Source organism: Corella eumyota, chromosome 1 (genome assembly GCF_963082875.1).
Source record: "Corella eumyota chromosome 1, kaCorEumy4.1, whole genome shotgun sequence".
In the NCBI taxonomy this organism is placed as follows: Eukaryota; Metazoa; Chordata; class Ascidiacea; order Phlebobranchia; family Corellidae; genus Corella; species Corella eumyota.
The window spans coordinates 6,311,719-6,367,771 of record NC_137490.1 but is presented as its reverse complement, the minus strand read 5'-3'; the positions used below and the strand labels follow the sequence as shown (position 1 = coordinate 6,367,771).

General features: G+C 27.8%; 10 protein-coding genes across 11 annotated transcripts; 4 read left to right on the top strand and 6 right to left on the bottom strand.

Annotated features, from left to right (window-relative positions):
* Window positions 1–6,137: 6,137 nt before the first annotated feature.
* LOC145749999 (putative methyltransferase DDB_G0268948) lies at window positions 6,138–6,968 on the bottom strand. The gene has a single exon (XM_082565937.1). The coding sequence runs from the start codon at window positions 6,966–6,968 to the stop codon at window positions 6,138–6,140; it is 831 nt and encodes a 276-aa protein (XP_082422063.1).
* Window positions 6,969–8,059: 1,091 nt separating this feature from the next.
* LOC145749904 (uncharacterized) lies at window positions 8,060–13,159 on the top strand. Its single transcript, XM_082565824.1, has 16 exons — window positions 8,060–8,182; window positions 8,364–8,539; window positions 8,608–8,754; window positions 8,950–9,095; window positions 9,379–9,481; window positions 9,736–9,902; window positions 10,003–10,068; window positions 10,193–10,343; window positions 10,440–10,612; window positions 10,840–10,965; window positions 11,048–11,207; window positions 11,342–11,505; window positions 11,715–11,866; window positions 12,149–12,482; window positions 12,546–12,810; window positions 12,976–13,159. The coding sequence occupies exons 1-16, from the start codon at window positions 8,060–8,062 to the stop codon at window positions 13,157–13,159; spliced, it is 2,637 nt and encodes an 878-aa protein (XP_082421950.1).
* Window positions 13,160–13,210: 51 nt separating this feature from the next.
* LOC145758071 (uncharacterized) lies at window positions 13,211–16,404 on the bottom strand. The gene is made up of 5 exons (XM_082572487.1): window positions 16,051–16,404; window positions 15,717–15,842; window positions 15,276–15,495; window positions 15,052–15,200; window positions 13,211–14,926 (listed from the first exon to the last, which is right to left on the bottom strand). The coding sequence occupies exons 1-5, from the start codon at window positions 16,298–16,300 to the stop codon at window positions 13,863–13,865; spliced, it is 1,809 nt and encodes a 602-aa protein (XP_082428613.1). The 5' UTR covers window positions 16,301–16,404; the 3' UTR covers window positions 13,211–13,862.
* Window positions 16,405–19,823: 3,419 nt separating this feature from the next.
* LOC145762460 (carbohydrate sulfotransferase 11-like) lies at window positions 19,824–23,094 on the top strand. The gene is made up of 6 exons (XM_082574652.1): window positions 19,824–20,283; window positions 20,602–20,759; window positions 21,026–21,153; window positions 21,252–21,455; window positions 22,205–22,327; window positions 22,448–23,094. Exons 1-6 carry the CDS (start codon window positions 19,932–19,934, stop codon window positions 22,773–22,775), a joined length of 1,293 nt encoding a protein of 430 aa, XP_082430778.1. The 5' UTR covers window positions 19,824–19,931; the 3' UTR covers window positions 22,776–23,094.
* A 354-nt stretch (window positions 23,095–23,448) lies between these two features.
* LOC145758930 (uncharacterized) lies at window positions 23,449–24,726 on the bottom strand. The gene is made up of 5 exons (XM_082572627.1): window positions 24,618–24,726; window positions 24,260–24,443; window positions 24,043–24,158; window positions 23,840–23,975; window positions 23,449–23,641 (listed from the first exon to the last, which is right to left on the bottom strand). The coding sequence occupies exons 2-5, from the start codon at window positions 24,429–24,431 to the stop codon at window positions 23,589–23,591; spliced, it is 477 nt and encodes a 158-aa protein (XP_082428753.1). The 5' UTR covers window positions 24,432–24,443; window positions 24,618–24,726; the 3' UTR covers window positions 23,449–23,588.
* Window positions 24,727–25,256: 530 nt separating this feature from the next.
* On the top strand, window positions 25,257–26,937 carry LOC145763491 (uncharacterized). Its single transcript, XM_082574948.1, has 3 exons — window positions 25,257–25,484; window positions 25,718–25,906; window positions 26,059–26,937. Exons 1-3 carry the CDS (start codon window positions 25,449–25,451, stop codon window positions 26,353–26,355), a joined length of 522 nt encoding a protein of 173 aa, XP_082431074.1. The 5' UTR covers window positions 25,257–25,448; the 3' UTR covers window positions 26,356–26,937.
* A 63-nt stretch (window positions 26,938–27,000) lies between these two features.
* On the top strand, window positions 27,001–36,355 carry LOC145751966 (transmembrane protein 94-like). Of its 2 annotated transcripts, none has more exons than XM_082568151.1 (31): window positions 27,001–27,155; window positions 27,275–27,387; window positions 27,527–27,657; window positions 27,831–27,953; window positions 28,591–28,694; window positions 28,973–29,070; window positions 29,266–29,428; window positions 29,588–29,836; window positions 29,925–30,020; window positions 30,140–30,242; window positions 30,322–30,362; window positions 30,439–30,522; window positions 30,595–30,768; window positions 31,044–31,158; window positions 31,669–31,754; window positions 31,942–32,053; window positions 32,208–32,427; window positions 32,623–32,776; window positions 32,942–33,002; window positions 33,357–33,451; window positions 33,623–33,722; window positions 33,891–33,999; window positions 34,162–34,288; window positions 34,376–34,495; window positions 34,637–34,800; window positions 34,906–35,107; window positions 35,190–35,227; window positions 35,294–35,433; window positions 35,539–35,632; window positions 35,696–35,801; window positions 35,877–36,355. In XM_082568151.1, the coding sequence occupies exons 1-31, from the start codon at window positions 27,078–27,080 to the stop codon at window positions 36,027–36,029; spliced, it is 3,753 nt and encodes a 1,250-aa protein (XP_082424277.1). In that variant the 5' UTR covers window positions 27,001–27,077; the 3' UTR covers window positions 36,030–36,355. The 2 variants fall into 2 exon arrangements, with proteins under 2 accessions (XP_082424277.1, XP_082424269.1); XM_082568143.1 differs by having other exon boundaries at window positions 32,942–33,062.
* Window positions 36,356–37,742: 1,387 nt separating this feature from the next.
* LOC145749808 (uncharacterized) lies at window positions 37,743–38,612 on the bottom strand. The gene has a single exon (XM_082565709.1). The coding sequence runs from the start codon at window positions 38,583–38,585 to the stop codon at window positions 37,743–37,745; it is 843 nt and encodes a 280-aa protein (XP_082421835.1). The 5' UTR covers window positions 38,586–38,612.
* A 1,028-nt stretch (window positions 38,613–39,640) lies between these two features.
* Window positions 39,641–40,668, bottom strand: LOC145752617 (putative methyltransferase DDB_G0268948). The gene has a single exon (XM_082568923.1). It carries the CDS (start codon window positions 40,578–40,580, stop codon window positions 39,753–39,755), a length of 828 nt encoding a protein of 275 aa, XP_082425049.1. The 5' UTR covers window positions 40,581–40,668; the 3' UTR covers window positions 39,641–39,752.
* Window positions 40,669–40,676: 8 nt separating this feature from the next.
* LOC145752606 (deoxyhypusine hydroxylase-like) lies at window positions 40,677–42,218 on the bottom strand. The gene has a single exon (XM_082568913.1). It carries the CDS (start codon window positions 41,968–41,970, stop codon window positions 41,092–41,094), a length of 879 nt encoding a protein of 292 aa, XP_082425039.1. The 5' UTR covers window positions 41,971–42,218; the 3' UTR covers window positions 40,677–41,091.
* Between the last annotated feature and the right edge of the window lie 13,835 nt (window positions 42,219–56,053).

Genomic DNA, 56,053 nt, shown 5'->3' with positions numbered 1-56,053 from the left:
ATTATATCTTCTTAGTAACTTTATTAGATTTGGGCTGCAACATTGTTTTCCGGCTTTGGTGAACAATTCGTGTTTGTTTGTCCTGTATCAGGTGTTTGTATTTCTTCCACGCTTTTATTTTCTTCCAAATGTGCGAAGCATTCCGCCAAAACGCCTTGGGAAATACCAAGGACCATAGCTACTATGGCAAGTTTAAAATTTGGCCCAAAATCACTATATTTGAAATTATCTTTGGTCGCAAATGCAAAAAGAGCAGTTGCAACAATGTTATCGACACCTATAGTTTAAAATAACAACAAGAACAATTTAATTACGTTTCATTTTGTTCACTTTTAAAAAAGTTTTTTAATTCAAAAAACTTTACCTGCTGAGAACCCGTTTTTCGCCAGTTTGTTAAATTTTTTAGCTGTTTCGTGTAAAAACCTGCCGCATATTTCACAACATTCACAACAACAAGATTTTTTACAACATCCTGAATCAGGTGTACAACTGAATGAGGATAAACATGGAAGAAGGTTTAAACTACGCTACACCATTATTGCTGAGTCAATACTTGACAGTATCAGAAAACCAAGAATCACTTTTAGGCCTGTGAACCATATAAAGTCAACTAAATAATTCAACAAACAAATGTTGCAATAAAAAATTCAATTTTATCTTTATGAAACAATTTTTATAGACTTTATAATAATCGTATGATAAGTTTTCATAAAGGCAAACAAAACAATAAATAACAGTTGAAGCAACATACCTTCTCTGTGATCCATCTCCGTCTCATCGTTTACCTTAGTAAAAAATATTCCAATTTTTGCGTTCACTAAATCTCTAGGTCGTATGGTTGAGTTTCTATACATATTATATGATGGGTGTGGATTTGCAAAGTTGTTTACTACATGTCTAGAAAATTTAAAGCTTAACTTTAGCTTTTACCGTGGCTTTATTTTGCCAAATTTAGTATTTCTTATTTTACACAGACTTATTTTAACAACTTCGATTTTTATTGAAGTTTGGTTTTGTGGAAACAAATTAGGTCTTACTTCTCTTTTTGAAGTTATTTTAATATAATAAGTATTAATTTAATGTTAGGGACAATTAGTTCTTGTAAAACTTTATGTTGGTTTGTTTATGTATATTTAGTATATTTATTTTTAACATGGTAGTAATAATATTGACATTACCTAATAAAGGTTATGAAGGAATGTATTATCTTTTAATATTACTTAGCCTATGTTCACATTAAATAACTAATAAAATCATTGTCGGAACTGTTTAATTTCTAAACAATTTAAACCAATAACTTACGCTGGAAAGTTTCCCATGATAAAGTGGGGAAGGCCCAATGCTAACAAATTACATGCTAATTGACAACAAGAAGCAATAATGAAAATAATGTATACGTAACCCTTAAAACTTTCACATGTACACGCCATGTTTTGGTTTCCAAACTAGTATTGCTGGTAGACAATTATAAGTAAACAACAGTAGTAGGCTGATTAAAAAATTTTGTAATTTTAATTAGTTTAATGAGATCTAGAATAAAGCAAAAAAATCGAACAAAAAAATTATCTCGTTTAAAACTTATTTGCAAGTTGCAAAGCTGTATGTATTTAAGCAATAACTTTCTGTAGCTCTTCTAAAGTTCACTGCAAATGATAGTCTTAAAGCTACCGCGTATATTGGCATACTATTCAGACGACAGTAAGTCCTTAAAAAAAGTTTCTTTAAAATCGCATTTATAACATATTGTTTAAGCACGAATCACTTATACCTTAAGGTGTGCCTTCGTCGGTGACAAGACAAGGACAAAAAAATTAATCAATGTATTAAGAAAATTTCGCTTGTTTGTAAAGCTTATCTTAAGAAAATTGAAATATTGTTGTCAAAGAAAACAAATTGTTTAATTTGTTGCTCAAATTTTTTTTGTAAGTATAGCTAGATTAATTTTGAATTAATTAAATAAGATTTTAAAAACTATTTACTTTAAATGAAACAAGGGTTAATCATAAATATTAATAGTTGTTGCAAAACATTAATACTTTTGGCATGTTTTAAATCATTAAATTGATTTTGTCATTTTTTCCCGTCGCATTGTTGTAATATTAATTGTATATCGTATCTATTATTTACTTTTATCAATACGCGAAAAACCAAAAAAAAAAAAAAAAAAAAAAAAAAAAAACTTTTGACAAAAGTTGTAGATTGTTGGCCCTCGCCTTAAACTTAAATTGTTAAAATTTGTTTAATATCGTTATTTAGATTAAACTTTAACAGTTTGTGAAGCTGGCCTTGTCTTTTGCAATTATTTTAAAACATGCTGGGGCACAAACATTGTAACAATCCTTTATATATTTCTAACAAAAAACTAGGTTACTAAAAGGGCAACTTTTAATTTGCAAGTTCGTTATATAAGAAATACCATTTAAACTCTGTAATGTAGCTTGTTTAAACTAAAGTTGACATGCTTAAATAAATTTTTTTTTAGATAAATAATTGGTTTATAATTAGATTTCTTTTACCACGGTCTATATCAACTATGAAACCAATTTTGTCATATTTATTAGAACTTTCGTAACGTAAACGTTTTATGTCTGAATAAGCACGTAGGTTCTAAATGCCCTATATTGTGGTCTTTTGCCCTAAGTGTATTTTTATTGTAGTGTTATCGCCTTTTCTACTACGATTTGTTGCCCTGAACCTAATTAGGCCTTCGAATATTTTGCGTTGCTTTGCAGAATGAGAGTTCTCGGAGTTCTGGCTGGGTAGCGTATCGGTGTTTACGTATTGTAAAGTGAATATGTAATAGTGTTTTTAATGTATTTTAACGTGTTTTTATATATGTAATGTTGTACGTTGTTTAGTATTAAACCATAAGCTTACTCGTTTTTAATAATAAAAGTATAGATAACAGAGTTAGCTAAATTGTTTTTTACGGTAAACCGTTAAAGCGGAGTACCCAGGCTTTTTCTTAAATTAGGGAGATCGTCTCGTCCCAATAAACATTCCAGGGTGAGGGTTACATACGATTTGAACCTTTATTATATCGCCACCTAAACGTTAGTCTAAATAACGAGACTATCAAACTTTTCTTGTACCACTTTTAAAATCGTGTTTTTTAACATTGATTATTTGAGTAGCTTTTGCTTGATCGTATTGTGGCCTGTACTTTGTAATATCGATTTATTGTTATTATCTACATAAAATTTATGTATTATCACTAATAAAAGTTGATATTTACTAATAGAATAGTTGACCTAAACTGGTGTTTAGGTAAAAATGACCATCATTTATATATAATTAAACACGTTACTTTTCCCTACCTTTGCCTAAAAAGACAAAACACATAATCTTATCCTAATATAGGAAAAAATTGAAATCAATTTATATTTGGTCGGCTCTTATCAACTTTCGTGTGTTTGTTAACATGTCTGTGTTTTTTTTTCACATGGTTATTTATTACTTAAGTACGGGATTAATAATTGAATATTCGCTACAAAGATGTTACGAATATGGAAAAAATGAAAGCAGTCACAACTTTACATACAAAGGCTTTAGCTTAACAAATACACAATTAATAAGTTACAGCAAAAAAAGTAACAAAATTTTAAATATTTACAAAAAATATGTTTATTTATTTTTTTTACAAACCAATTAAACAGTTATTCTTTTTGTTGTTTGATTCATTTTCATTAAAAAATGCCAAATTAGTGTTTTAATTTTTAAAGTTAATTTTTATTTTCCTGGTCTGAGGAAGAATCCGTGTTTGTTTGGGCTTCATCAAGTTCTTTTAATTCATGGCTTCCAGGATTCTGTACTTCAGATTTTTTATCGCTTCCACGTTTTCTTACATCTTTAACGCTATTAGTTTGGGTTTCGTTACTTATTTTACTTCCTTCTAAAATATAGTGTGCGTAGTATTCCGAAAGGACGCCTTGAACTATACCAAAGAATATAGCAGACAGGGCGAGGTTAAAACTTTGCCCGAAATCAGAAAATTCGAATTTATCTTTGGCCGCAAAAGCAAAAAGGGCAGTTGCAACAATATCATCGACACCTATAGTTTAAAATAACAACAAAACAAAAAAATTACCCTTATTTTACTTTTAAAAAATTTTTCAATTTACAAAACTTCACCTGCTGAGAAACTGTTTTTCGCCAATTTCTTAAACTTTTTAGCCTTTTCGTATAAAACCTTGCAGCATATTTTTTTACAACAACAACAATTTTCACAACAGAATGAAAATAAATTTGGAAAAGCAAGGTTTAAACTACGCCATGCCATTATTACTGACTCAATGGTTGACAGTATCAGAAAACCAAGAACTACTTTTAGACCTGTAAACAAATTAACTAATCAGTTATACAGGTTTTCATTTTTAAATTATTTAATAATCCACAAAACTAAATATATTAAAAAATTACGACTTTAATTGTTTAAATTGAAATATGTTTTGTTAGTTATTTTATAATATTTGTTTTTAAATTTATCAAAAAAGAGAAAAAATATTTGGTAATATTAATTGTTTTTTAAGATCGCATATGTTTTAATAAAAAATTAACAACGTGGTGACAACATATTTTCTCTATTATCCATCTCCGACTTCTCGTTTATATGAGTAACAAAAATTCCAATTTTTGCATTTACTAAATCTCTAGGTCGTATGGTTGAGTTTATATACATATTATATGATGGGTGTGGATTTGCAAAGTTGTTTACTACATATCTAGAAAATTTTAAAACTTTAGCTTTCGCCGTGGCTCGATTTTGCTTTATCAATTATATTTAATAAATTAAATAATTAGGCTGCGCGGATAGTCATATTATATCAAAAAATTTCCAAAAGGCCAGCAAAATCTTATATAACAAATGACAATCTTATTTTATTAACTTTAATTCTATTTTTATCTATTTTATTAACTTTACATCTAGTTATTATTTATGTTCGGTACTGTTGTAGCAAAGGGGATATCACTTTTTTTAATGTTATTTAAATAGGAAATATTAGGGAAAGTTATGTCTTAAAACACTTTATGTGGGTATTTTTGTAAATTTCAGAAACAAATATTTCTAACATAGTATAATATTAACTTTACCAAATAACGAGGTAAAATAAATATATATGTTTTAAAAAGTTTGTTTATAATTTAAACTTACCCTTTTTAACTTATAAAATATGTTATTGTCGGAGCTGGTTAATTTTTAAACAAATTAAATAAGGAACTTACGCTGGAAAGTTTCCTATGATAAAGTGAGGACGGAGCAGTGCACATAAATTAAATACCAGTTGAATTATAGAAACCAAAAGGAATGCGAAACCTGCCCCATCAAAACATTTACTTGGACTCGCCATGTTGTAACTTTCTTGGTGACAAAGAACTGAGTGGAAACAAAAGTAAGTTTACTAATTTTTAAAATTTGCAATCTCCAATGTGTGTTAGTAGTATTAAAAAAGAAAACAATCTGGCAATAAAATAGTATTATTTAAACTTAATTTGCATGTTGCAAAGCTGTTAATACATGAGCTATAATTTTCTGATACTTTTACAATATAACATCTCAACAATTAATAGCATCAATGCTACGGTGTATTTGCATATTTGATGGACAGCAATAAATCTGCCTGACGTATTTTTTTTAAACGCATTAGTACTATATACTTGAAGCTTGGCCGGCGACAAAGAACGAAAAATAAGTAATCATGGTATTAAGACCATCTTGTTTGGAGTGTTTATCTAATTTTTGTTTAAAATGCTAATTTCTTGTTTAAAATGCTTATCATGTGTTTGTAATGCTTATCTTGTGTTTGTAATGCTTATCTAAATTCTTAATTGTAATATACATATTAGGGGGTTTCTCAAATTTTTAAAACTCTTATTATATTTGAATTTAAGCAAGGGTTAATAAGTTTTTAATGAGTTTTATTATATGATTTAGATAAGCTGATTTTAACTGAATATGGTCTACAAATTTAGGTTTAATAGTTTTACATGCTTTAATAATTATTTTTTAGCGAATAAATTATACTTTAGCATTTTTAGTGTGACTTTAAGAGAGTTTTTTGTGTCTCTATTATGTTCATTATTAGTTTATTTAATCCGACACATTTAACCACAAACTGTTACAAAGTTAATCGGGTTATCTATTTAAAAGCAAGATAACTAAAAAACACAAAGTTAACCTCCATGTTAATGTCTTTACTACTTTTGCTTTCCACCCCCAAAAGATTTCGAATACTGTTTTCAAATTGATCTATACTTTTTGGAGCGACATCAAAACTATCAATTGAGTTTAAATAACCAAGCAAATCATTTAGATTCCATTTGTACGTTTGTATATGATCGTCTAAACGTTGTTTGTTGTTATAAGAAATTATTTGATAAACATCTTTGTATTCTCCTTGTAGAATACCAACTTGAGTATATCGGTCGGCTTGCTTTATAACAGAAACAACAGTGTCTTCTATCAACTTTGTAGCTTCGGTGCATTTATGATCTAAATTCATATCGACAATCTTAATCACAATAGGCATCCAATAGCCAAATAATGCCAAACAGCCCCCTGGCTTAAGAACACGATCTACTTCTTTCAAAAATGCCGAAGTGTCAAACCAGTGGACTGCCTCTCCAGACACAATTACATCAACACTTTTTTCCGAGACTGGCAAGTTTTCTGCTGAGCAAACCTTATAATCAATATGACTTAATTTACTGTGATTTAGAGCAGTTTTAATCTGGTTTGGACTTGCATCAATACCCAGTATTTTGTCGAAGTAAGGGGCAAACATTGTAGTTGATTGTCCTCCACCACATCCAACATCAACCATAAAACCAAGTTTGTTATCTTCATTCGAGGTTTTCTGATAATGTTTTTTAATGTGGTTGATAATATTTGTGGCTATTGCTTGGTCGTATTGTGGCCTGTATTTCGCATAGTCTTGTACAATTTTTTCGCTTTCGTAATATCGATTCATTTTATTATTCTAAGTAAGTTATGTGATATCACTATTAAAATCCACTAATTAGTAATAGTTTAATTGGCCTTACAACCTCAACTGATGTTTAGATAACGTTTACGCTTAAAAATGTATCAAGCGACTTTAAACCACTAACTTATTATTTTATTTGTCCAAAAGGTGGCAAGAATTGTTTACTATCCTGAGGGCTAAAACTCAATTTGTATAATAAAACTGTACAATTTTAGCTAATTGTACCTTAAGGCACAATGTAATACTGGTAAATGCGATGTTTTCTATATTTGGTCGAAAAAAGAAAAAACTTTCAGGAGTTTCAGGTATTTTGGAATTAAAGAAGTTAATTTTTTATGTAGCGTATTGTAAGGATATGTTTATAGTTTAGCCCTTATTGTCAAATAGCCATTGGCGCCTTTTAAAACAATTCCCATCAAATTCCATTTTTCCCATTTTAATTTTTTTTCCATTTTAATTAAATTTTATTTCATTTTTTTTTTTTAATTTGACAATTTAATTTGAAATAGTCTCTTGTTTATTTGTTTCTAATATTTATAACGCTTTTGTTGGTCATTATGTAAGGCCAGCACGTAAATAAAAACGGTTACAGCTCTGTTTCCAACAGAAATTTTTTTGTTTTTTTTGCATACTAAGTAATTTGTTTATGTAGAAATCTTGGTATATGTAAATATATGTTATATCGTTTAACAATTAATAAAAACATTTAAAAATGCATTTTTCTATATAAAATATTACTTCAATTTAATTTAGCAAAGTTTGTGAAATATTTACTTATGACACACAAATTTAAATATGTATTAGTATTTATGAAGCAAAAAAGTTGTATTGTAACGTAATAACTACTTTGATTTGCATATCAAGTAAAAGCAATATATTGTAAAATATTGGAATCTTTTAAGAATAGGTAAACTTTAAAAATGTTGGTTATTTAGTATAGAAATTGAATTTAACATATGTTAGCGTGCGTGAAAAAGTATGTTAAGATATTAAAGTCAGTCTAGCATTTGAATTAAATATATAAGATCTTTTTATTCACTAGTATTGGTTGGTTAACTTTTTGGCAAGTTAAAGCTATGACTGTCCCTCCTCTTTTTACTGGCAATTATACAATCCTGTGTGTATCGTTTATTCTTCTTTTTGTGTTTGGCATTCTTTGTTACTTAGGATATCTGTCCGACGAAAAAGAATTAGATAAGGTACGAAAACCCTTGTTTAGGGTCAGAATTAGTTTTACTGAATAAGTAGGCAGGAAAAGAATGGTTACTGTTTGAGTTAACCTAATATACAAAAAACTGCTCTTAGTTTCTTAAAGTAATGACTTAACCAAAGTTTTCATTTTGTTACAAACATGCCTATTGTTTTCATTAATTTTTTCAGTGCTCCGTCTCTTATTTTCAAAAAGATATCAATGTCACTGATCCAGCTTACTCCATTTCAATCACCATAAAAGACCGCGTGTGTTTTAATGGTATCAACGATTTAATATTTCGACTTAGAGGTGCAAACAGAGACGCCCCTTTAGTTTTGTACCGGGATTTGGAAGACGTATTTCAGTAAGTGTGTGTATCTATTTAAAAAAAAATATGTATTCAAATACATTTAAAACGGCGGTTTATTTTAGGTCTGGTCATGTGATCAACGTCGGAATATCCATTCCGTTTGAAATAGGTGAGCTAGTAGATATTGATATAGCTTGCGATAACGACTCTGCTGAGGAAAGGGATACACTACTTTACATTTCAGATGTGTTAGTACGAAAGTTACCCATGTAAGTAAATATAATTTATTTATCTTTCTGAACCTAAGAAATATTGGTTTACATTTGCAACAAGTTAACTTAGAAGCTTTATATTTTGCACACCAAATTGTATATGGAATATGTTTTACTTTATGTGTTATATGTCTTGTGGCGTTGTAAAGTTACGCTTAAAATGTCATAATAGTTAAGCAATATTGTTCACAGTTGTGGTGGTACCAATGATACAAAGCCTATTATGAGCAGCACGTCGCATTCTTCATGGAAAGACAGGGCAGCCACCGCCATGTTTTTAAGTTTAGCATCCAACCTTAGGACGTGGGCAGCTATTGATACAATAACTAACACTGCTGGTATAACAATCTATTCCTTGTACTTGTTAATATTGTTTTAAAATGTAAAAAAACTAATGTTAATGTAGGCTAGTGGTATTAGGTATCTGGACACGCATTTTTGAAGAGCCCGTGGAAATACCCGCTTTAACGTTTTTTCGCTTTTAATTAGGGCTTTGCCCTCACTTTAACTTAAAGCGCTTTGCGTTTTAACTGAGAATGTAAGCTTGCTTTTAGTGAAGGCTCTTGTTGTTAATTGTAGTTGAGCATTTTATAGTTAAAAGTATTTTTAATTGATTAACAGGCGGTGGAGTTATTGGTATAAGGGAGACTGGTTCGGGTAGAGAACATGTTCTTAAAGCAAGAGATGTTGCATTATCATTCCCACTGTCTGAAGAAATTTCATCGTAAGTAATGCAAAAATTTGGTTTAAAAAATGTATTTAAGTTAGCTGATGCTTTAATGCAATTGTATTTTGATGTTGTGTTTCTATAGATGTAAACTCAGTATCAAAAAGTAATTAACTTTTAACCTAATAAAGTTTTGTAATAATGTAGTATTTGTACTTTTCTTTTGTAAGTAGTTTTTGTTACATAATATAATTATATTTTATGTATATTTTTGGTGGCCACAACACACAATTTATTTTAATTACATACAGGGTTAAAAAACGTGCCAAGATAGGATACCGGCCACTTCATTACCTAATTTCTTTAACCTCGGGCTGGCATGACGCGTGGAGCGATTATTCAAAGTTAGATCACTTGATGGTGATGTGTCTTGATCAACTCTGTACAATTGTTACAGCCTCAACCTGTTTTGCTTTCGGTGAGTGACCTACCGTGTTATTTTGTTTCAAAAACAACTTTTTACTTTCCATTTACTAAAGCAAAGTGAAGCTTAATGCATGATCAAATGTTTTTGTTAGGCTTGGAGAGATATTTAGATTCCGAAGAGTTTATTGATTTGATATCTACGTACACTTCTTTGTCAGGTTCGTTTTGTTATTGATAACTATGGTATCATATTAAAAATCTAAATGTAACAAAAGATTGCTTCAAAAAACTTTATTTATTGCAACATTTATTTCGTTATTATATCTATCCCTTAATTATTAGGGTCTTCTAAAACAATTGATGACTTTGATTTAAACGGAATGATAAGCGACTCTAATTGGTTGGATACTTACTTGCTTGTACTAATTGAAATCTGCTATGTTGCGTTTATTAGCTGCCTTATCATTATCCCTATGTCGATTATATGGTGCAGGTTAGTAGCATTTTATGGTTTTATTATTTTGTCAAAATAGGTTTTTCATATAATAAAACATAAATAAATGTGATTTTGCAATAAATATTGTTGTAGATTGTTTCGTTTAATTGGAGGAAAGGGATTTGAAAAAACGTTAAGCAAATGTCTTCCTGAGCTGGGTAAAGGTAAAACTGCACCAATGGGATCGTCTGGTTGCCACAACAACTCAGTCTTAAGTGAAAATAGTTTAATGCTTAGGATTTTGGAATGCAGAAGCACACATACCGGTAAAAAGTAAACTTTGTCTTTAATACTAAATTAACTATTTTTAACACTAAAAGTTAAAGTAGTGGAGCTTTTAATCTTTAATAAAATGAAAAACTTAACACCTTAAATTGGTATTCAACACACCATAAATTGGTAAAATATTATCAGCATAATGTTTATATAAATCTCTAGATGTTTTAAACTTTTTTAGTTTTTTCAAAATATATATTATTTCTTTTTGTTGTAGCATCTTGTGTTACTAGCAGCAGACGACTTCACATGGAACCAATGTTGAGCAACTGCGTTCCAAACCACCTCACAGCCCGTTCTATCGCGTATGTTAGAACTAAAATGACCAAACTCCGAGACGAAGGTAACAATCATTTTTATACGGTTTTTGAGCTATATTTTCGAGAAAAAAATCCATCTGTCGTAGTCTTAAATGTTAATTTTAGAGATTTTAAGTGGTCCAAAGGGTATAAAACAACCCGAGGTTTTGCACGAATCGCACACTCAGTCGACCGATGCACCGCAAATGCCACAACCGACCATCGGCCCCGATAATAAGGGTGAAGTATTAAGAGTGGCCAGATACTGTGAAAGATTGGTACAACAAGTAAATTGCATTTTTTGATATACTTTAAAGTTGCTTTTTTAACAATTTTATGTTAATTTACAGGGACTTATACAAGATCAATGTAAGTCATTTTTCGCTTTATAAGCTTAACAAACTTTTTTTTGTATTAACTGGCTGCTAAAAAACTCAACGACAACTCTGTTATCGCGGAATGTTTTGAGATCGGAACAGACAAAAAAGACCAAGGTGGTCCAGAAGGCCCGGGAGGTGGACCACGTGACCCTAGTATGTGCTGTCCACGACAATGTTGCTTAAGAAATGAACAGTGTCAGGAAAGTAAGTTTAATATTCTAAAACATCTTTTTAAATTGTTGGTTGGTGCGAATTTTTTAATAAACTATATTAAGATGTACTCAAGAATTCATTTTACTGTATTCTACACATTTTTTGTAAATGTCGCACCTGCTTTACTTCACTGTATATACATTTTACATTTGGCTTGTATTTTAACAATTGGTATTGTAAGCACTATTATTTTATTTTAGGTTTTTCGAATTCAACTTTTTTTACCGAAGAAGACGCGGCAAGCGTTAAAGAAATGATTTCAAATTTTTCACTTCACAACCCGTTGGAAGACAGAAAAAGAAACACAACACGACCGGTTAATGATGATGGGTTTCGGGTCCTGGCCGATATGGTAAAATAAGCTTTGGAGGTCATACTAACTGCATGCAATATACATACATAAACAGTAATATACAAAAAAAAATTTTTGTACAAAAATAACAGCTTGACTTACACCAAGTAGCTGTTCCTTTATAATTATTTTTTAATTTCTGTTTGGAAACAATCAAAATTTAAAAAAAATTTAAATTAACAGTTTACAAAAAAATGTGTTGACTGCTTAAATTATTTTTTCACTGTTAACTAATATATTTTTAACTTATTAAATTACCGCATATATTTTAACACGGCTAAGATGGATGTTCCAAATCCTTCTGGCCAAAAGGCTCGTTCTCGTTCCTCCAAACTTCTTAAAAACTCCTCATGCGGAACTTCGGATAGAAAACCAGACTTGACTCTACAAACAAGCAACACAAAACCTGACCCTCCTATACGAGGCGGGGGTAAGGGGGTAACTGAAATTGCTACCCATATAAAGATAGGAAGGCAGCACGCAACGGGTTCGGGTACGACTCGAAGCACGGAAGAAAATTGGGAAAAAGTCCGAACTGAATTAAACGAAAAGCTGAATCCTCGAGCAACATCAAAATCACCTAAAATTTATCGCGAATCAACCAACAAAAAAGAAGGTCGGATTTATAAACATCTATTACTTAAGTTAAAATAAAATTATTAAACACAAATTATTTTAGGTAATCAAAGAAAAAATCGGCATGCTCCAATGCCTTCTGGGTTCAGAGATCATGCTGTGCCCCCGGATTATGACTCTGTAGCTTTGACGTCTTTGCACGGTGATACGTTTACCCCAACCGCTAAAAAAACTCCCTTTAAAGGATTGCGAATTAAGCTGGGCGCCTTCTTGTTTTTAGTGTTTGTTCAACTAGGTGAAATCGCATACATATCTCTGGTGGAAACTGATTTGAATAAGTTTTATATTTCAAGTGATTCGTCGGCAGAGTAAGTTAATATGGCTAAGTTTAAGTTTTTACACAAGCTTGATTTGTAAACTAACTGTATCTTTACCATTCGATAATTTGTTATTTACGAAATGTCAAAAATTCGAATAAAAAAAAATTAGTGGACTGTTTTTTATGTCAATATTACCGACTATTTTTTTTTTAGAATTCGTGGCGGTCCTGGAAGAATGCACGCAGCTCTCTTGTGCTGTGTGTTATGTGTAATAATTTACTTTGCATTCACCCTACACATTATTGCATTACTTTCTCTTGGAATAGAAAGATTAATGTTTTCATTTTCATCAGGCGGGAGTTCAAAGTACCAGGGAAGCTTGTATTCGATAATGTGATTTAACTAACTGACAAAATATCAATGTTTAAGGTTTTGGTTTTACTTTTTATTTTGCTAGTTTTTTGTTATTGTCAAATAAATAAAAATAATTTAAATTTTTTTTTTGTCTAGCGAATTTTGGCCTTTTTTTGTAATCTGTGGTTTGAGACACACAAGCAAAGCCGTACTTATTCATACAAATATTATCTCAACTCAATAACATACAAATATTATCTAACGACATAACGTTGCGATATATCATAGTTTTTAAAATCGTATTTATTTTGTATACATACAACATTTTTCAATGTCAAACAAGGTTGATTTTGCAAACCTTTTTCGTTTACCTAGAAGGTCACGACTCGCGTTTTTCAGCAAATCTGGTTACATTGGTTCACTTTTTACTTAAAGTTACAAAGCTTTAGCTCACTTTACAATTGCCTTAAATTATAAGCAATATCCTTATTTAGTTGTGACTGCAATTTCCCAGCAAAATATTCACACAATAAGTAGATTTTGACATTATTAAAACTATTAAGTTGAAGTATTGCTTGGCATTATAAAAAAAAATAATACAATATGGCCTGTGTTAAGTTTGCTTTTCCACGCTCGTTGCAACCTATTTCAGTTGCCATAATAACGTCTTAAGTTTAACTACTTCCGATGGAATTGACCAGTTCGCCAATCTGAAATGAGACTAGCTTTTCATTAAATTACAGCCATTATTTTCTTTTACTGTTTGTCATTTTTTGATGGCGTGTGGTTTTTGGACGTGCTGAGCTTGATTCCGACATAACATCTTCATATCTTGGTGGCTTATCACCACTTCTCTTGTTGGGCGGGTATTTTGATTTTGCAGATCCAACCTTGCCTGGCCGCTTTGTTTCAGGTTTTCCAGGTCTTTTGGAAGTTCGCATTTGCTCATTGTTAACATCACCGCTTGCCTTTTCATTTTTCTTTTGTTCCGTAGCCCACTTTCTCGTTCGATCAAGTTTTCTTTGCAGCATTTCAGCTTCTTGAAAGCCCTTGATAAGCTGTCTGAGAAGCTGTTCTTTTCGTCGCAGTTCGTGTATGTTAGCAGCCTTCTTTTGCGAGGTACTGGGATCACGAGCTTCAGCGACGTCAGGTTTTGATGGATGTTTAGAGTCATTATCTCGTGGTTTGTTGACTATGATTTTCTTTGGCTTTCTTCTTTTAGTGTGGGGTGAATTCTCCTTCTTTTTATGTTCTCTCCGCTTCTCGCGATTAAGTCTTTTTTCTTTTAATTGGGAAGGCGTCATGGGTTTAATCCGATACTGTTTTGGCTTTGGGGGCCTTTTGGGAACTTTATATGCATCTGGTTTAGGAGGGCGAACAAGTGGCTGATTAATATATGGTTCATTAGTATTTATTATGGCTTCCGATTCGTAGTCTTTAGCCACATTTACGGGCGATCTGCGAACAGGTTCTGGTTCTGATGATAAAGTTATAGATTTTTGAGGAACTGAATAAATTACCGTATGGTTTGGTTGCACTTCTTCTGAAGGACATTTTACACTGGAGCGTGTGTCCGAGAGTGGGTACGGGGAATCGTAACTCGTCACTGAACCCGCGTTACCTACATTTTCATTTGAGTTTGCTATGTCTGTTGGTATATCTGGCAGTGGAACCGGGGTTTCTGCGTAGTAAGTTTCTTGCGCGGGCGGCAAGATTGGCGGGGTTGGTGGTGATTCCTCTGGCAAAGGATTGTTATTTGAACAATTGCTTTGGTTTATAGAATCGACAGATTTCTTGTCACCAGAATCACCTGAAAAACAATTAATTTTAATGGTCCAATAACAGTCTAAGGGCTGGGTGTTTAAAATTTTCAAAGCAATTTATGTAACTACGGTATACGAAGGCTTTAAAAAAAGGTTGATAATTACTTATTACCTGGTATTTCATCTTTTAAATCATCAGTACAACATTCATCATACAGTGGCTCGGTTTGTACGTTTGATTGCACGGGAATAATATCTATTTTAACTGTATCCTCATCTTTTGTTCCCCTTATTATTCTTTTCTTATCAAGCTTTTCTCTCCTGAAAAAAAGTCAGTTTATAAATTTAAAAAACGTGCATTTTAGGATTTAAAGCCATGTATAACACTTTACTTACTTGTAAGCTCGATAGTACTTGTTGCAGCATATTTGAATGTACATTCCGGGAATACAAAATAAAATCACGACAGCTAGAACAACTAACAAACACCAAAGCCAGTTTAAATAGAAAAATGCTTGGGCAATCGGCCATATAGATACAACCGGTATTATCCCGGTCGTTTGTTCTAGATATGTAGTTTTCCAAACGACACTACCTGTGTAGTCTTCTTCATAACCTGCAGCAAAATTAAAAGGTATAAACAAAGTTGTGGCAAAATTTTGAATTTACTGCTCGCAATAATTTTTAATTTAACTTATTGTAATTGTACCAGGTTTTTTCGTTTAAATAAATTTAAATCAATTATACTATCTTATATCATGTAATTGAGGTTTAAAAAATACTTTATGCCTTTACAGTAAAACAATTTATTCTAAAGTTAATTTTTTTTTAACTTACCATCAATGTTTTTATCTGGTGCTGTATCTAACCAATCCCAAACATCACTGTTTTTTTCTGTAGTTGTGGTTAACGCAATATTTGTTGACTTAGTTTTTGGTTGAGCTGTAGTTATGGTCGTCCTACCTAAAATCCAATAGATTGTTAATTATAAGATAGTAATAAATTAGTAAGTCGTTATAAGAAAAACAAGAATTAAATGTGACTGTTTTTATTGCTTATTATTTTAACACTTTTTCAGCACTAAAAGCATATATATTTTAGGTTTACAACCTAAACTGTTGGGCTTAATAATTTTTATAAATTTTATGTTAAAGTAAAATTTTATGTTTACCAGTCGTTGTTGTTTCATAATTCTTCGTAATCAACAAACTCGAATAACCGGAAGAATTTGGAATAGTTGTTCGACTATCTCCACTTGTATGCGTTGAAGTTAGCTTTACTTTATTCGAAACATCATTCGTTAAGGAAATCGTACCAGTTGTAAAATTACCATTAACATATTGCTCAGTAGAATTATTTATAGGTAACTGACTTGAACTTACTATTAAGGTTAATATTATAGAAATCAACAAATAACCCATCGCATATTCCTGTATGTGTTTATGCCGCTATAACATAAATACACTACAACTGTAAGGCGAACTTATTATACTTGACTTCTCTTAACAGAACCAGTCGAACCAGGTAAAATCCAATTCCAACGCTGTGTATGCGCAATTGTAGCAATATTCACGTAATGCCGATCGCTTCGGGCCGTCTGTCCACGTCACGTCTTTACCAAGAGTTAAATGTTCATAAAAAAATTGCGTTTCAAACACATAGCGAAAAAAATATTTGTTTTAAAACCTTGTTTGATTACGTTTCGTTTAAAAGGTGATTATTTTTTTAAAGCGTACATACAATATAAGCACAACTGATTACACACCTAATTTACATAAAGTTAACTATATAATCCATTAACTAATATTTATTTTAAGGAAAATTAAACTATTTATAAAAAGTGTATGATATAAAAATTTAAGATTGAATAAAAATAACAAATTAGCATACTGATAACCTTCAACTAACATTTATTTATTTTTATTTAGGTTTTTCGCGCATCAAGTAAAGTATTAAAAATATATACAATACAAAATACAATATTGCAATAGAAAAAAAATGACAAAATCTATTTATTGATTTAAACTTACCATAAATATTAATGTTTAGATAAAGATTTTATGTTGTATTATAGCATGGTCACCAAACTCAGGAAGTACGAACAATTATACCCTTTTATTTAAACTCCTGTAAGTGTAAATAGAAATAAAAAAGCGTTAACCAATTTTTTTTTGCAAATTACCTGTAACCAAATTTAAACCACTCTTTAGCGCTTTGTACGGCTTTAAGAAATAAGTAGATGACAATATAAACCGACACAAAATCAATTGGTTTGTAATCTTACGACCTGTCTCACATGAATAATTAACATTTCCGATACTGTGTTTATATAGTAAAATTGAGTTAAACATATCTTGTTAAGTGTATAGAAATAAAAAAACTTTTTTTAATAAATTCAATATTAAAAAAATCTCTTTTAATATTCATATAAATATATGTATATTAAAAACCTAAGGTTCTAGTGAAAGGAAATTTAATATATTGAGAAAACGATACTTTATGCCAAAATATAAACTGACGGAAGAAAATATTTCCATATATAATTAATGAAGAATTTGTTAAAAGGTTTTTTCTGCAACATGATTTTTTTTTCAACTTCCACAATCACACTATTATAGCTCTTTTCACTATAACGACATTAAATAGCACTTTTTCGATGACGAAACAAGTAGGCCTATCATCACTTGTTTGATTTATCATAATATCGCTGTATGACTTTAAAAGAAAACTTGGACATTTGTCATTATGTAGTTGTTGACTAAAACAGCAAAAATCGCTTTTCATTTGGTTGTTGAAATGAAAGGGAAGTACATTCAGAAAAGTGCCAGTAACAATGTGTTGTTATTTTAACTAAGTTGTTTTGCTACTTAGTTTAAACAGTCAGAAATACAAAAGTAATAAAAAAATGGCATTTTTAAGTTTACAATCAGGTTAAAACGGACTTCTTTAAAAACTTCTCTTTTAGAATAATTTTACAAAAAGCTAGTTCTAGTCGGGTCAAAGCCATTATTAAGCGTACAAGTGCAATTTACAATTGAGAAAAATAATTGTTTTTGTTATTTTGCCGGTATGGATTTTCATAGACCACAAATGTTTGTGTAAGAGGTTTTTAAACTTAAAATTGCTAAGTTTCAAACCCTTGGAAACCGCTATTAACGTCTCAAAAGGGTAACGATAAACAATAGGCCTATTACAGATTACACTGGCAATTTTATGTTTTATGATTTTGTTTAGTTTATGAATTTATAGAAGTTCTTTATTTAAATGCAATTTAAAAAATTTATTAAAAATAACTTCGCCATTTGATTATTCTTTGTATCGATTTTGTGCGAATGCCAAATTTCAACTGTAGATTAAAACGCGCTTTAAAGCATTTAGAACAGATAAAATTTGCATTATTGAGTGAATTCTGTCTTACGGTGTCTACACTACGCACATGGGAATATTTTAGGAGTATGTTTTATGCCGAAAAATCATCGTCATTAATAATGTACATGAATACCATTAATGTCAGGCTATTTTTGGCACAGTAAATGTAATATATTATATAAGATCAACCTCGTATTTATTTAAAAGCCATTCATGTTTTAGTCACGCCAATTTAAAATGTATTTAAACTTTTGTTTAAAAACAAAAGAAATGAAACTTGATAACGTTAAATGTTTAGTTAGTTATGGAAAATACGACGTTTGGATTGAAAAAAAAATAGTTTTTATATTACCCGACCATTTTTCCCGTAATAACAGGAAATTTCATATAATATATTGCTTCCACGTCATTGTTTTGTATAGCTTTATGAGATTTCATTGTTGTAAGTTCGTATATTTTTCTTGTTCCCGTTTTTAATATTAACCTAAAGGGCGATTTCGGTAAAAGCAAACAAAGAACGCCAAAACGATTGGTAAAAAAAGGCTAAAAAAGTTAGCGGTCTTAAATTACGTCAGCAACGTGTAAGTTAACCAGACAATTTTGGCGATATGCCCAAGGCGGTATTAAGGCTAAAGTTAACCTTTGTAGCACAAATACTACGTTCAGTTTATTATGTGATAGTTAATAATCTATATTCTTAATTATTCGACAAACGGTATGTTTAAAACCTAGTTGTTTGTAGTAACTGTGTTTATTTATGAGATTCACTTTTATTGATTGTTTACTTAGTGTGCTAACAACTTGATGTGTTACAAAATAACTGCTTGAGTCAAATTCAGTTACTATTTACTACTGCAGTTATTTGCCTGTTAGTAACAAAATGGGAAGCGAGCTAGTTATAATGATTCCATGGGTCTGTACATTTCAAGATTTAAAGTGTGATACGTAAGCATATGTTGGGCTTGAAACCTACGCATATGCTTCATTAGATTTGTACAAAGCAGTTCGTTAGGTCTAAAAAGGAGTTAACACCAGTTTAAATCACATTGAATGTTAAAGCAAAAATTATCCTTAAAAGTAAACAAAATATTAAGTAGAAAGGTCGCTTAAACTATTTTATATCTATAACTTCCTGGTGTTGCGGCTAACTAGGTCAGGAAAAAATAACAAGCATCACTTCACTGGTTTTACTGGTAATTTGTTCACTTCAGTTCCTGCATTGTTTTGCATCAATGTGCGGAAAGTTTGCAAGCAACGTTTGATGTCCTTTGTGTGATGCATATTGGTTATCGCCTCCGGTTATTAAACAAACTCTACTGTTTAACAGTTCGCACAAGACGCTGTTATTTCAGTAATGCTGTAAACAAGCTTAGTGCGTTTGGTAATTCCTGTATACAAGATAGAGAGTGACGTCAGTTTTTACGTATAGGGATATGCCTGTTTTAAATGTAAATCTGAATTTTTGTTTGAGAAATGAATGTTGTATAACTGACTTGAATGTACTCGATTTGCGGAAGTACGTCACAGTTACTAGAAACAAAAAGAAAATGAACTGAATAGACAGCAATGTGCATAATTAAATATTTTTTTGTGTTTATTATTCAGAACATCACAGCACGATAAAAATTCAATGTTTACTGTTACATAATAGTTAGTGAATAATTGGTGTGCAGTATTATCGCGATGAACTTAAAACGGCTTCTTTCTGTGGTTGTGATTTTAACGTTTGTTTTGATATCGGTTTATCATCAATGGTCCACAACGTACCCATCTTTGATAAGAAATTCGTATTCAAAACATATACGGGATTCAAGTTTACACGAAAAGGAACTACACAATACAGTAACAAAAACAACGATAACAACAGCAACAACGGACTTGCCAAATCACCCGACAATGAAAATCGTAATGGCGCCACAAACCTTAAAATTAGAAAAAGTTATAAAAAATCTTGATTTGGATAATGAACCATTGTTTATCAACGGGCCTAGTTCCACTTATCTACAGTTAACTCCACAAGGGATGTATAAGTTAGGTATGTAATGTTGGTACTTCAAAATAGTTTACAAAAACTATATAAACGGTATATAACCCTGTTTTAAAGAAAAACAAACTATATAAATTTCTATACAAGTTTAAAAGCTTCTATTGTGTATTAATATGTCCCAATATTCAACTTTTTTGTTTTTTAACTAAATTATTGAACCATTCTGCAGCAAATCGACCAACCCAAATTGTAACAAACAGAAAATTTATAAATTTCTATAAAAGTTTAAAAGCTTCTATTGTGTATTAATATGTCTCAATATTCAACTTTTTTGTTTTTTAACTAAATTATTGAACCATTATGCAGCAAATCGACCAACCCAAATTGTAACAAACAAAAAGTTTTATCAAAGAAACGACCAAATAAGAGAAAATTGCAAAAGATCTCGTATCAACAACAGTCTTAATTTAGGGCGCATGATATACGACGATAAACATAAACTTATTATGTGTGTTGTGCCAAAGGTAAGTTTATATTTTAAAGTGGGTCTGAATATAACATATTTATTGTTTAAAGTTTGCATAAGATAATCATTTTTTCTGTTTTCTTTTGCAAATGTCTTACGCATGACTTTTGTATTAAATAATTATAGGATACTGCATAATCAAATGCTACGTAACAACGCTCCGTGTTTACGGTTAAATACATGCTTTTAATATCCATTTTAATCTGTATTTACACAAATAATGTTTTATTAAAAACAAAAATATCGAAGTAAAATTTATTTTAGAATGCCTGCACATCGTGGAAACGAATGTTTTGGTATTTACTTGGTCATTTACCGAATAGAGAAAGAATAAACTTTTTGCCAGGTGGAAGATTAGCTTTGGATACTGGTCATTTGCCTTTGTTATCCAAGTAAGTAAACTTTATCCACATCACTGAAATCAAAATTACAATTATTAAAATGCGACTTTTTAAAATGCGACCGCCTTTTGTTATTTTTGTTTGAACAGATTAAGTAAAGCTAAGGCGATAGAAAAACTATTAACGTACACTTCATTTGTGGTTATGCGCGATCCTTATGCTAGACTTGTTTCTGCTCATTCTAATAAATTTTCTAAAACGTCATCGAAGGATGCTTACAAATCAACTCGTGGAAGAAGAATTGCACAACGACTGGCTTCATCTGTTTTAAAAAACAGTTTCTCAAATATAAGGTGAGCGTTACGCTAAATAATAATATTATGCTAACAGGTAATCTTGAAAAATAATTAGTTTGATTGTTCCTTGCTTTTAAAGCTCATTAACTTTTGCTATACGGATGAGTTTTAAAAAGACACGTCCATTTTGTAAGCTGAAATGTTGACTATAATTTAGAGATTTTTTAAACAAGTAATTCATTGTTACAAAAATTAAATTATAGTTAGCTAAAAGCTTTGTTCCGTTTACTTATACAATAGGCTATATGAAATAAAGTTTGGCCAAGTATAACTTTAAATATACCGAAACAGTATTAAATTCTATGTAGGTGTTTTTTAGTTTGTTTCAGGATTAAATTAAGCTAGAACAAATCTTTACCGACTCATATATAATTTTGCAGTATAATTACCATATCAGCGCCCTTTGCTTTGCTTTAAAACATCGGTTGTATTTGTTAGTAAACATTTTATACCATGGCAATTAGTAAAAACAAGCCCTTAATTAGGGTTGTAAGACGTTATTGTAAATACAGTAATAAAGGGTCCTTGCCTTTTCCTCATTTGCGATATAATAAAAGGTTGTTACATATAATTGCTGTAAAGTTGTTGAATTTCTTTGTGCAAATCCCTTTTGTAGTTTTACGCTTTAATATTCACTGGTTAATTATAAAGTAATAAGTAATAGTTAAAAGTTTTTACCGTAGTTGTAATATATAAAATATAATTTATTTATAAATTAATATAACGTTTTTTTTCTTTTTGTACAGTTTAGAAAATTACAGTAATCTTCGCGAACTGGCCCCGGATCTACCTGAAAAAGAGGCGAAACAGTTTTTAAAGCATTTACAGGCCATAAAAAATGGCGAAATTTCGTTTGACCAGTTTACAAGGTAAACTAACGAAACACTTTTACGTGTTATAGCGTTAACTTGCTATATAGTTAATTAAACAAAATATATATTTAAGACATGTTCAATATTCTAAACTTGCCTTTTTATTTTTATTTTAAGGTATATAACAACCGAACCCGACTCTCAAAATTTCGACGTTCATTGGCGCCCCCAAACGGATTTATGCAACCCGTGCGTCGCTAATTATAACATTGTTATCAAATTTGAAGAGTTGGGCGCAGAATCCAACCATTTGCTCAATTACATTCAACGAAACGAAGGCTCCGAAAAGCAAATACGTTTTAATACCTCAGTTAAATCGACGAGTAGTCGAGAAAAAATTTTAAATTATTATAAGCCTTTGGATTCGGAACGAATTAAAAAGGTCAAGGCAGTTTATCAAAACGATTTTAATACTTTTGGGTACAATGACGTTTTAGAACTGTGAAATTATAATTTTAATTATAAATTTTTTATTTATTAGAATTAATCAATTTCGGTATTCTATTGTCGTATATTTGTTATTATTAGTCGACCAAATATAGTATAGATGTTCTATTTCATTGCAAAAAAAAACAATTAGTGTTTTAGGTAATATTCGTAAATGGCCAACGGTTTACAAGTTTCATACTTTTTATTTTGTTTTTACTGTTTTACACCTATTGTTAATCGCTTTTAAGTATTGTAGTAACTGTTATTTCTGGGACGATATGTGCCAATATTTTTTACGTTTTTATACTTTTTTTTTAATAAAATTTTAAATTGAGCAAGAACTTGAGGGTGCGGTTTACGTCTTCTTTATAAAAAAAATGGTTTTTACCTTTCTTTCTTGTTTAATTTATTTTGACAACAATAGGGTTTAAATTTGAATGAGGTTGGAAAATTAGTTAAACATAAGTGACATGGATAGCTTATACTTGTGTCATGTTATTGCTGCTTTATAAATATTTTAAATCTTCTATAAAGTTGCAAATAATCTACATATTAGTTGTTGGTCTGAGTTGCAGCGAAACGAGGCCATTTCAATTTCTAAAGTTAACCCAGCTGTTAAGTAGCGTCACGCAATACCTCTAGGGAACACCCGGTATTTGGTTATGTTCCTTTATTTAGAAACATGTTAGCAAGAGCTGTATACCTTTTATTTACTATTCGTGCAATATGAATGGCTTTAGTATGATATTATCGACAATACTCAGCAAATACAAGAATGTAATTTTGTAATTAAGTCAAAAATATATTTACACATCACTGAAAAATGCAATTAAACTTGTCCTTGAAAGATTTTATTTTCTCCTCTCATCATAGCAACAAATTCTAAAAACCATAAACACATGATAGTTCAGACTTAATAAAAAGAAATTTGCAATATTAAAACTTAATTTTTAGGGAATTAATTTTGTTATCGCAATTGAATTTATAAATTTTAATAAATTCTTACCGGCCCAACTTACAAGAACGCATATTTTATATAGGTTTAATAGCGTAACGTAACTTAAGGTCAAATGACATTACCTTGGTAATCAATGTTTCCGTCACCGTCCGTGTCGGCTTCTGCTATCATTATGCGAACTTCCTCATCAGTTAAAGGCTCACCCGTTCCTTGCATAACGTAGGTAAGTCTCTCTTTATCAATAACACCAGAGCCGTCCTTAATAAAAAAAAATTAATAAAATAAATCGTAAACATTTGAACAGCAATATTGGTAAGTGGAGTACCTTGTCGAAGATGCTAAAAGCCTTTTTAAGGTCTTCCTCTGATAGTTTTTCTCCGTGGTCTTGACACCAAATATCCATAAGACAAAGAAACTCGGATTTTTTCATATTACCATTAACTATACAGAAATATTTACTAAGATGTTAGGTCATTAATCAATTATAACAAGTCACCTATACAGACGTATTGTCACTTGCTTAAAGTTTTAAAATTACTTACTTCGAAGTCTCGCGGCTTTGACGACATTTTCGATTTCGCTCTTTGTTGGGTCCCAGCCTAACAAGTTCATTATTCGCTTAATCTCGCTAACTTTAATTTCACCCACATCTTCTTCGTCAAACATTTCAAAACATTCGGAAAACTGTTTTTCGTCTGCTGGCGTGAGCGGCATATTACAAAGTTCCTTAAGAAACAAAATTGTTATTCTGACTAGAAAAATACAGGCTTACCAAATTAGTTAACTTACGATTTAACTAAGTAATTTCCTTTTTTAAACTTTTATGGTTTGTTAAGTAAATGTATTTACTAAATAATTAACGTTTTTTTAATGTTTATATTAAAAGTTTTAAAGACTTACTTGAGCTACTCTACGATATATGTAAAACCAAGAAGTTAATGCGAAGAAAACGCTAGAACTAAGTTATATTCTAAAGCCCTACTCGCTCTATCCGTACGTGATGACGTCATAATTATTTTAAAACGTTGCTCACCCGGCTGCTGCAGCTTCAGTGTCCCGGTGGAGTTTAATTAATAAAAAACCCATTAAACATATTCTACAGATATTGAAAACATATTTTTTGAAATCTTTACAAACAAATTTAACAACGGTATTTAAGGCTTATATGTTTTTCTGCGGCATATCTCACTTGTTTAAATACAAAACATTTTATTAACCAAGAATGTTTTTATAAATCACCCAAGTTAAACCAAGAAGCAGAAGTACTTAAAAGAATTACCAAAAATCACATGCCTGACAAAGCTAATTTAACACATTGATAAATTTCAGTTATACTTTTAAAAAATAAATTAAAACTTAAATTATTGAAATAATAAAAAAATTGTTAGTAATTTAAATAGTTTATATATAAATAAGATAACCTATTTGCTTTGGTTCTTTAACAGGTACCGGGTTGCGGTGCTGGTAAAAAGGGGAATTCCCTTCAGAAAAAGCACCTATTTTGACAAGCTAGAATTTTTTGCGTTGTTTAGTTTTCAGGTTTACAGAAGTTAGGCAGAGTTGACACAATCATAAAAATCTACCAGTTTGTAAAGTTAAAATTGGCAAAGAAAAATTCAAGTTAATATCAATTTTTTTTATTTCTGGAACTTAGTTAGTGTAGTTGCTAAATAAGGGACAGGGTTAGGGTAGCAGGGTAGGCTTAGAGTTTTTAAGTCGGTCAATTTCAATATGAATTCACGTCAACTTCACCCCAACAATTTTCCTGTAAGTTAAGTTCACCAATGTTTTTATAGTAATTTTTTATTAGATTGGTAATCCAATAATATGTGCAATGTTTTCGTAAAAGGTTCTGAATGTGTGATGGAATTTTAACAAATATATAAACTTTAAAAGTATTGTGTAGCTGACGAAAGAAAATCAATTGCGTTTTGATAATCAAATGAAATAACAACATTGCGGCAACCATTTATTCAACTTAAATAAAATTTACTTTTTAGAGTTACAATATGCCAGATTCACACCAACAGGCAAATAACCCTAATTCGTTAAGATCACCACCATGGCAACCTCCACATAAAAGAAATAACAATAATAATAGATGGGGCAATGATTATCAAACAGGGAAATTTAACAACCAAAATCCAAGACACATGAATAATCAATATAATCCAAATTACAGTAATCAGGTTTGGCCTTTTTTATTGCAACTAGCTATATATATATCAGTTTAAATTAATCTATGTTGTTCACACAATAAGATTTTGTTTTCTTTAATTACTAATAATAGAAATTCTTGTAGAGGTACTGTTTATAAAAAATTTTGTGCATTTAAAAACAGAACAACGATGGCGATAGATTTGCAAACCGCAACACATTTTCCCCTCGTCAAAATTCCCCTTATCCCTGGGCAAACTCTCCTTCTAGAGGTAGGCAAAACAACTACAGCCGATATGGTTCCCCAAATTTTAGGGGTCGCTCACCGAGACATGGATTAACCCCACGTTGTAACCCGAACAACCAACATCAACAGGATCAACCTGTGGAGAGGTATTTTAAATCTTCTATGTTGCAAGATCCTTGGGCTCAATTAAAACCAACGACAGACAGCACTTCACCTGAGGAAATTTCTTCGTAAATATTTATCAAAGATAAAAAAAAATTTTCAGTTAAATTTGCATGATCAACAAGTATGCCTTTACAATATAAAACCCCTTTTTTACAATTACAAACTTTATATGATGTTTTAATTCTATCAAAATTGACCAGCTTTTAAGCTGATTTTTAGTGATCATATTTTATTGGTTTGTTTTACTGTAGAACATTTTTTATTAAAAAGCATCGTTGCCAATTTTAAATATTGTTTTTGTGCAACTAAATCATTGTAAAATGCCTTGATTTTGTTAATAATTTTTTATTTTTGAATGGATTTATTTTTTAGAACCTAACTATTGTCGATTTTAAGAAAAACTTTTTTAAATGAAATAAAATTATTGTTTTTTTTTTTTTGTAAATAAACATTTCGTGAGCTTATTTTACAAGCTCTGGATAAAATAATGTGAAATATTAAACTTTTGCGTTAAGTGAGTGTTTACTAATAATTTTATTTGTCAAGGATTTTCCCTTTTGAATTTATGCTGAAAATTTGATCAGCTCGATTTATGTTTTTATATCATAAAGAAAGCCCATGGTATTGTGGTTATAAATTCAAAAACTTTTATTTTAATACCAAGTTATGTATTTAATAAAATCACTGTCCAATTATTTTTTATATTAGGTCTGTTTAACACCTAGGGTATTATTCAAAAATGAATCTAATAAAATTCAAATGATGTTTACCATTGTACATACCTTTTCAAAATGGTGATAAAAATTGCTGAGGAATTGGAAAAAATCAAAAATGATTTTAAAGAACAAGAAGCAAAACATAGAAATCATGTAAGAAATTGATTGTTGATTTTGTTAACATTTAGTATTATTATTTTTTGTTTGAATTTCTTTTTTTGGGGGTTTGAAAAATTTAAATGCATATTAATTGTTATTTGTTTTATTTATAGAAAATTCATCAAACTTTTTCAACTACATCATTGTACCCTTGGCCAGTTCTTCTTTGCAATTTGTTATGTATAATTGGGTTGATTATTTATTGGTTTTTGAATCAGCATGTAAGGTATTTTACTAAATGTCATATTTTGTTAAATGAAAATTAGACTTTTTATTTAGTTTTTCTTTTTAAATTTATAAATTTAAATTACTGCACCGCTAAAATATTTTAAATGTCTATGGTAAATAATTCAATGTTTTTGCAGTTCAGCTTTGGTTGTTGCAATTTTCCTTTTCTTATTAATGATCTTCAATATTTTTTTTGTTTTCTGGTGTGAATCAAAAATTAGAAACCATTTTGTTACAAAATTAGATTCTCTTATTCAATCAATAAAAGGTGAAGTAACTTTTTTGTATAACTTGTTTATGCTTTTTAATGACTGGTGATTGTTGTTATGCAATTTAACATATGTTTTTACAATTTATTCAAGTTTATTAAAAACAACCTATCATAAACTTTTTTTAGGAATAAGCAAAGAAATAAATATATATTTTGTGACTAATTTTTAGATTTAAATTATGGAGATGACTTGAACGAGCTAGTGCAAGATTTTTTAAATTTTTTGGAAAGTTGTGACTCTACTTCGTTTATAGATGGCCCATCTCATTCATTCTCTTATCTTTATATGAATGGTGAATAGCATGATAACTTATATTTTTTTTAATAATTTGTTTGTAACATACATAACATACATAATGGAACCGGCAGCGTGGTGTAGTGGTAAGAACACTTGCTACACCACACATGAGGTCGTGGGTTCAATCCCCACTGATTTCATGCTGTAGCGCCCTTAAGTAAGGCGCTATAAATGGTATGAGCTCCTGCTAAGCCAGCACTTAGTCAGCAGCATAATTATCGGGCAATTATAATCTCAAATCCCAAACTACCACAGGCAACTCGAGACTGGGTCGGAGTAACTGATGTTACTCTATGTTAAAGTCGCGCATTCGACTTTCCCACATCAAGGAAAAAGATATGTACAAAAAATAAAAATAAAGAAATAACCAGTTGTTAAAAAAAACTTCTGACTTTTATGTTACATTAAATACATTCTTTACACTAGCAATCAGCATATTTTAAATCCTTTTACAATAACCTTTGTATGGAAGAATTTTTAAAGTATGTGTGTTTTGTTACAAAATATTTAATTACTCGAAAATTTGATTAAGAATCAAAGGATTGATATTTGTTTTCGTTATTAGTGATAATTTTTTTTATTCTGTAATGGGTTAATTTATTCTAAAATTGTGTACCTAACTTTTATTAAAGAGTACAACGATCCAGTTAGTGTTCCAACAAGTTTGTTATCAACTGGTGATGTTGTTGGAATTTCTTCTGGGGAAAAAGCAGTTTGTAGATTAAAATGTGAAAAGGTAAATTTTTTTATCTAGATTCTAAAATGGTGCTGCTTTAAAAACTGCTAAATAATTTCACCAAATATGTATTTTATATTGTACTGTCTACTATTGTATATAAAAATGGGTAATTAAATTTGTGGTGCCATGCTATTGATGTGCTAATAAATATTTGTTTATCTGCAGCAGAATTATCATATTTTACTGTAATTTATATATGGTATAATATTTGTGGTACAGTAAAACTAATTAACTGTTTTTGCCACTTTCTTGTTAATTTTTTTTTTTTGATTAAGGATGGATGTGTAACATTTAACAGCGGAGACGTGGTTTATAAAGATTTGGTTTTATGCCAGGAACATTCATTAGAAATGGAATCATGTTTATTAATAAAGTAAATTTATAAATTGTTGCATTAATCCATAGAGCTTAACGTTTAACACTGATTTGTAACTTTAAATAAGGTGTATCATTGCTAAAATTGATAAAAAGATAAAAATTTTATAAAACTTTGTGCAGCTCTTTATAACATTTTAAAAAGTTTTAAGTTATTTGAAGTTTTTATATTATAATTTTCATTTGGTTATAGATTTGTGGTTATGGAAAGTCCTATTACTGAGGCAATTAAAACAATTACAAAAATGTATTCTTCAAAGTCTAAATATCCACTATCGCCACCTTCAAAAATGCTTTCACAAAGCCGACTTCAATACTTGCGTTTCACTGTGTTTTATATACTACCAATCGTAGTTGTAAGCAATATAAATAACAATTTTTAAAATGAAGCTATTTTGCTAAGAATAAAAAAACATATCTTATTTAACTTTATAAATATTCTGCTTAATTTTAAAGTAAATTTATTAAATTAATGACTATTGTTATGGTTTACTAAATTACTTTAACTTTTTAAGGTTGTGTGTGTAACTTCTTCAGTTATGTGGGAATTATTCTCTTCCAAAACTTCACAATTACTCAATATTGACAATATTACTTACAATGTGATTCTATTGTTGAGGAACAATGAAAACTTTGCATGGTTGCAAGATATGCTTCTACACATTGTACTTATATTAGTTTCAACTCTGCATGTTTCTTGTCCAGTTCTTTGGATTATTCCTTATGTTATCAGTGAAACTAAAACAACAGCAACTAAAAAAATGGTATGTCTAATAATTCTGTAAATTTAGAAATTTTTTCCAAGAAATTTAACTCTTTTTATAATTTTAACATTTTTTTGTATTTTTTTAGGAAACTCTTTTGTCAATTATTCAAGAAATTACTGGGGGGAAAACTGACATTTTCTGCTATGATATTGTGATATTTGATGCCCTTGGTTCTGTAACAGTAAATTAATGTTTTGTTTTTATATCATATATACAGACTTATTCATATATATATTTTTTTTATTTATATAATTCTTTTTAATTGGTATAAAAATTTTGTAATGTTTTGAATGTTTTTAGGTTTTATGTTGTTTAAATAAAGAGGGGATTCTTTCCTGGTATGAACCTGCACCTGAAAAAGTTTTCTTTTTTAACAAAGCAAAAAGGGAAAGTCCATTCCAGGGTAAGGATAAGTTGAACAAATAACTGAGATAAGTTTTAAACAAGTGCTGACCAATGTGCCTAAAATATATTTCTTTTAGATTCTATGAATGATTTGGAAGGCGGAGAGACAGTTACCAAGGTCTGTTCACTTTTTAACACAACTTTGTTAATGGACTATATACATTTAGATATTTTTAATAATTATACAACTTAAGGTAATGAAAGAAAATAAAACTGAGGTGGAAAGGCCAAATGTAGAAATATTGACTTTATCTCAAGATTCACAAAATTCAGACAGGGTAAAATTTTTTTTTACATTACTTTACTTTAATTGTGGTTTAAATAACATTTTGAAACATTTAATTTTTTAGCTTCAGTTTGATGAGTTAAACTGGGTGCAACATATTTCCTCTTTAAAAGCAATTTGTTTAAACATTTTGGTAACCAATCCAAACTTTAAAATCGACGAAGAACTAATGTTGTCCAAGTTTAGCAACACAAATGAGAAACTTTTTTGCAAAGAATTGCTAAATGATTTGCATCAGGTTTGAATTTTATTTATATTTTTAAAAAATTATTTTTATTAAAGACAACTTTGCAAACAAATGTTACAATATATAACAGACAATTACTAGCCAATATTTGGTATTTGTATTATAACTAATATTTGATAAATTTACATTTTTTTATGCCTGTAGTGTATGATCTTGTTTTTAATGTTATATTATTAACTTTTGACATATTTAGTAAAGCCAAGAAAAAATCTTTCAGTAAATTATTTTTTATTACTTAACTATAACATATGTACTTTCATTTCTAGTTAAATGAAGACAAAGATGGCATTTTTAAACCAAAAATATTTATTGAGAATACATTTAGTCAACACAGAATGCATCTCAATCACCTGGCTGTTGAAAATGACTTCCAAAAACCTGGTATTTGCTGGCTTTATTAACAATTTGATAAAAGAGATGTTTTAGTTCTACTAACTAAATTTTTAATTATGTTTCATGTGCTTTGTTGTAAAAATACAATGTTTTAACTCTTAATAGCATTTTACAAGTTGTCACAATTTTTTTTTTTTGTATATATCTTTATCCTCGATGTGGGAAAGTCGAATGCGTGTCTTAAACATAGAGTAACATAAGTTACTCCGACCCAGTCTCGAGTTGCCTGTGGCAATTTGGGATATTATAGAGACTATAATTGCCCGGTAATTATGCTGCTGATTAAGTGCTGGCTCAGCAGGAGTTTATACCGTTTATAGCGCCTTAATCAAGGGCGCTACAGCATAAGATCAGTGGGGATTGAACCCACGACCTCATGTGTGGTATAGCAAGAGTTCTTACCACTACACCACGTTGCCAATTTAGTTACAATTTAGTTATTAACTGATGCTTATAAAAAAATGTAGAATTTCATGTTGGTAAATACTGTATTTGCAGGTGGAATAAAACTACAAAGGGGTTTGTTAAAGCTTACAGAACTTGTTGGTTTTTCTCCTGAAGTTGCTTTATTGCACCTACCAAAAGTATGTTATTACTGTTTAACTAAATAATAGGTCTATTACTTTTGTATTTGGTAACTGCATAAATATTAGGATATAACATACAGTTATTAAAATCATTGTGTTTTATTTATTGCTAACCAAAAGTATATTTTTTATGTTTTGTAAGTTAATGGTAACCTTATTATCTTTTTTTTTAATTTATTTATAGAGTTTGAGGACAATCTATAAAAACAGAGATCAAACAACTGATTGTTTTAAACTGCATGATCCTTTAAGTTATGCACATCATTTTGTTACACAAAAAGCTAATGTACTAAAAGGTGAATAGGACATTAATTTTATTAACTTTTCTGACAAGGATGAAAAATGAAACAATTTTTGTAAATCATATAAATTTTTAGTATTAAGGGTAAAATTTACCCCTTTTTTATTTTCATGTTAAAATATTTTATGACTTTCACTTTTGTGGAGTAGGAAATCAATATTGCTTTACGTCGGGGTCATGTGACCTTGTACTCAACCTTTGCACTAAATATTGGAATGGAAGCGAAACCCAAAATTTAACTGAAGACTTGAGAAAGAAAGCTCTTGATTTTTACCAGCGCAGCGCTGTTACTGGCGACTGTGTTGCTTTTGCTGTTTGTGATTCAAGTAGAAAAGACTTAGACCAGAAAAGTTGTATTGAAAAGTTTTGGTACCTATGATAATTTTAAACATATTTAACTTTTTTGCTTAATGTCATTGTTTTTTGCTATTTTTTAGGTTACTGTATTTCCAAAGTATCTTTTATATTAAATCTAATATCTAGTTTAGCATATTTCATCAAGGACCATAAATCTTGTCTTGATTTAACATTTTTCAAGCAAAAACCACTAATTTTGTATTATAGTGACCAAGGCAACACAGAAAATGAGCAAGTATTTCTGGGAATGGTAGCCTTACAATACCAATCTCGTATTCACATTTTTCATCTTATTGAAGCTTTGGAACGTTCTCTGATAAGATTTGTTCATTTCTCGGTGGATAATGAGTTTAGATCAAGGGTAAATATTTTCAGTTTGTGAAACCTTTATTAAAAATGACTAAGTTAGCAATAAAACATTAAAATTTTATGTTTTGAAACAATCCCAGCATTTTTAATCTCATAATTTATTAACTTTTTGAGTAATACAGAGATAGTTTAGCAGTTTAATTTAACAATTTTTCAGGTTTTTGCTGAGAAAATGGGATTGGAAGCAGGATGGAATTGTCATATATCCTTGTCTCCAAGTAAATTAAAAAATTCCAAACAACCAAATTCATCTAATAGCATTAATGAAAGTCATATAGGTTTGTTTCGTTTCATAAGTGTCCTAAATTTATAGTTTAAATATAAAAAAATTTCATTTACATATTTTATGTTATCATAAAATACTGCATATATGTAATTAACTTTATAAATTTTTTGTTTTATGAATTTGATTTGGACCAGATTATTTTCCTTGCATGTTCCAATTCAAAACTTTTAAAATATGTATTAGGTATTGAGTATAAGTGTTTCTAAATTGTGATTTACTGGTTTTTAAAACTTGAATTAAAAAATAAACAAGTTGAAATAATTTTATTTTTTAACCGTTTTAACAGAAGAAGGTCCATCTGAGCCACTTATAAGGACCATGCCAAACACACCTGGCAGTGAATCGACAATATCTGAGAATGCATTTCACATGAGAAACAGGGTAAATCATAAACTTTACTTTTAATTTCTAAGTTTTACTAATATATTTTATAAATATATATTTCTTTAAATGTTTATTGTTAAGCTAAAAAAAAATTTTAAAAATTACATTTACTGGAATTGAGAAGGTCATCAGAGAGTTGAAATGTTTTTTATGTATTTGTATTTTTAGGCAAAGTTACCTAGAGGAGTGGATAACATTATACCACACATTGAGGAAGTTGACAATGTTCCTTTGCTTGTTCAGTTATTTACAGATTGCAATCAGGAATGTAAAAACTTTTGTTATTGTTACCTAAAAATAAAATTATTGTGAATTTTAAATTTTTTGTAATATAAAGTTAATCTGGAAAAATAACATTGGTTCAATTATTGTGTATATTTTTTTTTTGGTTACAATATTTTAAAAATTTGGATTTAAACTTTTAATTTTTTAATAGCATCTTGTAAAATGATAGAAATCATGCAGAAATACGGTGAAAAAGTTTGTTGCATTGGTAGTTCTGATTCCTTTCAAAACATCCCAGTATTTTCAAAATCCAATGTTAGGTTAGTCGTTACTTGTCTTGTTAGGTTAGTTTTTACTATGTTAGGTTTTAGTCTTGAACAGAATTAGTCTTGAATCTTAACACTTTTTTTCTTTTTTTAAATCTAGTACCAAAATAAAATTATTTAAATAAAAACCTTATGACATGTTTTAATTTTTAACAGTATTGCTATTCAACCAGTTTTACATTCTCAACCATCAACAACTACTATACCCAAACAGTTTTCGTTTCATAGTCGCATTAAATTAGATTCAACATCCCAAATGAGTTTTTGCACAAAATATGATTCGGTTTGTAAAAAAATATGATTTATTTAATGTTATTTGGCTGATAAGAAAGTGCTGTAAGTTTGTTCAAAAATGATTTTTTTTATTTAGACAACTGAGTTATGTGATCACAAAATTATGGAATGTGCTAGAAAGTTAAACACCTTTCCATGCCATCTAATGTTATCTGGTGATAACAGCCTGAACCACATTTACAACCTAATTAAAAAGGCAAATAAATCATAACATAATTTAATCACATAGAAATATACAAACCAAATTTTTGTAACAGTGATGACAAAATAATTTTATTGATTGTCTTAGCCAAAGAATGCATTTCAATTTAACGTTTAACATTTGTAATTATTGTAGGCACGTGGAATGCTGACTTTGACTCATTCTAGTTTTAACTTTTTACTTCAATGTTTGACTATAGTAACCATCACCCAGTTACTTGCACATCTCACTAATCTTACCTTGATGTTTGCTGCTGGTGATGTCTTTTGGGTTTGCTTAATTGTTATCCCACTTTTAAGGTAATTAAGTTTAAAATTTTAGAAAAAATATTCCCATTATTTTGGGGGCAATGTTTTGCTATTTGTTGAATTTTTGCTATTTTTGTAATACATATTTTTGTTTAGTGTTTCTATTCTTGGTTCTACTAAATTTAACGATGAGGCTTTACCATTTACTACTCATAATTTGGCTTGTAAGACTAAGACAATCAAAATATTTAAAAAGATAATTTTAGTTGGTGTAACAAGGTGTCTTCCTACATCTGTCATTCTGTTAGTAATCTATATCTTATCTGTTCAATCTTCCTGTTTTTCTATACCAAACTCAGTAAGTAAACTTTTTCTAATTTTTGTTTAACTTATTTTAACTATATGAGGTAATCTTTTGATATGCACATATTTTATTTTAGATACCCAGCAAGCTGTCAAAGAACGAAACATCTTCTATGTAAGTCTATAAAATCCTGAATTTATTTAAATATTTCTTAAAATCAATTTTGTTTTATGTTCCTAGTATAAAATGTTTTCCTGATTTCACTATTTTGATATCCAACACAACTGCGGATGGACCAGGGGTTTTATCTCAATCTTTATTTGCCTTGAAAATAAGAGAATCTCAACAACTGTGTACCAGTGCTTTGATACTGTATTTAAGTAAGTTTTAACTTTTTATTTGTATTTATAACATTTCAAAAAATGTTTGTATTGAGATTCTAATGTATTTTGCACTAAATAAAAGTAATTATTATTTAAATACAGGTGTTATATCTCTTTCTCATGTATATCGTCAAAATTTATTGATAAAACAGCTTCCTTTTACCAACAAAACATGGATTTTTGCAGTAATTATTATGTAAGTCAAACTTTTATTAATATTGTTTATGTGTTTTTTTATATAAATTAATTTTTTTTGTAGATTTTTTCTTCAAATTGTTTATACCACTTTGGTTCTTGCCACTTATGACAAGTCTGACTTTGAAAACATTTCAATTCCAAAAACTTGGCAATTTGAAAAACATAAGGTATTTTTTAAAACTTAATTCAAAAACAGACTTTATATACAAGTTTGGTATTTAGTAAATCTTTTTCCCATACAGGTTGCAATATGGCTGATCATGTTTCTTTGGATTTTGCCCTGTATATTTATTAACGAAATTCTAAAGTGGAAAGAAATTTGTAATTTGACTCGAAGTCAAAAACGTGCTCGGTTGGCTTTTGAAACAAAACTTGGAATGAATTCTCCTTTTTAAGGCATATTTATTTAATGCAGTAGATAACACAAATAAATGTAGAACTTTCACAAAAATAGTGTAATTGTAAAAAGATGATTTGAAGAGTTAGTTTTTTAGCTTATAGGGTTTAAAGGGGTGTAGTTAAAAGATTTAAGATACAAAATTAGTAAGATTTTGTTTATTTAGTTTTTAAGGGTAAGAATTATAAAAATTTCTTGCTTGAACTCAATTTGGATATCCCTAGCATTTTTATCTTCAACTTTCAAAGCCAACCTGATACTATCTAATAATTGATTTAGAACTTCAGGGTTAGACTCAAAACAATCCACAGATTGCATAAACCCAACTATTTGATTAAAATCAGTCAAGATACTCTGTACAACTTCAGCATTATCCTTAGTTTTGTAAGGAATTGCTTGATAAAAGGATTCATACTTCTCTTGCACCAAAATGAAGTTTATTGTAGCTGTTTGATAACTTTGCTGCTTTTGTGCAATAGTCTTCCATTATTCTATAGACTGTTTTACAGGCATTTTTAAAAACTGTGGAAAGTCAAACCAGTGTGTGGCCTCTCCTGACACAATTACATCAACACTTTCATCCATGACTGGTAAGTTTTCTGCTGTACCTTCTTTAAAATGAATATTTTTAAAAACATTATTTTTATTTGCTGCTTTAATCTGATTTTGGCTGACATCAATAGCCAGTATTTGTCAAAGTAAGGAGCAAATATAGAAGTTGATTGTCCTCAACCACAGCCAACATCTACCATGAAACCAAGTTTGTCATCTGTGCAAGAATGTATGTGCTTTTGTTTCTTTAAATATTCAGTAATAATTTTAGCTACTTCAGGATTGTATGGAGGGCGATATTTAACATAATCTTTAACTATTTTCTGACTCTCATAAAATTGGTTCATTCTAAATTTAACTGGCAATTACCACCCAACTATAACCTATATGTTTGCCGATATATAATGGTGCCAACCTTTTAGTTAGGATGGCAGTTTTTATACAAATATCTGAAGCGGATTCTACACTTCGTTAACCATGCAGATACTGGCATATTGTTAAAACAGAACATTGTGTAAAACATTTCTTTTTTTGATAAATCGAAAAGATCTACTAACATTTTATTTATTCTAAATAATCTTAAAAAATTACCAAGAAATATTATTTAAATAAACAAACCAACATAAAAAATGTGCAAATTAGGCTTTAATGATGTTGTAGGCTAAAATTAGATCGGCAGTGTTTCATGTGTTTATTTAAAATTTAACAATAATCTTGTTTACCTAACCACAATTATTATAGGTAATTGACAACTATTTATTTTCATATTTAATAGTAACAACCAAGCTGTTTGTTAGGTTTTTTTTTAAAATTGTTTTACATGTCTAATCACATAAATAAGTTTTAAGAGTTTGTAGCAGATGTAAATTCCTTACTAAATTGACCATATGAATTGCAAGTTTTAGTAATTTACTTTTTTACGGTATATTTAAAACACATATTTAAGGTTAAAAAAAAACAAAAAAAACTATATTAGAGATAATTTTTTTTTTTTAAAACGGGAATTACAAACAAAATCTAAAACTAGTTTATTCGTTTAATTTTTAACATTATGGCATAAATGATACAAATAAAAGTTTTGAAATTTTTGTTTAATATAAGAACATATGCTTAATATGAGGTAATATCAAAGTGGCACTATTGGCAAGAAGTATGTAGCTTATTCTTTGGTAGCAAGTAATAAGAAGATTTCTTGCTTAAACTCCAATGTGATTTCTTCTGCTTTCTTATCTTCAACTTTCCAGAAGATTCTTATTTCTTCTGCTAATTGATCAACAACCTCAGGCTTATAATCAAAACAATCCATAGATCGCATGTACCCAATCAGCTGATTTAAATCATACAAGGTTTTTTGTACAACTATTTTTTTCTCCTTGATTTTGTAAGGAATTGCTTGATAAAAGGTTTTATAACCCTCTTGCACATGTAGAATATTCTGATGTCGATTTGCTATTTTTGAAGCTTCTAACAAATAGTCTTCCAACAACTTTGTGATTTTTTGACAAAAGATTCCTTTTTGTTTGCCAAACAGTGGTGTGACTATCGGTGTCCAATAACCAAACAGTACCATGCAACCCTTTGGCTTAAGAACTCGGTCTACTTCCTTTAAAAATTCTGGGAAGTCAAACCAGTGAATTGCTGCACCTGACCCAATTACATCCACACTTTTGTCTGGGACTGGAATTTTTTCAGCGAAGCCTTCTTCAAATTGTATGTTTTTAAATTTGTTGTTTTCAATTGCAAATTTAATTTGATTTAAACTGGGGTCAAAAGCTAGAACTCTGTCAAAATAAGGAGCAAACATTGTAGTTGATTGACCTCCACCACATCCAACATCTACCATAAACCCAAGTTTGTCATTTTTAGAAAAAATGTTTGGCTTATGTTTTCTTACATAATCTATAGCTTGCACAGCAACTTTCGTGCTATACTCAGGTCGATATTTAACATAGTCTTTTACAATTTGCTTTGTTTCGTAATGTCGGTGCATCTTACAAATCATGAACTACATACCGAACATTAAAAATAAGATGTTTTGTAGACCCATTTCCTTTTCTTTTCTCAGTATGTTTCACAAACAGGAAATGTTTTTTTTTGATTTTATCTGTGTTAAAGCTGTTGTTTGATTGGTATGCCATTTTTCCTACTATGTTTTTTTAGTGGGACAACAGAACCTCAATTATATTTATGGTTAATTTAACATTTATTGTTATAGTGTGGGGCCCAGATGTTTTGCCTTTCCTGTCTTATTTCTTTTTTATCTCATTTCTTTTAAAATCAACTGTAATTCAAGCATAACTTTAGAGAATGTTTAAATGTCAATCAGACCATTAAATATAAGGCTAGTGAGCACATCTGTAATTTTGTTAGGCCAAGAAACATTTTAAGATAAAAGGCACATCAAAACTTTAAAAAAACTGCAGACCAACTACATCACTAAAAGTAAAAAAATTTAAATTATAATTTAATAACAACACGCACATTAATATGAAACCAAAATGTGTGACCCTGCCCTACTATTTAAATTTAATAACAAGTTCAAGAAAATTTTTGTTTTTATCTTTATTTTTTCCCTTTTTTCCAAAATTAATACATATGTTGTAAAAATTATTTTAAATTTGAATAATCTTAATCTAGAGAAAAATATTATTGTATAAACACAATTTTGCACATATTGTTTAGAATTTTTATATAATTTTTAAATTATTTTAATTTAAAAATGATTGACTTTCATATAATAGCATTATTTAGGTTGATGTTCGAACAAATTTAAACCTGATTAACTTTAGTTTAAAATCATATCATAGTTTTAATAAAAGTTATGAATAAAGGTATGCCTTTTTTATTTTAGTTTTATTGCCTTTTAAGTTGATTTAATTTATATCTCCAATTTAAAAAAAATAAATAACCTAGGATGAGCTTTATAATCTGAAATTCAATTTCTTAATTTTTAAATCTTCTTTTAATTTGTTTTAAAACTTAACAATTTTTAAAACTAGTGATATTTTTTTTAAATAAAGAAGGTGATTAAGTAATCCCTAAAAAAAAATTTTAACCCACAATTTGTTTATTTAAAATATAAAAATTTAAATAAACTTTTTATATTTCTGCACAAAAAAATAATAAATGCACTGCAATTTTTGTTAAATTTGGCAAAAAAATTTTATATTTAGTTTTTAGAAGCAAGAATTATAAAAATTTCTTGTTGGAACTCCAATGTAATTTCCTCTGCATTTTTATCCTCAACCTTCCAAAACAGTCGTATATCTTCAGCTAATTGAGCAACAACCTCGGGCTTAGAATCAAAACAATCCATAGATCGCATATAACCAATTAACTGATTAAAATTGAACAAAGTTTTTTGTACAACTTGATTTCTTGTCTTCGTTTTATATGGTATCGCTTGATAAAAGGTTTCAAATTTACCCTGTACTAAAAGGGCATTTGCAAACCGGTTTGTTAATTTTGCCCCTGCCAAAAGATAGTCCTCTAGTAATTTAGAAACTTTATGACAAACTTTACCATTGTGATTTCCAAAAAGTGGTGTCACTATTGGTGTCCAATACCCAAATAAAGCCAAGCAACCTTGAGGCTTTAGGACACGATCAGCTTCTTTTAAAAACAGTGGGAAGTCAAACCATTGTGCTGCCTCCCCTGACACAATTAGGTCAACACTGTTCTTTAAAATTGGTAAATTTTCAGCTAAACCCCCTTTAAATGTTATGTTTTTACAGATATTGTTTTGAATAGCACATTTAATTTGATTTTGGCTTGGGTCAATAGCCAGTATTTTGTTAAAGTACGGAGCAAACATTGTTGTTGATTGACCCCCGCCACATCCAACATCAACCATGAAACCAAGTTCGTCATTAGAATAGTTAAGATGCTGTTCTTTTTTAACAAAATCTGTAATAATTTCAGCAACTTTTAAATTGTAATCAGGCCTGTATTTAACATAATCTTTCACAATCTCTTTTTTTTCATAATATCGGTTCATTTTAAAATATCTCTTTATTATTTATAATTTTATTTCCTGCCAATTTTCATTTTTCTCTGTTTAGGGTTTAAAAGGAAGTCGTGTCATTGTTTTTATTTGACTAATCATGGTTTGCTATAAATAGTTTCATATGTGAATCGTGCACTTGACTAACCAAGCAGAAATGATTTTTGGAGTTTAAAACAACTAAATTATTTTACATTACAGAAAGAAAACCTAGATATTAATCTGATTTACAAGAAAACATTGAAAGTTTAATTATTATGCAAGTAATATTTTTTTTTAGATTCTTTTGTAATATAACAATTTAATTTTAAAAATTAGAGTATAAATATCTTTATTTTTAACACTAAAAAAAATGTTTTTTTGTAAGCACAACCATAAGGCAGTATTCGGTCATTTTACAATTTATCATATATAATATAACTCACTAAAACATATAGCCAATTAGAAGAACAGATAATTAATTCAAATAAAATTTATTATCATGATAAACAATAATACAATACGCCTATGAAGCAGTTACAGAATATTGAAATTCATTACTAGTCTCATGTTTGTACATATCTAATGCAACCTCACAGCTCTCTCGCACAATAACATCAGAGTCAGATTGGTATTTAATCAACACATCCAAACACTCTTTGCTTGCGATGGATCCCAGAGCTTCGGCACTTTCATGTCTAACCATTGAATGTTCTTTTTTGTTCTCCAAGCTTTTTATTAGGTCGGGTACCGCAGCGGCCAGTTGCATTTGTCCTAATACATACGAGATTTCGTGTCGAAATAAAGCACTATCCTTGCATTGTAGTCCCTGACCCAGAGCTAAAGCAGATTCATTGGTGTGGATGTTTCTTAATGAAAATATTGCTCTGTACCGTTCATACATTGGTAACGATATGTCTGTTATTGTTTTTTTCAATGTTGGGATGTCAGTGCATTGGCAGGCAGGTGCAGGGTCAACAGACATAAAAGGACAAGTTATTTCTCTGTGAATTTCAGTGGTTTGAAACTTGGCCACGGCCAGCTCACATGTCTCTGCAACCTCTTTAACAGGATCGTTTACGTATTTCTGTAAAGTAGGTAAACTTTCAATGCATCCAATTGCTGCTAAAGCTTCGCCAGCCTCATGTCTAACTATCGTAGAAACACTTGTGTCATCTAAAAGAGAAGTTAATTTTGGCACTGCTCTCTTATCTTGCATTTGTCCAAGACAATAAGCAAGTTCATGATTTAGCAATTCAGATTTGTCTAGAAAACATCTACATATTTCTTTGATAGAATCAGCTCCACCAATGTTTCTAAGTGTGAAAAGAGCACGAAATCGGTCACTTAATGATGCGTTTATATTATTTAATATGTTACCATTTTCTTTAATATTTGCCTCCATACTATTATCAATACACAAAATATAAATTGTATATATATGAGATGGGGGATTTTGAATAATATATATTTTACAATTAATTTAAACAGCCAACGATATCTAAAAAAAACATTTTAATTTAGGCTTAATATCTAATTAATTACGACACGATAACGTATAACCAGGTAGTTTGACTTCTGAACAACAAAAACATTGCTTTAACTAACTTCTTGAACAATAAAATAATACCTAGCAGCCTAGTGTATTAAATAATGAAAAATTAGTACATCACTATATTCCATTTTGACTTCAGCTTGTTTACGTTTGCTTATCGGCTACACGTGTAAAAAAGAAAATGGTAAATTCAAAATGAAAAAACAAAAATGCTAGAAAGGAAAATAAACGAGTCGCAAAACTAAATCTTGTATAGTTAAAGAGTCAAAAAGCTAACTGCACTAAACAATAATATATATATATTTTTATCGTTATTCAATTTTAAGTAAGATAATTTGGATATTATTCTAGCATAAAATTTATATTGTAAGGTTCTTAATGGCGTCATTAGCAATGCTCGAGTGCCCAAAAAAAGGTTGTTGTCCAGGCTTAAGTCGTGCCAATCGAACATGCTTGTGTGGTTGCACGCAAACACATTCCTGAACTGGTCAACCTAAATTAACTTTTCTTGACATATGTGACGTATTCCTTTACTTTACCTTTCTTAAACTATTTTCCCTTTTAAAGCTTAGTGTATACTTATATGTATGCCCCGAGCGCCCCTGAAGGAGAGGAAGAAGTGGGGGTGGCCAGTAGTTAAAAAAATGGTTAACTTTTTTAATCTTGAAATTTTACAACTTTAATTTATTCGGATAAACGTAGATGAACATTATTAATAATGGTTCTATTTTTATTTATCGTTAATACATAATGTAGGCTATGTTACTGTATTGATTTATCTGTATGTCTTTTGTGTAATAAATCGTACTAACACTTTATGGTTTATTAATGAGAAAGAGATACATTCAACCGTCCACAAACTCGCATCACGAATACTCACATGCAATGCATTTCGAATACGTTAAACCGGTAGATCAGGTGATACAGAACGCGTGGTAGAGATAAGAGTCCAGGTTATAAAAACTTTCATAACCTAACACAACTCGGAAATAGGTGTAAACACATGGCTGAGGTGTAAACACGTGACTAGCAATAGATAACAACTTTAACGTAAACAACAAAATGGCGGATTTTTAACCTACTATTTCAATTGCATTAATATTTAAAATATATTTTTTTTTTAAAAACAAGAAGACAGCATTGATTTAAAACGTGGTTTGAAAATCTTTACAAAACTTAACAAAAAAGGTGTAAACACCAAACAGGTTTGAAACAATACGCTTTTTAACATACACAAACACTGAATAAAAAACATTATACAAAAAATTTAACATATTTATTACAAAAATATACAAGTCAAAATAATAAAAAATTAAATACAGTTTTCTTAAATTTTTTTATTTTCAGTTAGCATTAGGTTCACATCTAATGCTACCAGCTATTCTTGCGAATCTGTGAACAAATAATATATGTTACAATATTAGCCTATATGAGTTACTTAACATGCCAAATCAATTTTAGTTATTATGGTTCGAAATCTTAGATTTCGAAACATATTGTTATTGTCAGTGTATTAATTATTATGGTTCGAAATCTTTGATTTTGAAACATATTGTTATTGTCATTATACTTATTATTATTATGGTTCGAAATCTTAGATTTCGAAACATATTGTTATTGTCATTATACTTATTATTATTATTATTATGGTTCGAAATCTTAGATTTCGAAACATATTGTTATTGTCATTATTATGGTTCGAAATCTCAGATTTCGAAACATATTGTTATTGTCCGTATATTTATTATTATTTTTATTTTTATTTTTATTCTTACTAATCCGAATTTTAAAATCGAATAACTTTTGATTTTGTGTATATAAATTTTAAAAATTTTAGTATGTTGTTTATTATCCTATTGTGTTTCAATCCTCCTATTTTGATAATTTAAGTATTACTAATTAGTAATTAATAGGTGTTTGTTTATTGAAATTTAGAGATCGTTATTAAGTTTTCAAATTTTGGTCAGTTATATATCATAATATTAATAACTTGAAAATGGATTAAAAATTTAATTTTTGTTTGTTTATTATATTTAAATTCTTGTTTGTTTATTAAAAATTAAAGTTTGATATTAAGCATTTAAAATTTAATATAATGTATTTTATGATATTAGTAATTAAATTACATGTTTAAAAAATATCTTTTGTTTGTTTATTTTATTCAAATGCTTGTTTATTTATTAAAAATCAAAAATCAATTTTGGGAATTTAAAATTTAGTAAAATGTATATCTTGATATTAACAACATAAAACTGGGTTAAAAAATTAATTTTATTTAAATAATATATTTAATTGCTTGTTTGTTTATTAAAAATCAAAGATATGTAATATTCTTAGTTAAGGTGTAATTATTTTTTTTTTTTAAATAACGAATCAGTGTGAGTTTAACGCTTGAATGATTTAATAGCGTTCTGGTCGCCGTCAAAAATCGTCCTTTTTGCTGTTCATTAAAGTAAAATATATTGGTTGAAAATTTAAGTAAAATGTTAAAGTATAAGTAAAAAATGTGTAAATTTTATTTTTAATTGTTTTGTTATTATTATATTTTAATACTCGTTTGATTACCAAAAATTAAGATCGGTATTTTGCTTTTAAATTTAGTTTACTTTTATATTACAATATCAATGAATGCGTGTTCGTTTGTTAAAATTAGGTTTAAATATAAAAAAGTTCATATTTAAATTTATCATTTAATTAATAAACCTACTAAATAAATTATATTTATGGTTCGAAATCTTAGATTTCGAAACATATTGTTATTGTCATTATATTTATTATTATTATTATTATTATTATTGTTTTTATTCTTATTTGACGAATTTTGAAAGACGATAACTTTTGTTCTTTAAAACTAAAAGTTCTGAATTTTTAGTATGTTTGTTATTATCCCAACGAATCGCAAACCTCCTATTAACGACATTTAATTATCACTAATTACTAATTAATATATTTTATTATTAAAATTTAAAGATTAAATTTGCTGAAATTTTAATATGTTGTTGGTATTATTATTTTGTATGTTGCTATTTAAAATGAAGATTTAACTCTAGCTAAATATCGTTTAATCATTATTTTTGTTTTTTATAAAATAATGAATCAGTGTGAGTTTAACGCTTGAATAATTTAATAGCGTTCTGGTCGCCGTCAAAAATCGTCCTTTTCGCTGTCCATTAAAGTAAAAAATATTGGTTGAAAATTTAAGTAAAATGTTAAAATATAAGTAAAAAATGTGTAAAATTTTTGTTTTAATTGTTTTGTTATTATTATATTTTAATACTTGTTTGATTACTAAAAAATTAAGATCGGTATTTTGCTTTTAAATTTAGTTTACTTTTATATTACAATATCAATAAGTGCGTGTTCGCTTGTTAAAATTAGGTTTAAATATACAAAAGTTTATATTTAAATTTATAATTTAATTAATAAACCTACTAAATAAATTATATTTATAAAAAAAATCAAACAATTTCGAACCATATTTTATTTATCAAATAAATCTAGTTATAATTGTTTTTATTCTTATTTGACCGAATTTTGAAAGACGATAACTTTTGTTCTTTAAAAGTAAAAGTTCTAAATTTTTAGTATGTTTGTTATTATCCCAACGAGTCGCAAACCTCCTGATTACGACATTTAAATGTCACTAATTACTAATTAATATATTTTATTATTAAAATTTAAAGATTAAATTTTCTGAAATTTTAATATGTTGTTGGTATTATTATTTTGTATGTTGCTATTTAAAATGAAGATTTAACTCTAAATAAATATCGTTTAATCATTATTTAAGTTTTTTCTTTTAATAACGAATCAGTGTGCGTTTAACGCTTGAATAATTTAATAGCGTTCTGGTCGCCGTCAAAAATCGTCCTTTTCGCTGTCTATTAAAGTAAAAAAAATTGGTTGAAAATTTAAGTAAAATGTTAAAGTATAAGTCAAAAATGCGTAAAATTTTTTTTTTAATTGTTTTGTTATTATTATATTTTAATACTTGTTCGATTACTAAAAAATTAAGATTGGTATTTTGCTTTTAAATTTAATTCACCTTTCTATTACAATATCAATGAATGCGTGTTCGTTTGTTAAAATTAGGTTTAAATATAAAAAAATTCATATTTAAATTTATCATTTAATTAATAAACCTACTAAATAAATTATATTTATAAAAAAGAATCAAACGATTTCGAACCATATTTTATTTATCAAATAAATCTAGTTGTTTTTATTCTTTCTAGTCAGAATTTTGAAAGACGATAACTTTTGTTCTTTAAAAGTAAAAGTTCTAAATTTTTAGTATGTTTGTTATTATCCCAACGAATCGCAAACCTCCTATTTACGGCATTTAAATGTCACTAATTACTAATTAATATATTTCATTATTAAAATTTAAAGATTAAATTTTCTGAAATTTTAATATGTTGTTGTTATTATTATTTTGTATGTTGCTATTTAAAATGAAGATTTAACTCTAGCTAAATATCGTTTAATCATTATTTTTGTTTTTTTATAAAATAACGAATCAGTGTGAGTTTAACGCTTGAATAATTTAATAGCGTTCTGGTCGCCGTCAAAAATCGTCCTTTTCGCTGTCTATTAAAGTAAAAAATATTGGTTGAAAATTTAAGTAAAATGTTAAAGTATAAGTCAAAAATGTGTAAAATATTTTTTTTTAATTGTTTTGTTATTATTATATTTTAATATTCGTTTGATTGCTAAAAAATTAAGATCGGTATTTTGCTTTTAAATTTAGTTTACTTTTCTATTACAATATCAATAAATGCGTGTTCGTTTGTTAAAATTAGGTTTAAATATAAAAAAGTTCATATTTAAATTTATAATTTAATTAATAAACCTACTAAATAAATTATATTTATAAAAAAGAATCAAACGATTTCGAACCATATTTTATTTATCAAATAAATTTAGTTTTTATTATTATTATTTTTATTCTTTCTAGTCCCAATTTTGAAAGAAGATATCTTTAGTTCCTTAGAATTTAAAAATCTGAAATTTTAGTATGTTGTTTATTATCAGATTATGTTTTTATTCTCCTATTTACAACATTTAATTATCACTAATTACTAATTAATAAGTGTTTATTTATTAAAATTTAAAGGTTGTTATTAATTTTTTAAATCTTGGTCAATTGTATATCATGATATTGGTAACTCAAAAATAAATTAAAATTTTAATTTTTATCTCTTATTACTAATTAATAGGTGTTTATTTATTATAATTTAAAGGTTGTTATTAACTTTTTAAATTTTGGTCAATTGTATATCATGATATTAGTAACTCAAAAACGAATTAAAATTTTAATTTTTATCACTAATTACTAATTAATAGGTGTTTGTTTATTAAAATTTAAGGGTTGGTATTAACTTTTTAAATCTTGGTCAATTGTATATCATGATATTACTAACTCAAAAATGAATTAAAATTGTCATCACTAATAACTAATTAATGGGTGTTTGTTTATTAAAATTTAAAGATTGATATTAGGTTTTTAAATTTTGGTCGGTTATATCTTATTATATTTAAAATTTGAAGATAATTAAAAAATAATTCTTGTTTGTTTGTTATATTAAATGCTGGTTTGTTAATTAAAAATCAAAGATATGTAATATTCTTAGTTAATGTTTATGCATATATTTTTTATTTATAAAATTTTATGTTAAAAATAATCAAATAATTTCGAACCATATTTTATTTATCAAATAAATCTAGTTATTATTATTATTTTTATTATTATTATTTTTATTCTTTCTAGTCCCAATTTTGAAAGAAGATATCTTTAGTTCTTTAGAATTTAAAAATCTGAAATTTTAGTATGTTGTTTATTATCAGATTATGTTTTCATTCTCCTATTTACAACATTTAATTATCACTAATTACTAATTAATAAGTGTTTATTTATTAAAATTTAAAGGTTGTTATTAATTTTTTAAATCTTGGTCAATTGTATATCATGATATTAGTAACTCAAAAACGAATTAAAATTTTAATTTTTATCACTAATTACTAATTAATAGGTGTTTGTTTATTAAAATTTAAGGGTAGTTATTAACTTTTTAAATCTTGGTCAATTGTATATCATGATATTACTAACTCAAAAATGAATTAAAATTAAAATTTTCATCACTAATTACTAATTAATGGGTGTTTGTTTATTTAAATTTAAAGATTGATATTAGGTTTTTAAATTTTGGTCGGTTATATCTTATTATATTTATAATTCGAAAATGAAATAAAAAATAATTCTTGTTTGTTTGTTATATTTAAATTCTGGTTTGTTCATTAAAAATTAAAGTTCGATATTAAGCATAAAAAATTTGGATGATGTATTTTATAATATAGGTAGTTGAAAAACATATTTGAAAAATAACTTTCGTTTATTTATCATATTTAAATGCTTGTTTATTTAATAAAAATCAAAAATCAATTTTAGGAATTTAAAATTGACTATAATTTATATCCTAATATTACCAACTTAAAACTGGGTTAAATATTAGTTTTTGTTTGTATAATATATATAAATGCTTGTTTGTTTATTAAAAATCAAAGGTATGTAATATTCCTAGTTAATGTTTATGCATATCTTTATTTATTTATAAAAATTTATGTTAAAAATAATCAAATAATTTCGAACCATATTTTATTTATCAAATAAATCTAGTTATTATTGTTTTTATTCTTTCTAGTCAGAATTTTGAAAGACGATAACTTTTGTTCTTTAAAACTAAAAGTTCTAAATTTTTAGTATGTTTGTTATTATCCCAACGAATCGCAAACCTCCTATTTACGACATTTAATTATCACTAATTACTAATTAATAGGTGTTTATTTATTAAAATTTAAAGGTTGTTATTAATTTTTTAAATCTTGGTCAATTGTATATTATGATATTACTAACTCAAAAATAAATTAAAATTTTAATTTTTATCACTAATTACTTAATAATAGGTGTTTGTTTATTAAAATTTAAAGGTTGTTATTAATTTTTTAAATTTTTGTCAATTGTATATCATGATATTAGTAACTCAAAAACGAATTTAATTTTTGTCACTAATTACTAATTAATAGGTGTTTGTTTATTTAAATTTAAAGATTGTTATTAGGTTTTTAAATTTTGGTCGGTTTTATCTTATAATATTTATAATTCGAAAATAAATTAAAAAATAATTCTTGTTTGTTTTTTATATTTAAATGCTGATTTGTTCATTAAAAATTAAAGTTCGACATTAAGCATTAAAAATTTGGTATGATGTATTTTATAATATAAGTAATTAAAAAACATATTAGAAAAATAACTTTCGTTTATTTATCATATTTAAATGTTTGTTTATTTAATAAAAATTAATTTTAAGAATTTAAAATTTACTATAATTTATATCCTAATATCACCAACTTAAAACTGGGTTAAATATTAGTTTTTGTTTGTATTATATATATATAAATGCTTGTTTGTTTATTAAAAATCAAAGGTTTGTAATATTTTTAGTTAATGTTTATGCATATCTTTTTTTATTTATAAAATTTATGTTAAAAATAAACAAATATTTTCGAAAATAATTAAAAGAACAAAAAAACATTTTTTTATTTCGCGTACATTGAATTGTTCGCGCGACCTTTTGACCTAATTAAACTCAAAATAAAAATTACCTCAAACTTTTGTTTTACTCAAAATTTTCGCGAAATGTTTTATCTTGAATGTTAGTTAGGCCAATGCGCGTCTAACAAAATACAAAATTTTAGGTTTTAAGATTTCATAAATTTTTAATAAAAGTTTCATAACTTTTATGAATATTAATATTTTCGAAAAATATTTTGTAAACACGGTAATTGGACCTGTGCGGTTCTAACACAACAATTATTTTTCAATTTAAAATTTTTTATTTTTTTTTCAAAAAATTTGTATGCAATATCATTGGCCAAAAATATCACGTGACCTAATTAAACCCAAAATAAAAATTACCTCAAACTTTTGTTTTACTGAAAATTTTCGCGAAATGTTTTATCTTGAATGTTAGTTAGGCCAATGCGCGTTTAATAAAATACAAAATTTTAGGATTTAAGATTTCATAAATTTTTAATAAAAGTTTCATAACTTTTATGAATATTAATATTTTTGAAAAATATTTTGTAAACACGGTAATTGGACCTGTGCGGTTCTAACACCACAATTATTTTTCGATTTAAAATTTTTTATTTTTTATTAAAAAAATTTGTATGCAATATCATTGGCCAAAAATATCACGTGACCTAAATAAACCCAAAATAAAAATGATCTCAAACTTTTGTTCTACTCAAAATTTTTGCAAAATGTTTTATCTTGAATGTTAGTTTGGCCAATGCGCGCCTAATTAAATATAAAATTTCAGATTTTAAGATTTCATAAATTTTTAATAAAAGTGTCATAACTTTTATAAATAATAATATTTTTGAAAAATATTATGTAAACACGGTAATTGGACCTGTGCGGTTCTAACACCACAATTATTTTTCGATTTAAAATTTTTTATTTTTTATTTTTAAATTTGTATGCAATATCATTAGCCAAAAATATCACGTGACCTAGTTAAACCCAAAATAAAAATTACCTCAAACTTTTGTTTTACTGAAAATTTTCGCGAAATGTTTTATCTTGAATGTTAGTTTGGCCAATGCGCGTCTAATAAAATACAAAATTTTAGGTTTTGAGATTTCATAAATTTTTAATAAAAGTTTCATAACTTTTATGAATATTAATATTTTCGAAAAATATTTTGTAAACACGGTAATTGGACCTATGCGGTTCTAAAACAACAATTATTTTTTGATTTAAAATTTTTTATTTTTTACTAAAATAATTTGTATGCAATATCATTGGCCAAAAATATCACGTGACCTAATTAAACCCAAAATAAAAATTATCTCAAACTTTTGTTCTACTCAAAATTTTTGCAAAATGTTTTATCTTGAATGTTAGTTAGGCCAATGCGCGCCTAATTAAATATAAAATTTCAGATTTTGAGATTTCATAAATTTTTAATAAAAGTGTCATAACTTTTATAAATAATAATATTTTTGAAAAATATTATGTAAACACGGTAATTGGACCTGTGCGGTTCTAACACCACAATTATTTTTCGATTTAAAATTTTTTATTTTTTTTTTAAATTTGTATGCAATATCATTGGCCAAAAATATCACGTGACCTAGTTAAACCCAAAATAAAAATTACCTCAAACTTTTGTTTTACTGAAAATTTTCGCGAAATGTTTTATCTTGAATGTTAGTTTGGCCAATGCGCGTCTAATAAAATACAAAATTTTAGGTTTTGAGATTTCATAAATTTTTAATAAAAGTTTCATAACTTTTATGAATATTAATATTTTCGAAAAATATTTTGTAAACACGGTAATTGGACCTGTGCGGTTCTAACACCACAATTATTTTTCGATTTAAAATTTTTTATTTTTTATTAAAAAAATTTGTATGCAATATCATTGGCCAAAAATATCACGTGACCTATATAAACCCAAAATTAAAATTATCTCAAACTTTTGTTCTACTCAAAATTTTTGCAAAATGTTTTATCTTGAATGTTAGTTAGGCCAATGCGCGCCTAATTAAATATAAAATTTCAGATTTTAAGATTTCATAAATTTTTAATAAAAGTGTCATAACTTTTATAAATAATGATATTTTTGAAAAATATTATGTAAACACGGTAATTGGACCTGTGCGGTTCTAACACCACAATTATTTTTCGATTTAAAATTTTTCATTTTTTTTTTTTAAATTTGTATGCAATATCATTGGCCAAAAATATCACGTGACCTAATTAAACCCAAAATAAAAATTACCTCAAACTTTTGTTTTACTCAAAATTTTCGCGACATGTTTTATCTTGAATGTTAGTTTGGCCAATGCGCGTCTAATAAAATACAAAATTTAAGGTTTTGAGATTTCATAAATTTTTAATAAAAGTTTCATAACTTTTATGAATATTAATATTTTCGAAAAATATTTTGTAAACACGGTAATTGGACCTGTGCGGTTCTAACACCACAATTATTTTTCGATTTAAAATTTTTTATTTTTTTTTTAAAAAATTTGTATGCAATATCATTGGCCAAAAATATCACGTGACCTAATTAAACCCAAAATAAAAATTATCTCAAACTTTTGTTCTACTCGAAATTTTTGCAAAATGTTTTATCTTGAATGTTAGTTAGGCCAATGCGCGCCTAATTAAATATAAAATTTTAGATTTTAAGATTTCATAAATTTTTAATAAAAGTGTCATAACTTTTATAAATAATGATATTTTTGTAAAATATTATGTAAACACGGTAATTGGACCTGTGCGGTTCTAACACCACAATTATTTTTCGATTTAAAATTTTTCATTTTTTTTTTTTAAATTTGTATGCAATATCATTGGCCAAAAATATCACGTGACCTAATTAAACCCAAAATAAAAATTACCTCAAACTTTTGTTTTACTCAAAATTTTCGCGACATGTTTTATCTTGAATGTTAGTTAGGCCAATGCGCGTCTAATAAAATACAAAATTTTAGATTTTGAGATTTCATAAATTTTTAATAAAAGTTTCATAACTTTTATGAATATTAATATTTTCGAAAAATATTTTGTAAACACGGTAATTGGACCTGTGCGGTTCTAACACCACAATTATTTTTCGATTTAAAATTTTTTATTTTTTTTTCAAAAAATTTGTATGCAATATCATTGGCCAAAAATATCACGTGACCTAATTAAACCCACAATAAAAATTATCTCAAACTTTTGTTCTACTCAAAATTTTTGCAAAATGTTTTATCTTGAATGTTAGTTAGGCCAATGCGCGCCTAATTAAATATAAAATTTCAGATTTTAAGATTTCATAAATTTTTAATAAAAGTGTCATAACTTTTATAAATAATAATATTTTTGAAAAATATTATGTAAACACGGTAAGTGGACCTGTGCGGTTCTAACACCACAATTATTTTTCGATTTAAAATTTTTTATTTTTTATTTTTAAATTTGTATGCAATATCATTAGCCAAAAATATCACGTGACCTAGTTAAACCCAAAATAAAAATTACCTCAAACTTTTGTTTTACTGAAAATTTTCGCGAAATGTTTTATCTTGAATGTTAGTTTGGCCAATGCGCGTCTAATAAAATACAAAATTTTAGGTTTTGAGATTTCATAAATTTTTAATAAAAGTTTCATAACTTTTATGAATATTAATATTTTCGAAAAATATTTTGTAAACACGGTAATTGGACCTGTGCGGTTCTAACACCACAATTATTTTTCGATTTAAAATTTTTTATTTTTTATTAAAAAAATTTGTATGCAATATCATTGGCCAAAAATATCACGTGACCTAAATAAACCCAAAATTAAAATTATCTCAAACTTTTGTTCTACTCGAAATTTTTGCAAAATGTTTTATCTTGAATGTTAGTTAGGCCAATGCGCGCCTAATTAAATATAAAATTTCAGATTTTAAGATTTCATAAATTTTTAATAAAAGTGTCATAATTTTTATAAATAATGATATTTTTGAAAAATATTATGTAAACACGGTAATTGGACCTGTGCGGTTCTAACACCACAATTATTTTTCGATTTAAAATTTTTCATTTATTTTTTTTAAATTTGTATGCAATATCATTGGCCAAAAATATCACGTGACCTAATTAAACCCAAAATAAAAATTACCTCAAACTTTTTTTTTACTCAAAATTTTCGCGACATGTTTTATCTTGAATGTTAGTTTGGCCAATGCGCGTCTAATAAAATACAAAATTTTAGGTTTTGAGATTTCATAAATTTTTAATAAAAGTTTCATAACTTTTATGAATATTAATATTTTCGAAAAATATTTTGTAAACACGGTAATTGGACCTGTGCGGTTCTAACACCACAATTATTTTTCGATTTAAAATTTTTTATTTTTTTTTCAAAAAATTTGTATGCAATATCATTGGCCAAAAATATCACGTGACCTAATTAAACCCAAAATAAAAATTATCTCAAACTTTTGTTCTACTCGAAATTTTTGCAAAATGTTTTATCTTGAATGTTAGTTAGGCCAATGCGCGCCTAATTAAATATAAAATTTCAGATTTTAAGATTTCATAAATTTTTAATAAAAGTGTCATAACTTTTATAAATAATGATATTTTTGAAAAATATTATGTAAACACGGTAATTGGACCTGTGCGGTTTTAACACCACAATTATTTTTCGATTTAAAATTTTTCATTTTTTTTTTAAATTTGTATGCAATATCATTGGCCAAAAATATCACGTGACCTAATTAAACCCAAAATAAAAATTACCTCAAACTTTTGTTTTACTCAAAATTTTCGCGACATGTTTTATCTTGAATGTTAGTTTGGCCAATGCGCGCCTAATTAAATATAAAATTTCAGATTTTGAGATTTCATAAATTTTTAATAGAAGGGTCATAACTTTTATAAGAATAATATTTTTGAAAAATATTATGTAAACACAGTAATTGGACCTGTGCGGTTCTAACACAACAATTATTTTTCGATTTAAAATTTTTTATTTTTTTAAAAAAAATTTGTATGCAATATTATTGGCCAAAAATATCACGTGACCTAATTACCCACAAAATAAAAATTATCTCAAACTTTTGTTCTACTCAAAATTTTTGCAAAATGTTTTATCTTGAATGTTAGTTAGGCCAATGCGCGCCTAATTAAATATAAAATTTCAGATTTTGAGATTTCATAAATTTTTAATAAAAGTGTCATAACTTTTATAAGAATAATATTTTTGAAAAATATTATGTAAAGACAGTAATTGGACCTGTGGGGTTCTAACACAACAATTATTTTTCGATTTAAAATTTTTTATTTTTTAAATTTGTATGCAATATCATTGGCCAAAAATATCACGTGACCTAATTAAAGCCAAAATAAAAATTATCTCAAACTTTTGTTCTACTCAAAATTTTTGCGAAATGTTTTATCTTGAACGTTAGTTAGGCCAATGCGCGCCTAATTAAATATAAAATTTCAGATTTTAAAATTTCATAAATTTTTAATAAAAGTGTCATAACTTTTATAAATTATAATATTTTTGAAAAATATTATGTAAACACGGTAATTGGACCTGTGTGGTTCTAACACCACAATTATTTTTCGATTTAAAATTTTTTATTTTTTTTTTTAAAATTTGTATGCAATATCATTGGCCAAAAATATCACGTGACCTAATTAAACCCAAAATAAAAATTACCTCAAACTTTTGTTTTACTGAAAATTTTCGCGAAATGTTTTATCTTGAATGTTAGTTAGGCCAATGCGCGTCTAATAAAATACAAAATTTTAGGTTTTGAGATTTCATAAATTTTTAATAAAAGTTTTATAACTTTTATGAATATTAATATTTTCGAAAAATATTTTGTAAACACGGTAATTGGACCTGTGCGGTTCTAACACAACAATTATTTTTCGATTTAAAATTTTTTATTTTTTAAATTTGTATGCAATATCATTGGCCAAAAATATCACGTGACCTAATTAAACCCAAAATAAAAATTATCTCAAACTTTTGTTCTACTCAAAATTTTTGCAAAATGTTTTATCTTGAATGTTAGTAAGGCCAATGCGCGTCTAATAAAATACAAAATTTTAGGTTTTAAAATTTCTTAAATTTTTAATAAAAGTTTCATAACTTTTATGAATATTAATATTTTCAAAAAAAATTTTGTAAACACGGTAATTGGACCTGTGCGGTTCTAACACAACAATTATTTTTCGATTTAAAATTTTTTATTTTTTTTTAAAAATTTGTATGCAATATCATTGGCCAAAAATATCACGTGACCTAATTAAACCCAAAATAGAAATTACCTCAAACTTTTGTTTTACTCAAAATTTTTGCAAAATGTTTTA

Bases quoted from the DNA above. Each gene is read 5' to 3' on its own strand.
- LOC145749999 (XM_082565937.1), bottom strand. From the start codon at position 6,968: ATGAATCGATATTACGAAAGCGAAAAAATTGTACAAGACTATGCGAAA.
- LOC145749904 (XM_082565824.1), top strand. From the start codon at position 8,060: ATGACTGTCCCTCCTCTTTTTACTGGCAATTATACAATCCTGTGTGTA. The intron at 9,482-9,735 runs GTAAGTAATGCA...AATTACATACAG, and splicing joins CTGTCTGAAGAAATTTCATC to GGTTAAAAAACGTGCCAAGA. The intron at 10,344-10,439 runs GTTAGTAGCATT...ATATTGTTGTAG, and splicing joins ATGTCGATTATATGGTGCAG to ATTGTTTCGTTTAATTGGAG.
- LOC145758071 (XM_082572487.1), bottom strand. From the start codon at position 16,300: ATGGGTTATTTGTTGATTTCTATAATATTAACCTTAATAGTAAGTTCA. The intron at 15,843-16,050 runs GTAAACATAAAA...ATTGGATTTTAG, and splicing joins TTATGAAACAACAACGACTG to GTAGGACGACCATAACTACA. The intron at 15,496-15,716 runs GTAAGTTAAAAA...ATTTTGCTGCAG, and splicing joins ACCAGATAAAAACATTGATG to GTTATGAAGAAGACTACACA.
- LOC145762460 (XM_082574652.1), top strand. From the start codon at position 19,932: ATGAACTTAAAACGGCTTCTTTCTGTGGTTGTGATTTTAACGTTTGTT. The intron at 20,760-21,025 runs GTAAGTTTATAT...AATTTATTTTAG, and splicing joins TTATGTGTGTTGTGCCAAAG to AATGCCTGCACATCGTGGAA. The intron at 21,456-22,204 runs GTGAGCGTTACG...CTTTTTGTACAG, and splicing joins AACAGTTTCTCAAATATAAG to TTTAGAAAATTACAGTAATC.
- LOC145758930 (XM_082572627.1), bottom strand. From the start codon at position 24,431: ATGCCGCTCACGCCAGCAGACGAAAAACAGTTTTCCGAATGTTTTGAA. The intron at 24,159-24,259 runs GTAAGTAATTTT...ATTTCTGTATAG, and splicing joins CAAAGCCGCGAGACTTCGAA to TTAATGGTAATATGAAAAAA. The intron at 23,642-23,839 runs GTAATGTCATTT...TATGGTTTTTAG, and splicing joins CGGAAACATTGATTACCAAG to AATTTGTTGCTATGATGAGA.
- LOC145763491 (XM_082574948.1), top strand. From the start codon at position 25,449: ATGAATTCACGTCAACTTCACCCCAACAATTTTCCT. The intron at 25,485-25,717 runs GTAAGTTAAGTT...TTTACTTTTTAG, and splicing joins TTCACCCCAACAATTTTCCT to AGTTACAATATGCCAGATTC. The intron at 25,907-26,058 runs GTTTGGCCTTTT...ATTTAAAAACAG, and splicing joins ATCCAAATTACAGTAATCAG to AACAACGATGGCGATAGATT.
- LOC145751966 (XM_082568143.1), top strand. From the start codon at position 27,078: ATGGTGATAAAAATTGCTGAGGAATTGGAAAAAATCAAAAATGATTTT. The intron at 27,156-27,274 runs GTAAGAAATTGA...TTTTATTTATAG, and splicing joins AAGCAAAACATAGAAATCAT to AAAATTCATCAAACTTTTTC. The intron at 35,108-35,189 runs GTAAGTAAACTT...ATTTTATTTTAG, and splicing joins GTTTTTCTATACCAAACTCA to ATACCCAGCAAGCTGTCAAA.
- LOC145749808 (XM_082565709.1), bottom strand. From the start codon at position 38,585: ATGATTTGTAAGATGCACCGACATTACGAAACAAAGCAAATTGTAAAA.
- LOC145752617 (XM_082568923.1), bottom strand. From the start codon at position 40,580: ATGAACCGATATTATGAAAAAAAAGAGATTGTGAAAGATTATGTTAAA.
- LOC145752606 (XM_082568913.1), bottom strand. From the start codon at position 41,970: ATGGAGGCAAATATTAAAGAAAATGGTAACATATTAAATAATATAAAC.